General features: G+C 38.2%; 3 protein-coding genes across 5 annotated transcripts; 2 read left to right on the forward strand and 1 right to left on the reverse strand.

Annotated features, from left to right (window-relative positions):
• Positions 1–27,997: 27,997 nt before the first annotated feature.
• Positions 27,998–33,978, reverse strand: chst3b (carbohydrate (chondroitin 6) sulfotransferase 3b). Of its 2 annotated transcripts, XM_085284833.1 has the most exons (4): positions 33,643–33,978; positions 31,497–31,552; positions 30,329–30,545; positions 27,998–30,184 (listed from the first exon to the last, which is right to left on the reverse strand). In XM_085284833.1, the coding sequence occupies exons 3-4, from the start codon at positions 30,406–30,408 to the stop codon at positions 28,969–28,971; spliced, it is 1,296 nt and encodes a 431-aa protein (XP_085140959.1). In that variant the 5' UTR covers positions 30,409–30,545; positions 31,497–31,552; positions 33,643–33,978; the 3' UTR covers positions 27,998–28,968. The 2 variants fall into 2 exon arrangements, with proteins under 2 accessions (XP_085140959.1, XP_085140958.1); XM_085284832.1 differs by lacking the exon at positions 31,497–31,552.
• Positions 33,979–35,385: 1,407 nt separating this feature from the next.
• ghitm (growth hormone inducible transmembrane protein) lies at positions 35,386–41,041 on the forward strand. The gene is made up of 9 exons (XM_085284835.1): positions 35,386–35,540; positions 35,814–35,975; positions 37,145–37,247; positions 37,847–37,958; positions 38,071–38,212; positions 38,410–38,518; positions 38,730–38,918; positions 40,097–40,268; positions 40,380–41,041. Exons 2-9 carry the CDS (start codon positions 35,844–35,846, stop codon positions 40,465–40,467), a joined length of 1,047 nt encoding a protein of 348 aa, XP_085140961.1. The 5' UTR covers positions 35,386–35,540; positions 35,814–35,843; the 3' UTR covers positions 40,468–41,041.
• A 3,414-nt stretch (positions 41,042–44,455) lies between these two features.
• On the forward strand, positions 44,456–59,253 carry LOC146568653 (cadherin-related family member 1a). Of its 2 annotated transcripts, none has more exons than XM_085284837.1 (17): positions 44,456–44,650; positions 45,093–45,188; positions 45,545–45,690; positions 45,783–45,833; positions 46,101–46,190; positions 46,333–46,419; positions 47,639–47,755; positions 49,198–49,341; positions 49,429–49,507; positions 49,636–49,736; positions 50,784–50,987; positions 51,626–51,778; positions 52,437–52,601; positions 53,269–53,336; positions 54,652–54,880; positions 55,554–55,808; positions 57,171–57,953. In XM_085284837.1, exons 1-17 carry the CDS (start codon positions 44,590–44,592, stop codon positions 57,366–57,368), a joined length of 2,244 nt encoding a protein of 747 aa, XP_085140963.1. In that variant the 5' UTR covers positions 44,456–44,589; the 3' UTR covers positions 57,369–57,953. The 2 variants fall into 2 exon arrangements, with proteins under 2 accessions (XP_085140963.1, XP_085140962.1); XM_085284836.1 differs by having other exon boundaries at positions 44,467–44,650; positions 57,811–59,253.
• The last annotated feature ends 1,695 nt before the right edge of the window (positions 59,254–60,948 follow it).

Consider the following 60,948-nt stretch of genomic DNA (forward strand, 5'->3'; position numbering starts at 1 on the left):
AGACTAATGGGTTGGGTGGAGAATTCAGATGCCACTTCTAGCCCCTAAAAAGATTTGAGCTAGCCCTGACCTAGAAGCTTTTTCTTCTTCTTCTTCTTCTTCTTCTTCTTTTTCTTCATCCACACCCCACAGCGCAGCATCTTGGCTTTTTCCCCTCCAGGCAAACAGTCAGTGAGCCTCCCATCAGCTCAGTCAGTGTCCCAGCTTTCTGTGCTGCTGAGTCTATATAGTGATGATCTAGCAATGATAACTGGATCAATACCTCCAGCCATGTGGACAGCCGGCTGGGAGCTGCATCACTACTCTCACAGGCGACCGAGTTGCAAACACCTCACCCCCAACCAGCCCCACTTGCAGCCCCCCTCCCCACTTTTCTGCCGAGCTTCACAAGCTCCACGTAAGCTTCACAAGTCCTCTGGCACACTTCATCTTATAATTTGATCAAGTGTCACATTCAACTGATCTTATGGTCATAAATGAGAAATATGTGAATTTTATGAACTGTAAATGAGTGTCCCTTCATGGGTGGTTATTTTAGTGTCAAAATATATTAAATACATAGGAAGGGAAGGGTGTAGCTAATCACTGATCCTACACAGTCAGCATTGCACTTTGCATTAGATGCCATTTCATTTGTTGTGAAAAATAATATCAAAGCCTATTCTTCCTCAGAATACTGTAGAGTAAGAGGTCAGTGATAATCCAAAAATATAGGTAAAATAACTCATAAAAGGTTTAAAAAGTGACTAACTTTAAAAGAATGCATAAAAATATAGTGTTACTTGTGTGCCGGGAATAAATGTGAGCCAGCAGCATAGGTAAAACCAATGAGATTTTACTTGTAGAGGAATGAAATTGGTTAATACAAAGGCATGTCGGTAATAACAATGTCCTTTCTCCGGTGACAAAGACAAAGTGCCTGCGTTTGGAGCGTACAAGCGCAAGAGACAAGTGATGGCTGAAGGTAGACTTTGGGAGAGCATTTGAATTTCATGTCCAAGAAGAGGCAGCCCATCATTAAAAAACCCTAATTTCTGTGTCAGGTGGAGTTACAGGTAATCGATCATCTTGTCACACCGATTTATTTTTTTCTGCCCGTTCAAAGTGAATTCTACTTCTTTCCAATTAAACTTGTTGCTGAAAAAGAAAATGTCTCTGGCTATTAAAGGCACATTTTGCCATGTTAGGTCTTTTTCCACCAAAGGTAATTTCTGAACATTTGGAAGAAAGATCCCAGGGGAGGTTGTGGCTTCCGGGCAATTCTTCATGTAGAGCTGATCTGAACAAAGCAGCCCTTTTGAGATTCGTATTGGCTGTTTATTAATGAATTTGCCCAGTCTCAGATAGTTTATTTCGATCTTTTCTACTGGCATTTTAGCCACAAAGAAAAAGGCCTGCTGGTTAATATGAATGTCACAGTTTGCCATAGTTATAGTTTTAATAATAATAATAATAAAATATATTGTCTTTGTTAATTTAGTTACACATTTATAAGAGCAGGAATCAAAGGAAATTTGGTGGCCCACACAATTAATGTGGTTTTGCCACTTAGGTATCTCTCTTAGGTCTTAGTTTGGAGAGGATTTTCCTGCACTGACAGCTTCAGTCAGCCTGACACTTGGGAACAATGGCTTTGGCTCTGACAGTATGTGCCACCAAAGCATTGGAATATGTCTGCATAAAAGCGATTTACAGGTAGACTTCTAAATGTTAAGGGTTGTCAGCTTCAATTTCTTAAAAGTCTCTTGGCCAATCCAGTTGATAAAAGGCTTGTGCCTTTCTGGGGAAATACTCCTCAGCTCCTGACAGACAGTGACAGAAAATGCCACTGCTTATGGCCATCCACCAGTAGCAGTGAGGTTTCGCATGGCAGCAAGAGCTCCTTTGTCCTGGGTCTAATTTATCTACGAGGCTAATCTTCAAAGCAGGAAGGAGGGGGGCAGCCATGCTCAGAGGTGTGTCATTTTACAGGAAAGACCCACCAGAAGGATTTGTGACTTATTTGGATTATGAAGGGGGCCCTTCTCCCGAAAAAAGTCCCAAAAAGTTCATGCTGCTTTACTTTAGGTATTACACCGAGCCACTTAAATCTTCTCCTTTCCATCATTTACAGTCTCAGTTAGGAAGTTAATCATATGGCTTGCGGTACTTAATGAAAGCGAGAGATGTAATTTGTTAATTTCTTCCAGTCTCGTTTAACATGGCTTGAGAGCCGCATGGCAGGAATTTTGTAAGATTCGGTGTCAGAGCCAAGACTGCATTCATCCTTAGCTAACAGCATTTATTTGGACAGAGGTGCAATGGCAGCAGAAAAGGAGTGGATGAGATGGAGCCTTGATTAGCAGCCAGCTTCCCAGCATGCTCTGCTATGACAAATGACTGACTTCGAACAATATCTAAGGCGATCAGGATAAAGTACCAACCATTTCAAGCCTCAGCAAAATTCTAATTCTAATTAGACTTTGCACCACACACCAAATAAAAATTGTTCCCAGGGCATTTTGGCCTATCAACTGTTTCTCCATTCGCTGAAACAAAACGAATAAAGAAAATGATTAAAGTGATAACAAAGGCATAAAATTTGAATTATTGAGGCACCACATCTGGGATCTGTATGTCACTGCGCTGCCATTTTTACCCTCTCAATCAGCACTCCATTCTTTCTGCTTGAGAGAAACTGCAAAACAGGGGGAAGCAAGGAAAAGAGGAGAGAAAGAACAGGAATAAATTGTAGCATTAAAAGGTAGAAAGTGAGAACGCAAATAGGCCTTCAGCTTTAGCGTTATTAATGACTCTTCAAAAATCTCAGACTTTTCCAATCTCTCAGAGAAGCGCATGAAGGAGTCTGCAGATGAAGCTGACCTTCAAAATGTTCTTTGGTCTTTAGTTAAGAAATTCACTTGCCATTATGGCATCATTAAGGAAACAAGGATAAAATTACTCCATGGTTAATGGCCTATAGGATCCCCCACCAAAATTTGTTTCAGATCTAATAAAACTGTGCTTAACACACTCGAATGAATTATGAGGACTGTTATGCAGGGTATTAAAATGTGGAAAATAGATTTTCTAGAGCTTGGAGGACTGGACTTTTCAAATCAGATAGTAGAATGGGATTTTCTGGGCAATAAATTCCACCATGTCTCAATTTAATTTCTTTCGGCTCTAAAATCTGAATGTATGATTTATCATATAGTTTTGGTCATATTTAATAAAAGAAATGCTGGGGCCAACTTTGCTGCCCCATGAAGAACAAACACAAGTATACGTTCACATGTTATGCTCTAAAATCCAAAACAGGCTTTATCTTTGTTTATTTTCAGAACTGCACCTGAATGATGTCCCATCTTTCATTAAATCGAGGTTTGTCTATTAATTTGTTTAATATTGGATTAGGAGAAATGATCCTAATTTAGGTATTTGCAAAGTGCATCAGCATTTAAAAGACGCAAGCAGCAAGCTGTTATGGAGAAAAATAAAGCTGCAGGCTGTTGAGCCTCTCCCCCACTCACTGCAGACCTGCAGAACTGTCCCATTTCTACCACTTATTACCTGCTATTGTAATCCAGACCCTGATGCCATTGTGAAATACAGACTTATTATGAAGAGGGGAAAAAGTTAGCCCAAGATGGTGCCACAGAGAGGTGGTTTCTGTGGTAATGGCATTTGCTCTCTTTAAACTTTAATCTTTCCTATTAATTCTCTGCAACTGGAGAATGTACGAGAGTTAATGTTCCATGAACGTGTTTCTCACTCCGCAATCTCTTCAAGCTAATTACCTTCAGGTGCTAAATGGTGGGAAATTGCCATCCATTTGGATGAGAAAAATTTCACCTCCTGCTCCCTAGTGAAACATTTTTTTTCTGGGCACATTAAGAAAAAAAAAAGAAGAAGAAGAAAAGAGGCAGGCCTCCATGAAGGTAAACAGTGGTCATAAAACTACCTCCTAGTCTTTTCTGTTCTCCTGCCTGAAACTGGAAACCATAGTCCCACTCTCCCACTACTGCTTGCCTGTAGAGGTCAGGTAGAGGTCAACAGGTGCTCTTCTTGACAAGGGGAATGCGGACCAGATGTTTGATTGGCATGAATCATCTAAACTGCCCATTAGAAACTTATGATGTGAAAGGATAGGACTCTTGGTGCTAGGGCATTTTTTAATTTGATGTCTAAACAGAAAGGAGATCTTGAAGTTGCTACATTTTTTAATTAAGCCCCTTTCAGACATGCTCTCCTTACCATTAACCTGATGGCTTCTGACTGTGTCGGTTTCACATCCTAATGACCACCCTGGTCACTTTTCCATAAAAGTCACAGCAGCAATTAAGGGTCAAACCTAGTGACTCTCTTCATAACTGAGCTATGTGTTGTTGCGCCAGCAGAAAGGTCAGTGCAACAGTATTAAAACTGTGCATGTCTGACTCAGTTTTTAATTTACAATAAGATTAAATCATTTATCTATGATGCATTTTTGCGACTCCCAATCAAGAAGAGATATCGCTCTGCCAGAGCTTGGGTGTGAGGGTTGAGGACAGCTGCTGCTGCAACATGCAATATATACACAAGGCTATATTGGTTTTCCAGGACAATGGAGGATATAGATGAATTTTCTATAGCATAAATACACATCCCTAGGGTACAGTCCACTCATTGCAAGTGGATTACGTCTTTTACACATACTGTATGGGAAATGTTGTGAGTTGTGAGCATAGCACAGCTCTCTGTACAGTTGTTGTGGGTTTGTCTAAATAAACCCTGATGAAATATGACAAAAAAATCACCTGTGTCTAAATGTCAATTCACTTAATTCACTGTAATAGACTGATAATGCCTAAAATATTAGATACCTCATGTCTGAAAAGGAATTTCATCGTTAAACCAGTTATTACTCTTTGCCATGTTTAGTAGTTTTACTATGGAGAGACACATATAGAACTCGTGGCAAGTTTTAAAAGTGTATATGATAACGAACATGACAGAACCTAGAATCTCAGGTCTACTGTAAATGTCTATAGAGTTTTGGACCTTTGAGCCTGCATAAATATAGTAAGGAAACAATAATCTTATTATAATACACAGCAACTGTCTGCCTGTGTATTTGCTTGTTTGTCCACTAACTCCTCCCAGACCATTAGGAGCTGAGTAACCAAACTTGGCACAGAAGCACATCATGGCCCCCTTGAAGTTCTCATCTTTATCAGACAATATGATACCATCATGCTAGCTAGCAACCACCTATTAACATGCAAAAATGGCAAATTTTCTACATTTGTGCAATAATAAGACCAAATAATTTTATAATAATAATGGATTGCATTTATGTAGCGCTTTTCGAGAACCTCAAAGTGCTGTACAATTCCACTATTCATTCACTCTCACACTGGTGGAGGCAAGCTACATTGTAGCCACAGCTGCCCTGGGGCAGACTGACAGAAGCGAGGCTGCCATATCGCGCAGTCGGCCCCTCTGGCCATCACCAGTAGGCAGTAGGTGAAGTGTCTTGCCCAAGGACACAACGACCGAGACTGTCCAAACTGGGGCTTGAACCGGCAACCTTCCAATTACAAGACGAACTGCCAACTCTTGAGCCACGATCGCCCATTTTATTTAATAATAAAATCTTTAATTTCACAATCCCATTGAAAAATAACATCTAATTCAGATCCAAAAAGCAAAACTATGCAATATAGCCTATATTATGACACATACAGCAAGCACCTGGCAAAATGACATTTTTAACCTTTATGCATCTACCGTCCATATAAAAGCATCTTAGGATTTTAATTTTAAAAGAATAAGATCTACTATACATCCGTAAAAGTTCCATTAAGCATCCCTGAATGCCTTGATGCTTTTACTTTGAAACAGCAGCTGTCATAATTACAATAGTAACTTTCTCTTCTAGTTTGTTAAATTTAAAAAACAACAACACCTTTATTCAGATAGATTTTATTACAGAAATCATATGTAAGTATAGTGAGCTATTGTCTTAAAAATTGTCATTAAGTCTTCATCCTGCACATAGTGAATCAAACCGTTTAGGAAGTCTTAAACACTGAATCCGTCCAACTGTACTCAGTCCCCTGTGAGCCACATATGAAACCCTTGTGGTGCAGTTCAGTGGGTTCTCAAAAAGAGTCAGGAAGATGCATCATATGAGGGGAGTAAAAAGGCCAGCTGGGATGGGTGGGCCACATTGTGATCACTCACCTTCATCCCTGATTTGTAGTCATTATCCCTACCAGCGTTTGAAGATCAAAAACAAGGACAGGGAGAGTGATGGGGGACAGAGAGAGGCAGCCAGAGAAAGAGAATAGGGGAAAATGACTGAAGGAGGGAGGGACAAAGAGACGGCTGGATGTGTGTTTGCACGTCTGTCCCAGTGACTGCCATTTGCCCCTGTTTGGATGTAGTAGTGTAGATGGCAGCGATGTTGGGAGTGGGTGGGGTTGGGAGGAGGGTGGATAAGGGTGATAGCACCTTAAAACCAACCAAGCTGCAAAAGCAATGAATATTAAATTCACGCCTAAATAGCTGGGTCTATGTGAAGCATTACTGTATTATAATTTTAGATTTGTCAGTGATGGGACGCGGGTTTGAGTTGGAACAACAAGGCACGTCAGAGCAGTCTTTACTCCTCTGATAACGGCGGGGCTTCAAATTGATAATCTTAAATTATGAGTTTCGTTTTTTGTCCTCTTGGACAAATGCAAATGAAGTGTACTTCATTTGTGCTGGGAAGTGTGATAAGGTAAGACAGTAAAAATAGGAACATATAACAATTATAGGCAAGTGTAATATTCTCTTTACCCATCCATGTTACAGTGTGTGTTACAGAGTGTAAATGTTGAAGGACTCCCATCAGGCCATTGTATAAATTAGCCAAACCCTTACTGTGCCGAAATCTATCCCCAACTGTTAGAGTGAGAAAGCAGAGATTTTTCCCTCCGTTTTTAGATTTAATTATCTTTTGTTGTTCTTTTTATCTACCTTCAAGGATTGTCCTCAGTGGGGGGTTAAAAGAATGGGAAGTGAAAAAGACAAGGGGGGTGTCTGATAGCAAGAATTGGGTGTGTAGGGCTAGTTTGTCCTCCGTTTGATCTGATTCCTTACAATGACACAGCGGGAAATTAAATATGAAACTGAATTTAAACCACTGCTTAATGAACAACGGGAAAACAAAGTTGGCTCGATTCCAACCGAAGTGAAAGTCTTTAACTTCTCCTCAGAGCATTATCGCTTTAGTTCGGCTTAATCTGGAGTCATTTTTGCTTCATTTAATCACAACATTCAGGGAAGTGTTTGATGATCTGTAATAAAATCCCAATTTCAAAATCATTTGTCTTGCATCTATATTTTAAAAAAAGAAAAAGTAAAGAAAAAAGATGAGAAGTAAACAGACTTTGTAGTGTAAAACAATAGTGTAAAATCTTCCTTTTTGTTTGACATATAAGAGCTGCGCAGTGGCAAGTCTTCCCAAATATTGATTTAGTAGACCTTCAGGAAAAGCTTACTCATTCCCCTCTGAGAGAAACAACATGTGTAGAACATTACCTGAATTGATGTTGGTAAATAATTTAGTATCAACCTTTACTGTATGTGCAGTCATTCAAGGGAAGGTGCACATACTGTACAGAAAAGTGTTATTGGTTGTTCCGCTTGTTTTTCTTTGGTTTATGCTCTGTATTTCTACTGCTCTCGACTATAGTTTCTTGGTATTTACAAAAGATTGCAAATGCTTAAAAAGTATCTTGAGATTTTTTTAATTGATCGAACAATAACATTCTAAGACGCAATAAATAACACAATTACTGAAAAACTTATACTAAAGTTAATATTGTTCATACTGAGTTTCCTAACCTTGCTATTACCAACAGTATTATTATACCTGTAAACAAATCAGCAAATCCCTTTGTTTTTTACTGGTAGATTTAAGGGGGAATCATTTCAAAGAATACCGAGTGCAACAAAAACAGTGTGGAATGATGCCTTTGGCAGGTGAAACTGCTCCCCTGCCAAACTGTCACCATTTAGGCCCTGATAATGCAGGTAATTGCATTTCCAGAAGAGCAGGAGCAGATGAAACATGCTGTGGACAGATACTGCTGGCACACTGGCCCCTTCTGTTGGAAAATTTCATTTTTCCACAAGGAAGCCATGAATGCTAAGGCTGAATCCAAATCCGTTTTTCCGCACTTTATCAGTGTGTGGCCCACCAAGTGGGGAGATGGAGGTAATTCATTCAGCTGAGACTCACCACCCTAATCCAATTTCCAGCCTCCCCCAGCAAGAGATAATTACAAGTATTAAAGCTGTTAGGACAGGGGAGAAAGGGCCCTCTCTCTGAAACTCTGCTGCAGGCCCTGGAAATATCGACTGAGCGGGGGATTTCTGCTGGGAGAACTCAAGCTAAGGTATTGTTCAAAACTAAGAAAGTGTGTTAACTAATGAGGCAAAGGGAATCTCAAGGTATAAAAGGACACCCATAGCCACATGTCATAACAGACCCCAGGACTTTTTTTTTCTTTTTTTCTCTTTTTTCCTCGTGCATCACTTAAGCCTGCATGAACAATTGGTCATTTCATCTGTAAAGACAAGTAGGGTTTTCTGCACAATCAGTATGCATTTAATAGTCCTTGGGATGCCCCATGACTCTTACCTCCATATAAACTTCACAGTCAGATGCACAGGACTTTACTGTCATGTCAGTTTTTTAAAAAAGTTAAAAATCTATATGGCTTTTAAAACTTCCAAACTAGTATCCACCACCCCATATAATATACACTTTTTCATTGTTTTCCTAGCTGTGGCCACTCCAGCATCGCATCCACCTACACATAAAACACTGGTAAACTATACCTTTCATGTCTTTGAAGCCACAATAGAGGACTGGGGTTGGAGCAACACAGAGGGTTTCTTTTTTCCACTGCTTAAACTTTGACTCTTCAAGACGCCGAAGCTGCATAGAGCTCTAATTAACGGAAGCAGAGACGCTTCTGCGCTCTCCCATTCAGTGCTCCACAATAGACAAACCTATGAAGCAGAACCGGGAATGGAATATTGAAGGAATGAATGGAAATGCACCCAAATAAGAGACCCAGTATCACCCCTGTCCACTCTTAGCTCCTGCTCTTTATTGTGTATCTTTGTTGAAGAGGGTCTGCCACAGGAGTCCCATTCTCTTTTAATTACTGGAGATCAAAGAGGCATGAAGAAAATGCATGCTTAACTAAAGAAAGGACTTTTTTTGTTTTTAGATTATTTGAAAAAATATTTGGACAAAAAGTTTTTAGACCTGGATGAACATTTTTTGAAGGCTATTGCCAACACTGCCGAGTCCTATAAACAGTTTTCGACTTTGCATACGGCTTTTTATTGCTATTAAAGTACATGCAAATATGTTAATAAATAGATAAGCTATGTATGCAAGATTTTATTAATAAAAGTAGATGTTTTGAATAGTTAAAAGCATTACATTGTGTAATCTTAACAATTCTGTATCAAACTACACTAATGAATCATTCGGCCCCACCTTACACCTTAAACCCAATCCTAAATTTCTTGAGATATCTCAGTAACAGAGAGGGGCTAAGAATAACTAGGCCTACAAGGGACAGCCATTGAATTCATCACTTTAATGTCCGTCTCTGTTTTATACATAGCAGTGACTATTAAGCTCATTCCTGTTACTTGAAGCTGAAGAAAATTATCGTTTTCCGTACCTCTCATTTTAGAGATGTCCCACTGCTCCATGCATATTTATACCAGCCATTTTAGAGAAGTGCTAATGCAGTTAATGAGACAAAAACTGCTCTTAACCCATTACTATTTAGGTGTATTTCGATACCAAGATGAGCCACTTATCCCTGTTTGAATGCTGTGGTAATAGCTTAAAATGTTTCTATTACGGGTTCCATCGAAAGAGAAGGAAAGGGGAATGATCTAATTCAGTTTTGATCCAGTTTTAATGGACAAAATTAAGTTTGGGGCCTTTTTAAGTCTTCCCCAGGCAGGTATAAAGTATACAAATTAAAAACCAGAAACACACTTGACTTCAAATTATATGAAACAGAAAGACACAATATAAAGGAAAGAAAACATAACTTATACAATAGCTGCAGTTAAATGCGAGATACCAATTGATACTTAAACATGCAGCATACTGAAATCCAGTAGCAGACAAGAAAATGTTAAGCTTCACCTCAAGTAAGTAAAAAAGTTTCAATATGCTGTACTTGCAATAACTGATTGTATATTACATCCAGTGGTGATTTAGTTGAATAATGATCTTTCAGTATAAAGTCCGCTCAGTTTAAATAAAGTGGGTGTTGCTAATCGCCCCTTTCTTTTAAAGCAAGTATCAAGAATGGTGTACTGTTGCTTAATGGGCAAAAATAGCCTAGCTGCTGATATCATTTTAAACAGTGACATTCCTATTTCTTACCAAGTATGTCTACTATTGTTTGCAGGCTTTATATCCTTGAAATATTACTAGCCTTGGTGCAGGCGGAAACTGCATAGGGTCTTGTGTGAAGTTTTTAATATGTCACAGGCATAGTGCTGTTTGGAAATGCAGTGTATTTTACTCAGCCCCCAATAATCTATTCTGTTCAGCCAGGCGCATACATTGACAAATGTTTCCAGCATTAGGTATTTACCTAGTGGAATGTAATGGATGTAAAGAGTTTGAAAATGCCTGGCGCACTAACAGCATGGGCAGTAGCAAGACTATCTAGACTGAAGGAAAAAAATATACTATTCAAAACGGGATCAATGGTTCTGAAGGATGGTGCATTTGTGTTTGTGTGTGTGTGTGTGTGTGTGTGTGTGTGTGTGTGTGTGTGTGTGTGTGTGTGTGTGTCCATGGTCATTTTGTGCACATGCACGTGTTTTTGTTTAGCTCTGTCTAAATATATGTGTGTATATCTGTTTGTGCTCTGAACCGCTGACTGTAAACTTACCATAAGTCACCCTAGACACAGTAATAGTTTCAGCACAATCCATGCAGTGGAAATGTAAATATGTTTCCTTATGCAAAGACGGTGTAGAGGCATTAATTGTCACAAAGTGTTCCTGTCTGAAAGAATAAATGTGCATCACCCAAAGAGTTGAGCGAGGAGAACTTACGGAAGGACTAGCAAACTGCAGGGTTTCTAGAAAACGATGGCTTGGCCAGGCATCTCACAAAGACCCTCAAGGAAAGTAGATTTTTTTAAACACACCAAAAGCTGCCTACTTACGTTACTTACATCATTTATTTATTTTCCCACAAGAAAGTAATTAATCTTCAGTTGTGTATTCTAAAGTTTGAATCCAATAATTTTTTACATGCTAGACTTACTGATTGTTATGTTGTAAAATCTGTTTCCAGCACCAAAAACTTTTTTGTTTTCTTTCTTTTCAATATGATATAAATAATATATAGTATAGTGTAGTTAGTTAATATACAGCAACTGCATAACTTCCACTTGTAAAATGTAAATCACCTCAAATCACCAAAGCTCGCACATACCAAGGAAGAAAATCCAAGGACAAAAACAAAAGTGTTCAGTATGTCATGAATTTCTAACATCATTACCATGCAATAATGCAATAAGAACATTTTAGCAGCTGTACAAAAAAGAATTTAAGAATCTAACTCTCTATCTCTTTTTCTTTTTAGTTTAATTTAGTTTTCACGTTTAGTTTTGATGCCACGTGCTGCAAAAGTATTGAGGTTTCATATTATCTCTGCAGCCCTGGCAGGCTGAGAAATCTAAGTTTCTGGTGGGACAGAAATCTTTTTGGGACAGTTTGAAGGGGTTGATCCCCGGTTCAGCTTGAATTCTCTTCTCTTCATCTGTTAACTGATCCCTTTCTCTCTCCCTCTCTCTCTTTCTTTTACTCTCCCTGAAACTTCTTTTTCAGTCCTATAGAAGCTTACATCAACCGACTGATTCATTACATGTAACATGCATTTTGTCAGATTTACAGTGCAGGCGGCAGGACACTTTCAGGCAAAAAAAAGGGGTAAGCTCATTTTGATTTTATACGTTTTTATACTTTTCTAAATTATTGCTGTACAAGTGATTAGATTACTTAAAGGTCTGTTAACCTTTAAATAGATTTAGGAATACTTGGGTTCTAAATAGGAAGAAGAAAATCCAAGTATGGTACAGCTAAAAAAGAGGCAGGTCTTTCCCATCAAAAGTCTCATATATCTTTTAGAAATGTGATTTAAAATCCAGCCTACAACATGAGGGCTGCTATGATGTGCAGTCAATATATGGGTGGCACTCCCCATAAAGGCCTTGGCCTTCTTTCTGTGTTTTGATTTATTGTCACTGTAACTCAGCTCAGACGGACTCGTGAAACAGTCAGTCAGTCCACTGTTGACACTGTTTTTCTTATTTGTAGCACAAATTTTTTAGTCTTTTTGTTTCTTTTGTCTATTTATCATCCATTGTTTTCTGTACAACCCTGCCGCCTCTACTGCTAAATATTACAGTCCAATATTTTGAAACATAAGCCAGTAGAGAAGAGTCATAAAAGCTGTATTAATACCTTTGTTATGGATCTATTAGTTTATTATAATTCATATTACTAATGCAGTAATTCTTGGTTCTATGATTGAAAAGGAATTACCAAATAATTACTTACTAGTTTTTTATGATAGTGAACATTATAAAGATCAGTTTTAGTTGTAGTCGGGCTTTGATATATACTACTAGAAATAATTTAGTACTTAATAATAGAGAGGTGGACATGAAGTTCTTTTTATTTTAGATGTTTAATATCCTTATTTACAGTCTTTTTATAAACACTTATAGCAGATTTGTGTTCCACTTGTCAAATTTTTTAAGATTTAAGCATAGCACAGGTAACAATTGAAATTACATTTTGTTGGGAATTACCTCTGTTCAGTGTTTAGTTAACCTTGTGTTTTTTAAATTATTAGCATTTTTAATGACGGAGAAGACTGACCTTTACCAAAATCCCCCTTGTAATTTGAGCTCAGTGTTGCTCAGGATGAATTAAGTGCAAGTTAATGATTAAGCTATGAATCTATCAGATATTCAGCATGGGAAAGTTTTAGGGAGGAATGGCTTGGCTTGGCTCAACAATCATTAAAACGTGCTGACAGCGATGAGAGAACAAGTTCCCACTTTGATCCGATGACAGACCCGAGCTTAGCCTAACGTCATCCTTCTACTCTGGCTCTGCTCTCTCACTCTGAGTTTCACCTAGAAAAGCAGTCCACTTGAAAAGTGAAAACACTTCAAATATTCATGTGAAAAGAAATATGAGAAATAAGGACCGTAATCCACAAAGAGTGAAGTATCTGCATGGAAGGTGGTGTCATTTGAGTTTTCTTCTGCAAACTAGCAAAACAGAAATTACAGACAAAGAGACAGGTTTTGGTTGTATCATCAAAAAATATTCGTTTTTACATCTTATTAGGATGTTTATTGATTTTTTATTCAACTGAGACAAGCTAATTTTAACTTTTACATTTATTGAATGCATGAGGTTTGATTGATTAATTGATTTTTTTGTATAAACGCATAATACTAAATATATTGCCAGTAAATAATCCATTACTGATAATTATGACAAAGTAATATTCAAAGCTAGCTTAGCTATATGTGAACTCAAAGACAAACACCATTGATCTAAATTTGCGGCTTTTGTGTTTGCGAGAGTAAACTTTTTTTCGTTTCTTTTGAGAAGATTTATCAGCAGCCTGAATCATGTCCTTACTTGAGCCTCAGCAGTAGGTGACAGCAGTGTAAGTCAGTGCTAAGCAGCTGAACTGCTGTGGAAACCAAGGTCTTCTGCTGCCCCCCAGGGGCTTGTACAAGAGATCACAGACAGCTCTATGTTTCATAAAACACTCATTTGATGTGGTACAGCTTTAACATATGTGTCCAATCATGCCGATAGCACAGCTCTCATAAAGTGTTGTGGATATTGTGTGCTTGTAGAAATTTTGCTCAAAACGATGTAAAATGTTAATACATAAAATATAAATAAGGCATTAATTAATGCTTTCTGTTTCTATAATTTACTTTTTATTTTTTAGTTAAATAGCAGATATTTTGTTACTGGGTAATCTTATCTTCTTGAATCTTGAAAAACATTCGTAAAAGCAACCTACTGGATTGCTATATGGAACGTGCCTGAAAAAAAAATGAAATAGTGAAATGCATTAAGACACAGAAATGCTCATAACATCTGTTTCCTCTGTGTTACAAAGGATATTGCTTTGTAGCAAGCAATATGTGCCATCAGTGACTGGTGGAATAATATTTGTGTTCCACCCTCAAACAGACACACTGTCAGAGAAGCACTTGTCTACATTTTGTAGTTTCTTGAGGAAAATAATTGCCTTATCTGCAACTGTCAAAATGATGAATGCCCTGGAGAGCACAGAGAATTGACTGATGGAATTGGGGGAAAATCTAATCCCTGATCTGAACACTTTGTATAATACATTAACCCCTCTGGTACAATAGGCTGCACAAAAACAGATTTGTATAGACTTGTAGAAATAAATTCAACAGAGGCTGAAGGATCGATAAACATCAGGAGTTATGGCATTGTCGGTACTGAGTCAAAGGGAGCGTTGCGAAAACATGAAGTGAGATGTATGCAGGAGTTGCAAAAAATATAAAACCATGCCAAACATATTGGCATTATCTAAATCATATAACATTTCAAATGATATAAAGCATAGCTGTGGTGTTACAGCATCCATGTAGCATACTAGTAATACATTAGAAAGATAATATATGATACCCAAAATTAAATTAATTAAACATAGCAGGTAATATGTAGGTAAAATAAAAAGTAAGTTAATGATTAAAAATTGGGCTCTTCCCCAATATATATTAAATATACAAACAATGTATTCTAATCATTGTTACTAAATTTTAACATTTAGTTTTACACATTTTTAACTGCATTAATCTGCAATCAATATATTTTGCAGTTCTGTGCTTGCAGCATGCAGAGCACATGTGCACAATTTTATTATTTTATTGAGAACAAGACATAAAACAAAAAGCCCAATAAGATGCAATGAATGTAAGCATCACGTAAACATAGTTTAATGTTCAGTGCAATGAGTTGCGGTCCGACATAATGTATAGCAGCTGACAAATCTCCTTTTAGTTGTTTATGTTTTAATTACCATATGGTTGGAGTCAATGCAGTTTGGTAAAACAATATGTTCAAATTATTGTGATACAGTTATCACTTAGCCATTGTGTCCTGCACAATAAATACCATTTTCATTAATAAGCAATAAAAAAGCAAAATGTTCTGCTCCAAAGCAAAGAAGAGCAGATGGATTGTCATTCTATTATCGTATATTTTTATCATATATTTATTTATTTTTTAACCAAGTTGTTTGAATGCAATCTTATCAAAGTTGAATATTTAGGCTCGGCTGCAAAGAACATATTAAGTATAAGAATTCAGTGTTATAAATGAGCACACGTTGATATGCACAGGAGGATAATGAAATTATCCTGTGCTCTTCCTCTATCGGTCCACAAGCAGCAGAGTGTAAAATCTCACCCAGATATGAAGGGATTTGTCTCCTAATTAAAAACGATATTAACTTTTCATAACCTAATGTTCTGAAATGAAGTTTTCTAAAAAAACGAATGCTCAGAACCTACCTGTGAACGAGCTTTCCCTCTTTTTTGTCACACTTGGGTGGAATACATTATCCCCAATATTAGGAGAGAACATACCTGTAACAGGTTAATGACCTCACACTTTCCACACCATTTCACTTAGCGGGCCATAGCCAGGAAAAGCTAAATGCTTCACTCCCAGTTCACTGAATTATGAATCACCTAAAAGGTGAAGTGATTAAAGATTCAGCATTTTGTGGATTGGCCAATAGATGGTCTCTTTGCTGAGCTCTGGTGGGTTCCCTTCTAACATTAGCTGAAAAGTGTCTTGATATCCATTAGGGAGGACATAAATATTGGAAGAGGAGTACAAATAATCCAGAAATAACCAATCAAACTGTCAGAGAGAAATTACGATGTGAGTAATACTTAAAATCAACATCACAATCTCATCTGTAGCCATTAATAAATAAATAACACATTGGAAAACATTGAATCATGGGGATATTAGATTACCTTTTAATGAAATTATTTCCTTTTCACATTATTCAGTCTGATCTTATTATTATTATAATACATTTAAAGATTATTTTCACAGAAAGAATCCTGAATTTATCAAACGTAGTCTAAAACATAGGCATTTTCAAACCAGCCGGTGCATACAGTGGCCTAGACGTGTCAGATTTCTTCAGCCTTATCCGTCCTGTAACGAGCACTGACAGGTCACATGGCACAAACTGAGATGTCTGAATAATTTGAACAAATGCTAAATCATTGCAAAGCAGCCAGAGAGATCAGCGATGTGAGAGTGAAGTGTTTGCACTTCCCCAAGGCTCAGTGGCATCTGTTCTACATGTGTGCAGTAAAAACATCCATGTTTCACTATATTAATCCCAATTAACTGCGCTAGTATTAGAGTAAATATTCAAATTTGAAGTGCTAAACTATTAATTGGCGTTGTTCTTTGCAAGAAATTAGCATTGCAGTGTAATGGGGGGATATTTAATGAGAATTCCTTTTGTTGGTGTCATCAAAACTTTCTAACATTTCAAAAACTCAGTCATCGTGTTTTGGAAAGCTCAGATTCAGTGTCTATATTGCTCAACGTGTTTGCCATGAGCAAACAAAATGAGCAAACAAATGAGCAAAATAAAGACTGGCTGAAGTCCGTTCTTAATTGTGTAAACCGGAGAGGTTTGAGTCTAATTACTGTCCTTTGGTTCAGCTTGAGGCCACCAGGGAGAGCTGTGCCTCAGCGTCACTGGAACAAGCCACTCCAGCAGCCTCAGCCTTACTGTAACAGTAATGATCACCCACTCCTTCAGATTTTTCTTTGCACTATCCTTCCACATGTGACCCTGAACTTTAGCACTTTAGCAGGAGAGGAGAGAGATTTTGGCATTGAAATTGTCCCCTAAAACAATTTTGCATGACCCTAATGTGCTTTCATAAGGTGGGACTCAGGTTGGTTTTTTTTAAACCTGGCAGGGGAATTAAGTGCAAAAAACCTCTGCAGGCTGTGAGGTTGTCGGGGTCTGTTGCCTCTACTGGCCATTAACTGGGGATTAGTGCTGGTGGGTCACACATCTCTTTGAAGAGGTAATTCCTCACACTTCCTTGCTATAGAAAATCAGGAAGCAATCATAGAAAAAAAAACATGCAGATGGTCCAGACAGGGAAGCCCGGGACCATTTTTATTCAATCACAATTAAGACTTGGAGTAGCTGCTGCCTTTGTGCAAACTTAGCACATCAGAAAATTACAGCGGACATCAGGATAAGCAGGAAATCCTCAGAGTCCAGTTAAAAACTGAAGGGGGGGAAAGGGTAGCAGTAAGATCAAATGTTTCTCTTTTTTCTTTGTTTATGAGCTTGTGGAGTCAACCTAACTCAGCATAGTTGCTTCACAGTTTCTCATATATCTGTCAACACAATATATTTGAGGGCATATAAGGCTGTAAATTGAACTATAAAAGTAGTCAGAGAGGGGATCATCATGATGTCACATTGAGAGGCTTAGAGAACTGAAAAATATGTTAGTGGGCATGAATTGGTCTTCTGCTGCCGGAAAACAGTTTTAGTTATTGTGGAATATATTTGAACATGCTGACCTCTGCAGGGACAGAAGGTTAATTTTCTCACAGGAAATAAAGGCTTTCTTTTATTATGTTTAATCCTTGTAAATTTAAAATACTTAACATGTTTTGTCTGTGGCGACCACATAAAAAAAGCAGATTTCTCTCTCTGGTTTGCTCTGGTGGTCTCTCTGGTAAACTGTTAGCATGTCGTCCAAGCCAACCTTACGGTGTTGTATATAGCACTGAGGCTTTGTTCACCTTCTCTGAGCTGTTTTCAGTATTTTTGTTTTTAAATCACTGACTTTGTAAAAACCAGGGGCAGCCTAAATTGAAGGTTGAAGATTTCACTTGTATTTAAAGTTTGCACATAAACTGAGAGTCTTGAGGCATTTTTAAGGGCTGCAGTTGTGCTGTGGTGCTTGCAACGGGTGTTTACTCATTTTAGGTTTACGTGCAGCCGAAACACAAACATATGAATTATCTCTTTTATGAGGTGCAGCCATGCCCTTGCAGCCCAGTAAGGAGTCTGTAAAGAGATTCAGTTGGGCTGTGTTATGTTTTATCTTTGTTTTGATTACTCACTTTTAAAAATTCTGCTTTATATCACATCATGTGTAAAACAGTATCATCAATACTTCAGCAGTATATCCAGCTTCTGGTGCTTTTGCAGCTGCGGGCTGGGAAAAGAAAAACTAGGAGCCAATAAACTAACTTTAAAAGAGATGTTGCTAAGGAAACGGCTGCAAAGCAAACAATAAAATAAATGTTTAAATGCTAAAGCAAAAAAGCAGATTCACACTTTTAGTGTCTATTTATTTTTATTGATGTTAGCCCATGGACCATATATTATATTATATTATATTATATTATATTATATTATATTATATTATATTATATTATATTATATTATATTATATTATATATGAACTATATTTGTAGCGTGAAGACATGTAAATTGTTATTTATAATATTTAGAAGTTTATTTTTTTATGTACATATTTATTTTATTTTTTATGTCTATTGTCTACCTTTAATGGTTTCATGAGTTAGTTCAACTTCACTGATATTGTGAGTTGTTGTATATTTGTACAACTGTATTTGTAACATCAGTGAATATAATTTAGTGTATACACTTAAATATCCTGTTAGTTTGAGTACATAAACTATGAGGTATGTTAAACTGCAAACTGACAAAACAGATTTGTTTCCTTTAGCCAGACACTAACTATGTGACTCCACTGGAGAGACCTCGTTGCCACAGTTACAGCTTCTACTGTTTAAACCTATTTCTGTCGGATTATCAGCCGTAGGGTAACATGTCAGTCTGCCAGAGATTAGCAGCATCTGTGAAAGACGAAAGTCAGGGGTGAGCATGGGTGCTGACTTATCTGCCTGTGAGAAACTGGTCATTTTCAAGCCATCTGGGAGGTCAGTGTGTCCAGAGTTAGAGCTTTGTTTAGTTTTCTTATGATGTAATTTAACCACACATCTCCTAAATTACTGTATGAGATATATTCATTATTGCCACTGCAAAAACCCAAAAAACCCCAAAACAAAAACACATTAAAATACAGTTTGTTTATAATTTATTATCGATCAGAGTCTCCTTTGTACATTTAGAAAGATTTTGTGAACCTTGGATCTAAACTAAATTGGTGTTTTACTATCAAGATCAACTGTGACAAATTACTTAGAAAGAGGAACAAGGGGTTCCATCATCTTAAGCTCAGCTTCTGCCATTGGAAAAGTAAAGAGAGATGTGTGTTTTCCCTCAGAGAGGCCTCTTTCCTGCACAAACGTACCAAGTAAATAGGGAAAAGCAACTCTTGAACTTTCTGTGGCCAAAGGACCACAGATATGAAGGTAGGAATGGCTGTTGGTCAGGTAGAAAAGAGAGTGAATTAGTGACTTGATTCCTAATCTCTAATTTAGGAACCGAGAATCAGGTTCCTAAATTGTTAAAGTGTACACAATAAATCACTTCCGAAGAGTGCTTGTTTAAAATTCCCATTTATCAATGCTCTGGTAGCTCATGAATTTAGAACCTTTAAAGTGAGCATTTTTTTTAATGGTTTACATAATGTAACAAAAAACCCTGCACTGTCTGTCATCTCAAGAGGCTAATCACACTGGTGCTTATCTGTCATCAGGCATTAATGAAGGGTCCTAGCCTTACCACCTGTTCTGCTTATTCTATTGCTGCGCAGATGTTTTTGTATTTCAAGGGGCATTGCTTTGCCCAGTATGTGTAGCACTTGTCCAGTTTGCTAATAATCAATGTAACTATAAGAGACTTATGTGTTTAAAAGTGTGCACACCTGAATCTGTCCTCGCAGGGACATTTATGTGCACCACAGCAAACACCTGCCTTTTATACTTCTCTACAACAGAGGTAGAGAGGTGCTTCCAAGTGGACTGGCAAACTGCATGTCATATAGTTTATGATGTTCAGTGCTTTTATTTTCATGACTTTGTGGGTTTATTATTTTATCCCCAAGAGAATTAACAGCATAGGACCCACGTACATATTGCATATAAAATTCTGATAATTCAGACAATGACAAATGCACTTTCTAAATTTTCTTTCAGCTCTCTATTTTACATATTATAATATAGTGTTAAACATACAGTAGTATAATCCATTACACTTTGCTATGGTATCATAACTTAAAATTATGAAATTCATTTTTAAAGAGTTTTAAGACAAAAATGAATCGAACATGTTTTAAATTACTTCAGAAAAATACATTTCAAATATGAAATGTCAGTCAAACTCAGACGATTTGAACACCAGAGGCCAATTTGGCAGCAATCGACTGCTTTAGTTAAGAGTTCTTTAGCTTGGAAAAAACTTCATGATTCAAAGTAGCAACAACCTTTTTAAGCTGCAGAATAATTAACTGAACCAAGTATGTAATTTTATCAAAAACAATGTTTTCATTAATAAATAACAGCCAAGGAATGGTCACTAACTAAATTTAGTTTTAGCTGTTGCAAGTGCTAAGTGCCTATATATAGTTAAGAAAGGGTCTTTGTTATTTTATGAGTGGTGCCACCTTACTGACTGAGAACAACCATGCAGCACTAGCAATGGTGTCACATTATTTAAAGTTAGCATAGAGTATAGCTGCTGTTGACTGGCACTGTATGAAAACATATCTTTTGTCAATTTTTTACTAACTCTTGCCCTTTGTAAAGGATACAGTGTAGCGTATACATGCAGCGCAGCAGTTCTGCTGCACTATTGTTACTGTAAACCACTTTGGCTTATGTAAGGCAAGCTTACTTCTTGCGGTGGGAATAATGTCAGTAAATCTTTCCAATGTCCTGTTCACAGAGCACTTCAATTTTTTGATAAGAATCTTTCAATAAAAGAAGGTAAATGTTGGCTCACTCAAAGCACTGGCTCTCCCTATATATAGCATGTTTTTCTCAAGTGGGTATTTTACCCAGCTTTATCGTCACCGACATACCATATAAGACCACAGTCCTTTGCACTAGAAATAGGGTGGCTTTGTGTGTGAAAAGTGGCAGAGGGAAAGGTATGAAAATGTTCTTTTCCTGCTCCTGCAATCAGTGAGTAACCACTTTGTATAAGGCTGGCTTGTTTTCTCCCATGTTGAGTCCTCAAACAGTTTAAGAGAGGGTATATTTAGAGGGGCAGAGATAGAACAGGACAAAAGACGGCTGTCTGTCTGCAATAAAGCTTCCTTTGCAATTTTATTGTTTGGATTTTATTTGATTGGATGTCCTGAAATTACCTGTCGTGATTGCAGGTGGTTTGCTTTCTTGCCATAAATACACAAAATTTTGAATATAAAACCTTTTAGACTTCATTCTTATTCCAAAGTTTCACATTTTCTAGTAGTGAGAATGTATAGTCCCTGTCTGGCCCTTGTGGTTATTTTGGTCTGTTGGGCAAACTTCTAAGGAAACCATGCAGTAGAATCACATGGGTCTTGCACACATGACGTGTGGTTTGTCAAAACATACCTGTCTTTGCACTGCTGAAGCTGGAGATTAATCTGTACGTGGTAAATGCATCAGCACCACTTCTTATAGGAAATGAGGAGATTCGGGGATGCATAATGTTTCTCATTAGCCACCCCTGCTCCTTATAAAACCTCAACTGTAATGCCTGTTTTATTGTGACTAGTAGTGGCAGTAGAAAGGCGCTTTGTGTTTGGAGCAAAGCCAGCAGAGTGGGACAAATGGAGTGACCCATTCAGTAGCTCTAAATTCTTTTTAAAGACCTCCTCGTTCTAGCTTGGTGCAGGCACAAAAGGAGGTATTGATGTAAGGAAAGACTGAAGCTTTGTGGCATAGGAAGCCATTCTTTCGCAAACATGAATTCAAAATGCAAATGGTAGCACTTACAGTGGGTGCATTTTACTTTAGCTCAAGAACAAAAAGTAGACTTGTAAGAAATGACAGTGTTTTTTGTGATTTTTGATGTTGATTGATCTAGTGAATGATTAAATTCTGCTCCTGTTGGCAGTTCTCATAATTTAACTATTATGTTATGTTAATGTCCCCCACACAGTCCTGTTCTCCAACAGTGTTTATGGCGTAAACTTATCCTCTGTGAAGCCTAAAGAAACAAAGTATATTGAAGGAAGGAAAAGTGAACACTCGGTGTTTTCCACATGTTTTCCACAAGTTAGTTTTGTGGTTTTAAATTATATTTAAAAGCCATGTTTCATAGTAAGTGCAACAAAAAAAGAATGCACAAGTATTAGCATGATACTTACTCACAGAAAAACCAAAGCATAGCTTTGTCAGCTTCTTTTCTTTGCACCACCTGCAGACCTCATCCCAAGTATTTGCTTTAAATCTCCCCTCACCCACAAACCCATTGTTTGTGTTGCAGGGGCCCAACTGAAAGTAAATGCCACACTAGTTTGACATATCCATGAAATGTTTAAGCTATTCTAAACTAGAATGGATATCTAAATTTGAAATGAGAGCCATGTTTTATGTTTTCCTATGGGAACGGGTAAGGGTTGGCAGTACGGTGCATAAATACTGAGGTCACAATTAAATGATAAAGGGTGTTCCAGTGAAAACAAATGCAAAGAAAAGAAAACTAAATGAGGGAGTCAAAGATTGTACTGTATTTGGAAAGAAAACCCCTGGTGTTCATCACCTGTCACATTGCCTATAACAAATGTAACCAAATGTTTTGGCAGCCAAGGGGTCATTCAACCAAAAAAAAAAAAAACCCAACCAAGCATAAAAAAATGTATTAGTCAAAACACCAAAACACAACCCAAAATTGTCTTCTGCTTTGATTTTTTTATGAATTCATTTGTTGTCAGAGTATTTTTACATTTATGAAAACACATCAGAGAAAGAAACTAGACACTTTACTGTTTTGAAAACTGGGTACTGCATTTTTTAAGCTGCCACAATTCATCACAATTATTGTAATTTTCTGCCTTTATACATTCTGTTGACCATAATGGTCAGACAGTGCGAGCTCATGCCCACATCTCTCAGTCACTTTTCACATGTTTTGTAGAGTCTAAATCCAGAGAAAATGGGCATTAATTTCCGTTCTGTCAAAGGCTTTTATGTGGTGGTCAGCCACAATGGAGTTCCTGAAAAACAAACTAAAAAAAAAAAGCTGAAAAATGTTATGTCACGCAGAAATTTGAAAATGTTGCTCAGTAGTTCAGTACATTGTGATTTCACAAGTCTTCCATGACACGGCTTGATAAAGCATTTCCTACCATCTTACTGGAAGATCAATGGACACGTACATAGATGCAAGTGAAAAAAATGTGTAATGTATGTATGTAAGTGAGAGAAAAAGGTCTTTCTTTTCATTTTGACATTGCTTTTAGAAACATTGCTAACAGCAGACACACCAGTGCAGCTGTGGTGCAACCACAGATCTCTGTTGTCTGTCCCTGGCCGTATGTTGTGGAAAAAAAAGAAATGAAAGCAGTTAGCGCCCAGGTTAGCGCACAAAAAAGGAAAATGTCTGGCTTTGGAGTGTCAATAAATGACAGATAAACCTTCCAGCTTTGCTCTTAACAGCTAGTAAGTTGTGTACTGGATGAGTTCTTGAGTGAAATTCTGCTCTCACTTCACGTAGTCACTCATTATCACATGCAACAACCTGAGTTTTATGAATTGCATTCCTCAGTGTGAGATAATTTGCTGCGTATTTAGATTTATGTCTCCTGCTAAACCATCATTATCGCCTACAGCAGTTTTATATGTCGCTCTGACACATGTCTGAATTACCTCAATTTTGTGTCTGTTTGTCGCAGATCGTACAACACACTATCATTCGAATCAACGGCGCAGGGTTGTTTTGCATATTTCAAACCCCTCATGGTTGATGTGGCAAAGCACCATATAACAGAGTGCGAGGGTGTGGTTACCTAAATGCCCTTATTTAACTGCTGAGGAGGGGGGCTGAGAAGGCTTTAATTCACTGGAAAGTGGTTATTCTATATTTGCCCCAACCATACAGTGACTCCACCCTCCACACATCCCACATAAAGTCACTCCACTAAAAAAGTTTATGAATACTGAACCCATTAGGTTTGGACTCAGATGCTGCAGACCTGGCAGCTCTTTATTACTCAAATAGAACGACCAAAATAACCAGATAATGACCTGTTAATATGAGTGAATGCACTTGCATTGAGGTGGCTTAGCTCAACAGTAGAGGAGGAATGGATAATGAATGATCCTTTTTTATAAAATCTCTCTATTTAATATAAAAAAGATAGAGAGTCTTTATAAACTGTCTCTCTGCATTTCTGTAAGAGGGTGTGGTCAGGTGGACAAAAATGACTTGGACCACATTATATGTAAAGTTCGGGTAATTACTAGGTTGAAAGACTTAAATAGCTGGGCCCACAGTGGTAAACACACTGGAAGTCAAGGCAGCTGTCACTGCAGTATCCTTCCTCCTTGCCTCCTTAAAGACAAACATAATGTACCAAAAGCTTAAATATTTAGATATGACAACAAAGCAATGGTCACTTTAGATAACCACTCATACGGGAAATAAGTGAGTGGTCATGTTTCACAACTAAAACAATGAAATTAACTGTGAATGTTTACTGACTGTTTTTTTTCTCTGTGGATTACTTTCATGTACAGATTTCTAATTTTTTAAAAAAGCTTTCCAAACTCAAAAGAAAAGGAGCATTGGAAGGCAATTGCTAGAAGTGCTGTGAGGAATTCAAGCAACACCCTGCCAAAGTACCACTGGAAGAAATAAAAGGTGAAAGAATGAAGCCAAATTAACTTGAATCTGCTCACTGAGATATAGCGCAGTATCATTTATAAGTCACTCTTGCTTGGTTCTTATTTATATCTCAAGTGCTGATTGTTTCAGAGATAAAAGGGCCAGACATAAACAACAACAATAAAAACTGAGTTGAGACTGAAATGAGACAAAGGCATTTTCAACTAGAAAAACTTGCATTTCCTGCGAAAATGCAGTGTGAATGCTGTGTAGTGGATTCTGCTGAAAACAGCTGAAGAACTATCTGCTGAAAAGAGGTGAAGAAGCTGAAATCTGTGCTGACAAGAGGTGAAAAAGCTGAATTTTCTGCTGAAAAGAGGTGAAGAAGCTGAAATTTTTGGTTGAAAAGAGTTTAAAAAATTAACCTGTCTACTGAAAAAAATGTTGCCATGAGTGGGATTCGAACACAGCTCACCCTGGCAAGCTAAATCAGCGAACACACTTCTAATGTGGTCCTATTCATCTACAGTGGGGCAAAAAAGTATTTAGTCAGCCACCGATTGTGCAAGTTCCCCCACCTAAAATGATGACAGAGGTCAGTAATTTGCACCAGAGGTACACTTCAACTGTGAGAGACAGAATGTGAAAAAAAAATCCATGAATCCACATGGTAGGATTTGTAAAGAATTTATTCGTAAATCAGGGTGGAAAATAAGTATTTGGTCAATAACAAAAATACAACTCAATACTTTGTAACATAACCTTTGTTGGCAATAACAGAGGTCAAACGTTTACTATAGGTCTTTACCAGGTTTGCACACACAGTAGCTGGTATTTTGGCCCATTCCTCCATGCAGATCTTCTCGAGAGCAGTGATGTTTTGGGGCTGTCGCCGAGCAACACGGACTTTCAACTCCCGCCACAGATTTTCTATGGGGTTGAGGTCTGGAGACTGGCTAGGCCACTCCAGGACTTTCAAATGCTTCTTACGGAGCCACTCCTTTGTTGCCCGGGCGGTGTGTTTTGGATCATTGCCATGTTGGAAGACCCAGCCTCCTTTCATCTTCAAAGTTCTCACTGATGGAAGGAGGTTTTGGCTCAAAATCTCACGATACATGGCCCCATTCATTCTGTCCTTAACACGGATCAGTCGTCCTGTCCCCTTGGCAGAAAAACAGCCCCATAGCATGATGTTTCCACCCCCATGCTTCACAGTAGGTATGGTGTTCTTGGGATGCAACTCAGTATTCTTCTTCCTCCAAACACGACGAGTTGAGTTTATACCAAAAAGTTCTACTTTGGTTTCATCTGACCACATGACATTCTCCCAATCCTCTGCTGTATCATCCATGTGCTCTCTGGCAAACTTCAGACGGGCCTGGACATGCACTGGCTTCAGCAGCGGAACACGTCTGGCACTGCGGGATTTGATTCCCTGCCGTTGTAGTGTGTTACTGATGGTGACCTTTGTTACTTTGGTCCCAGCTCTCTGCAGGTCATTCACCAGGTCCCCCCGTGTGGTTCTGGGATCTTTGCTCACCGTTCTCATGATCATTTTGACCCCACGGGATGAGATCTTGCGTGGAGCCCCAGATCGAGGGAGATTATCAGTGGTCTTGTATGTCTTCCATTTTCTGATGATTGCTCCCACAGTTGATTTTTTCACACCAAGCTGCTTGCCTATTGTAGATTCACTCTTCCCTGTCTGGTGCAGGTCTACAATACTTTTCCTGGTGTCCTTCGAAAGCTCTTTGGTCTTGGCCATGGCGGAGTTTGGAGTCTGACTGTTTGAGGCTGTGGACAGGTGTCTTTTATACAGATGATGAGTTCAAACAGGTGCCATTCATACAGGTAACGAGTGGGGGACAGAAAAGCTTCTTACAGAAGACGTTATAGGTCTGTGAGAGCCAGAGATTTTCCTTGTTTGAGGTGACCAAATACTTATTTTCCACCCTGATTTACGAATAAATTCTTTACAAATCCTACCATGTGAATTCATGGATTTTTTTTTCACATTCTGTCTCTCACAGTTGAAGTGTACCTCTGGTGCAAATTACTGACCTCTGTCATCATTTTAAGTGGGGGAACTTGCACAATCGGTGGCTGACTAAATACTTTTTTGCCCCACTGTAAATGGGTCAAACATGGCATAAAAAGCTTACTATTTATAGTGTCGTATAGTATAAAAGTTACTAGCACCAACAAATATAGGAGGCATTAGCAGAAAGAGCAGAACAGTTTAAAATTTGAATGGTGAAAATCGGATGAAAACTGGGGGAGTAGTTAACCAGCAAAGAACTGAGCAACTAGAATAATAAGGTAGAAGGTAGAAGATAGAATAAAGAGAAACAGGATCTCAATAGTGTGAATGCTTCATGGTTAAAAAAGGATACATTTTTATTTCATTTTCATATTTTTATCTATTGGTATGACTTGTTCTGTCCCTTATATCCACAGATATCTGTACCATATATGCACTTGACATTGAACCTGACATTGGGTGGCACCATCGTGATAAATGCTTTGATTTTTCATTTAGCCCCAACATCTGGTCAAAGTTTCAATCAGTCCAACTGTGCCCACTGTACCCACGCAAAGTCTCTTCAGATGTTAGAGTATTGTCGGAAACCATCTGGAAAACACCGATTTCACTGTGATCTTTTTCTAAAGACTGCAAAGAATCTTTCAGTGTCCACTTGTGTCCATCCTTCATCACTCTTTGCTAAATTAATGTTGCTACATAAGCAAATACAGGATGTAGCTACAAGCAAACCCCCGCTAACACTGATTGAAGTGGGATTCTACAGGAGAGCTGTTTACTGTGTTTGTTTTATTTTACGCCATCTGTGTTGTTTTATTTTACACCATCTGTGTATGTATGGCTGTGATGTGCCATATTTGCTTCCTGTTACACTGTCATTGTTTAGCCTCTTTTTAAAAAATATCTGACAAAGATGACAAAATGGGATGTGCTCATGCTCAATATGCTCCTGTCAGCAGAATGTAAAATTTTTTCAGACAATTTATTGAATTTGAACACTCCTGGATGGAGTGCTTTCATGTGAAAAATATGTCCTCTTCAGAAATAAAGCGTTTTTCAACTGTAAAGATTTATTGCAACAAGCTTTTTCTTTTCAAAAATAAAAAAAAGAACAGGTTCTGTGTCAACAAATCGCCTGACAGGCCAGAGCGTCAAGGCCTGTTACCAAAAGCCAAGAGGCTTGTTTCAAAAGACAGAGACCTCCTGACAAACTTTGCACGATTCTGCAAACCAGCTGCAGTTGGAATGTTAACATAAAGTAGCACTGTTACAGTCTGTTTTACAGGATGGGTGCTTATATTCCTGAACACATTTTCATGTACAAAAAACTACAGCATACATGTGCAAAAACACCCCTGCATAGTGGGGGTAGAACCTGTGGGGCACATTCAGACACTTTGTCATAATGACTGTTTAGCAAATGGAAAAAATAAATAAATCATCATGGGACATTACCTATAAATGACGAAGGTGAAGTTGCCTGGCAAGACACTGGTATTTCCTCTCAAGTATATGAGCATTGCTATACAAAGCGGTTTCTGCAAGGTTCTTTGGCATAAGAGCAGCATATGTTGCTAAGGAGTGACTTTACAAAAATAACTAATTGAGGTTCCTGGAAATGTTTGAAACAGCTCATTGTTGCTCAAAAGCTCTTCCTAATAACTTTCTATATTTGCTAAGGAACAAATATGGGAGTGGTTTGCAGGACGAGCTGAAAGCACCATTTGTGTAAGACAGGAAAAGAAATTGTGCAGAGTGCAAAAACAAAGATGTGCTCTATGTGAAGATTTTATCAAAACTCCAGACTGTTGCTTTCATAGTTAAACGTTTCATGTGTATTTTCTGCTCAACAGTCTATTCTTTGTCAAATTGTTTTAAATAGTAAAAAAAACTTTAAATAGGACATTATCAGAAAATATATCACTCTGTATCAGGATCTTCATAAAAATAATTTATCACAGAGGCTTTAGAAAGGTTGAAATTTTCTGCATCAAGTGTTGGAGTTAACATATTTTAAAATCTATAAAAAGCTGAACACTTTGTCCTCAATGAGACTGATAGATTTATCTGTTAGCATTTCCTCACTGCTCACAAATTTGTACCCAAAAAGCTTCATTGTTGGTCCACAAACTCTCTGTACCACTTGGGCTATCTTGAATGGAAGCTTGAACCTCCATTTCTCCACTTGTTCAGATGAGTTTTTCTGTGTAGAGTAAACTCCGCTTGTCTCCTTCGAGGCCTGGGTGTTCTTCAGAATCCAGGATTTCACTTGTGGAGTGAATGGGATTCCAGTAAACTTGTACATCTCGGTTGCTTTCTTCATGGGGAACCGAGCAATGTCCTCATACCGCACCAGCATGTATCGCCTGCGCAGCCAAAATGGCTGTCTGAGGCCGAACTCGGCAGACATTTTGATATTGTCGCAATTTCCTTTTAACTTCCTCACCTCGTCATCGTCAATAGGAACATTTCCACCCATGGCCCACTCCTTCCAGTTCTTGTATTTGGCTGCAAAGGCCACCATACGTGATGCCAAGATAGCCCGGGGATCGCGAACCAGCTGGATGAATTTTACATCAAGACGTGTGTCCTCAGCCAAAGGACGCAGAGTCTCGAGCTGGCGCACTCGTACCGACTTGATGGCAATGTGCTCTTTCTTAAGGCAGGATTCAGACGCCATTGTCAGGTTCAGGGGACCACAGCGTCTGGTCTTACAGTGATATCGTTCAAAAACCCCTTTGACAACAGGGCTGCAGACAGACTTCTCACACAGAGAGCTGCTGGACTCCCTGCGAAACAGGGCTGGGGTGATGTGGTCCACGGGAAGGGGGTCGATGAAGGTTTCTAGCAAAGAAAAGTCACACAGGAAGAGTTTTTGGAGCACATCACGGTATGCTTTGGCTGCCGCTGTAGCATTGGTGCCTCCAGTGTCCAAAGTCAACATCTTTTCCACGTGCCACAGAGGCTCAAACAGGTAAAACATGTTTTCTCCCTGCTGGTTGAAAAACTCGCCCACAAATGAAGAGCCTGTCCTAGTCGTGGTTAGCAGGAGAATGTGTTTTCTACCCCTTCTCAATGCCCCTCGGTGCTCGCTGTAGTCCTCCACCCGCGGCTTCATCAGCGTGACATTCCTCTTGCTGATTGACAGACGGAAACTACTGTGCTTCAGCAGTACGTTGGACAAACTGCTGGGTTGTTGAGAGGTTTGAGGGGTCTGCTTTAGCTTATCTGACACCCTGAAAGCATGAGAGAAACCAAACGCATGTTACATTTCAGGTTAACATAGAGTCAGAGCCTTGACGTCTAAAGCATTTTTTTAATATCTAATATCTCGCTCAGAAAAGAATTCAATCCTCCTTTCGTGATTGAAATTGACTTACCTTGAGATAATGTTGTTTTCTTTCTCAATGATAACAAGTGCCATAAAAAAGACAATGGGTAGAGTGTATTTGATCTTCATTCTTGGATGTGGCTGAGCCTGGATATGCTTTTACAGACTGCTTCTTAATAGCTTCTGCCAATCTCGCCAAGTCACCAGTTGCGTTCTTAAAGAGCCATCCAGTTATTTGTGTTCCCTGTTGTAGAAAATGTTTTATCCTGCAAATGAAATGAACATCAAACTGTCAGCTACAAATTTTACACATTTGAGCAAGGCTGTGGTAGAACACTATTTTTGTAAATGGGGAACCTAACAATGCACTGTGATGCTGAGTCACAGAGGTTCCGCTCTTCTTTTATTTCTGAATTTGTTAGTTGCATACAGCACCACTGTGTTCTGCAAAACTATGATGAGAGTCACTTACTAAAGAAAAAAACCCACCTATAAGAAGATGCTAAAAATACAAAAAGGTATAACACATTGTTTCCCATTGGAATTTAAGCTAGTCCTTGCCATGAGGAAGTACTTGTTATCTTTAAGTGCAGCAGTGCGTTTCAGGTACATGCCCACCCACCACTGCAAGTCTGAGGGATGGTGCAAACTGTATTTATGAGTTAGTCTTTGTAGAAGTTGCTTTCAAAAATGAGTGGATAAACAACTATTAGGACACAAAGAAATGTGGGTACAGACTGCAATCAAGGACAATTTTGTCAATTAAACTGCAATCCCACAGCTGTCAAGCTGCTTGCCAAAAAAACTCCAGAGTTGTCTGGCTTGGAGTGAGATCCTTTACCTCCCACTGATGTAGATAACAGAACAGTCCAAATTGCCAGCTACTCCTCCTCAACACCAGGAGGATATCTTACACAAGGACTAATAGAAGTCCAAATGCTAACAGGACTGCAGAGTCGTGGAATTGAAAGGGGAAATCCTGCTTGTCACTGAACCATAAATTGCCGTGCTCTGAGCCTGGAGGCCATTCAGTTGTTTTATAAGTCTGCAGAGGGCAAGTGGTGGGTAATCAAATGAAGATAAGGGTGGATTTAATGGGGACTATTTGTGAATGTCTTGCACATTCTTGAAAGATTAATATTGGTTCACTTTTAAGATAATGGCAGCTTGACTCAGATCCCTGACTAATCTTGAGAATTAAGCATAATCCTGCTTACCTTGTCTGCTAGTGTTGGGTCAATACCACAGCAAGAGCAAATGAGGCAGCCTCCACCTGGAGGATATTTGCAAAGCATCATCAAACTGCTGTTTTTTGGGAGGTTGTGGGGTGGAGGTGGGGGTTAAGATCCATAAGTAACAGGCCAACCTTTTCATTTAACTGCATCAGGCTACGATAAGATGCCAAATCCTGTTGGAAACCCAGTTGGATGACCACTGTTTTCTCAATTCTTTAATGTCTTTGCCTTTCTGTGTTTCACACCTGGAGGTCCGCTTCTCACATCCTGTTACAACTTCTGTCCAGGGCCATGTTTGAGAACAGAAGCCAGTTCAGATGACTGCAGTCTAAACACGGGGAATGGTTAGACACTCCCTGTGAAATTCTCTGAGTGGGAATGGGAAGTTTACAGCTCCAATAGAGCACTGTTGACGTGGAACGGCACGTAATGAAAAGGTGAACAGCCTGTATACTGAGACACGTTTTCACTGGAAGGAAAACTCAGCGCTGTCTTGCACCACCTTGCCGCATGCCACAACCACAAAGGCCTCTTTACACATGGAGTGAGTTTAAACCTTCCTTTGGGTAGAGATTGCAGAACATAAACTTTCAGGTCATTCAGACGTCACAGGGTCAGTGACTAAGCTCGTGGATGTTCCAAGTCATCTAGAACTGGTCAGATAAGACAACTGCACCAAATTAAATGAGTGAGTCTTCAAACCCATGGGAGTTTTTAAAGTGAGCAAATGAATTTCCAATGTCTGACCAAGCCAACAGATATTTAGCACATGGAAAGATAGAGTACAGCTGTTGTGCACTCTGTGTAATACTGTTGTGCATTAACAAATTACGACATATAGCAAAAATGATTTAGCTTAATAAATAAGACACAAGAGGATGATTAGCAACAAAAATGTCTCTTTCTGTAACACTTACAGTTCTATGGGATTGAGTGTGTAGTTCTCCTCATATATGATTCAAAATAAACAAAAATATTCAACATCAACCATTCATCAAGAAAATAAGTAGTCTGATGTTTTGTCATTTATATGGTAAATTAGATGTACACCAATTATCTCAGCCTATTGCATCTGCTGGGTAAAGCAGAAAAAAAGAAGCTGACATTCTTGAATATTCACAAACCACTGAGGCATATGACACGTTTGATCATCTGCTCATAACAAAACTGCCACTGCACCATTTATCATCTTGTTACAAATGCTTTTAATAGCTGCCTCTTATTTAATGTAAATCTTATGTGGAGACAAATTAAACACCAGCCAACCAAACCCATCTTGCTCGAGATTGCATTGCAAATGTGCACTGCGGTGTCCAACACATTTTTCTGATAGATAAAAAAAGATAAAGGGATTACAGTGGGGAATTTTTTGTATATATTTAGTTGCATTAAGTCATTATGGGAAGATTTTTATAATCATCGGAGGAAATATTGTACTCTAAGTTATTTACTCAGTCACTAAAAACTTTTCCAATAGTTTATTGAATTAATAGTGAATGAGTTTGGGCTACAAACCTGTAGAAACTGCTAAAATCATTCGAGTTGTATGGACGCAGCCCTAACTGGTTTTAGTTTAAGGGTAAAGGTCTGAGTAAAATAGACATAGAATAGACAAGAATGAAACAACCCATTTTCCCCACGATATGACCTATACCCCATTAATTAAGATTATGCTGGGGGATATGCATGTGTGTTTAGTCATTGTGGTTATTTCAGAGCAGCTGTGGGGGTCATGCAACACATCTGTTCGCCATAAACATATGCATGCAGTTGTTTATGCAGAGGGCAGGTTTTTACTGTAAATAAATTGTGCTAATTTTCCGGCAACTTTATCTGTTAGTTTATAAAGATGCCACACTAAAAGACAAGAAGGGCAAAGGGGGGAGGAAGTCAGACTGAAGCAGCAGTCTCTCTGGAGATCATGTGCCGCATTAAAGGGTCACAAGGACAAACCGAAATCATGCTTTCTTAATAAAAAAAAGAAAAAAAACTGAATGAAAAGTCACGAGTCACTTGGAGTGATGTCGTTGTAGCCAAGTGTTATTAATGACGTGTTAGTTTTTCTTTATTCATTTCTAAAATATCATGCGAATATGTAAAGAACAGCTTGTCCGCTCTCTGTACCCACCATTATAAATGAACTGCGGTCTCTGAAGGCGTCCCGCTTTTCATCCACTTGATCAGCCTTCCCTCAAAGAGCGACTCCGGAGAGAAATTAATTCCATTACTTTGCCAAGACTGCTTCACTTGTATGACAGAAAACAATCGAATTCAAAAGGAGAGGCTGGCCTAGTTTCAGTGAGCAAAACTCGTAGATGAGATGAAATCATGTTTGAGGGGGCTGCAGGTCAGGCTGCTCGCTGATCTGAATGACAAATCTATCCAACAGTTGCGAGTCACTGAATCACACGGGAAACTTTGGTCCAAAGGAGCGGAGCTTCAGGGAGCACTGGCGCACTGCCACGGCCCCTCACGGACCATTTCTTTAAAGTAAAAAGCTGACTTTGCACACATAAACGACATGGTAAACAATATAGGTTAAATATAGCGGTGCTACCTAAATAATAGCCTATGTGTTCCTTTTGGGGGTCAGTTTTAGGTTTTACTTTTTAGTTTTTAATGTCGTCGCAAAAAAAAGGGCGAGCACTCCACCTAGTGGAGAAAAGTATAACATAGAGGTTACAGAGAGAACAAGGTGGCCTGCAAATAAACATGGTTTTCTTTTACATGATATGATATCATAATAGCGTCGTTAAAGATAGGCTGGGTCAATCTTACTTTACATTTTTACTTTAGTGTAACCTAAAGAGCAATTTTGTATGGCTTCTTTGCAGGATGATATTGTTTTTGCATACATGGATAACGTAATAATTCAACATATGACCTTTTAAAAGTGGTTTGAGTACACAACAGTATGGAAGTGTCAATTTAATGTCAGTTTTATTTATATGACACATTTCATTACATTTAAACTTAACATGGTTAATATCAAGATAAAAAAACTTAAAATGTACAGTAACATTAAAGTAAAAACAAAAAACCCCAGAGGAATATAAGTTTACAAAAAATAAACGTAAACACGCACACACAGTTATGTGTATCATCCGCATTGGATATTTTATTCTTCTTTATTTATTATTCTTTATGATAGGGCCAAGAGAGAGCAGGAAGATTCGAGAGTAATGGACCAAGAACAGACATTTGAGGAACCACTGACTGAATTTTTAAATTTGTGCTGATCTCAAACTATTAATCGAAATGTAGAAACCTCTACCCTTTAGACATGATGACATATCTAAATCAACAAAATCATAAAGACTTTGAATTAAGAAGTCAAGAAGTCAGTGTCGATCATGAGTCTTCTAATTACTGGTGATCTTTAGGTCTTTAGGTTGTTGATGGGTTTAATTGGTGATGAAATCTGATTGGTACTCATCATAATGAGTTGTTAGGTATGCATTCAGTTGTTTATAAAGGTTTTTAAAAAAATATATTTTTCTGAGAAAAGATGATAAACAGTTTTTTGGTAGCAGTGTGATTAGAGCACATCAGAGATAAACACTGAAAATGCCACCCTCTAAAGAACTGTTGACAATAATTACTAAACAAAATGCATTGTTTTAATTAACTGTTCTTTGATCGGTTAAAAACAACATAACACGTTTTTGCTATTACTCTCTCAGTAGTAAACTTTAAAAAACAATGATGTAATAATGCAAATTATATAACACTGTCATGCCATGGAGACTTAACCTCTGATAGGTTGTTGAATAAACTCTTGCAGCCGCAGGTTGTTTACGGGAAATTTTACATGTACTTTATTCGCATTAAGATCATTTTCTCTTTATCAGCCGAATGCTTTAAAAGGTATAACGTCTTTAACGCAATATTGAGGATCACTGCGTTAGAACTACAATTCCCATCAAATCTGTCGCTTAGTGATGACGCATAAGTAAAGAATTTTCAGGAAGGTTACAAAACCGTGGCGTCTTGTTTCTGGAAAGGTGATAGACGACATTTCTCTCGGTATGTAACATTTACTTTCTATTTAGTATTTTGAACGTTGTAATCATATAACAGATAAGACATATTTAGTCTGTAGTTAAATATGTGTTTGTTCAGCGGTCGTTAGGCTAAGGGTTAGTCGCATGATATTACGGCATTAGCTAGCTCAATTTTTGTGGCGTTTTTTAGTGCAAGAGCACATTTTACACTGTTTTTGTGACTCTTAGCTCAAAGTTCAGCTTTCTGTCACACGAATTCCTCTCAAAAAAATTCTTCTCCGTGTTTGTGTTTTAGAGTGACACGGGACAGTAATATATCGTGACAATGTTGGTGGCGAGGCTAACGTGCCTGAAGGCTCTCCCGCTTGCTGGGCTCCGACCACTGCTCACTCAGGGCTCCCCAGCCCTGCGGTCACCCATCCTGAAGACCTGTTCACCCTTGCTCAGGCCCCAGCAGGTACTGTAAACTTTGTCGCCAGGCACTCACTCACTCACTCACTCACTCACTCACACACACACACACACACACACACACACACACACACACACACACACACACACACACAGCTTTTTTGGCATTTCTATGCTTTGTGGCATTTCTATGCTTCATTAGCCAGACTTTTTAGCAGTGTTTCCCAAATATAGTGCCTCCTGGCAAGTATTTGGGCTTTCGTCTCAGCTATACAACAAATTAATACATAGTGAAGTAAAATAAAGGAAAAATGTCAGTAGAAAATATACCATCACATTTGGGCCTAATCTTTGTTGTGTGGTCCAAATGTCATGAGTCAGGCTTTTTACACGGGTTATTACATGTGCTGGTTTTGACAGCTGTGATAAACTGTATGTTTAGGCACACCTGCCATCTGGACCACATATATGGCTGAGTTGTAGCAGTAATGCTGACACCTGAGTCAGTGCTTTTAATATCAATTGTGGGTTGCACTTGGGCCACATTTTCATCGTTTTGCATGTTATGGCTTCAGCTGCTTCACAGATGTCAGCGTTGTTTATTGGGAGGTGTTTACGATTGTTGCCAATCAAGCCAAAGAAAAACCTAGAAAGTAAACATATGTGCTTTAAGAAAATTGTGGCCTTCAAAATAGTATTGGAACCGAGTTTTATGGACTTCTACCGACTTTATGAAGCTGTCTGATAAGGTGGTAGAGGCAAGCTATAATCAAGTTGAGTAGACGGCAAAGCAACACGCAATCGGTTCAGATGGTCAATAATGCCTTTCTTAACCAATACAATAAAAAAAAAAAAAATTTAGGATGCTTTTTTGTACAGGTCAATGCACGTATGGGCAAAACATGCCTAAAAACCATTGCTTTGTAAAGTACTAAAAATGCAGCTATGCTTAATTTTTCATCTTGGATAATATTGGTAGAACACCTTAGAAATTTTAGTCATAAGTTTGTAATGATCACAGGGGGTGCAACTTGCAGCTGGACTAGAAACAGTGCAAATGTCAGATTGCCACTGCTCTAATTTGTTATGTAAACATGGTATTTTTTTGAAACTGGGTATTTGCTGCTTCCCTACTTTTGATTGATGGTGGGTGTGAAACCCTAACTCATGTTCAACATTTGAAGAGTCATGTAAAGCTGCTGCTTCTTCTTTCAGGGTTATTCCTCAAAGGCCAGGTTTGGGTTTCGCCGTGCAAAGACAACCAGAGACCAGCTAAAGGAAGCAGCTTTTGAACCAGCCACTGATACAGCCATCAAAAGTAAATGCTTTGATACATACTTCATTTGGCACCGTTACATATTTTCTACTCGTATATAGCCTGAATTCTATGCTGTCTACTGACTTAAGGGTGACCTGTTAAGCGTTCACATATTTTTTGTTATTCATGTCTATGGATAGATAAGTAAAATTTTATTTGTATAGCACCTTTCAAGACAAAGATGACTTAATTTATTAATGTTTCTTAAGTAATAAAAGCAAGACTGAACCTGAGATTTGACATGAACATCCAAAGTGAGAGTGGAATCAAAAGTTAGCCCAAGGTTTCTGATAGATGATTTAACAAGTGTTGAAAGGGGACCAAGAGATTTCATTATCACATACTGTTTACACCATATGTCATACATTCAGGTGAGAAAAAAAACTGTCTTACCTGTGATTAATTGGCTGGGGGTGGGACTCAAAACTGAGTATTAGATAAATAACAAGTATTTTAAAATGTAAATCCTGCAACGCAACTTCATTTTTAGAAATATGTGAGATTTCATGGTTTGAAATGGTTTTGTTATAGTAAATCTTTTTTCCTCTGAGGCAAAAATGTAAACTGTGTCTCAAATGATTTTTGTGTTGTGTCTGAAGTCGATAGCATGGGGAGAATGATACTGGCTGGAGGTGCAGCAGTTGGCCTTGGAGCTCTGTGCTATTATGGACTTGGCATGGCTAATGATATCGGTGCCATAGAGAAAGCAATGTGAGTAACAGATTTATTTTACCAACAGCACTTGAATTTTATTTTGAAATGCAGACCAGTAGAAAAGTGATGGTATCATACAAACTAAAGGCTTCTTTTCATCTTTGTACAGGATCTGGCCTCAGTATGTGAAGGACAGGATCCACTCTACCTACATGTACTTTGCAGGCAGTGTTGGGCTGACGGCTCTGTCAGCTGTAGCTGTGAGTAGGACCCCAGCTTTAATGGGTCTGATGATGAGAGGATCCTGGCTGGTAAGCTTTACAATACTTGCTTGCTTTTTTGTTTTTTAATGGTCTTCACTCCACTGCACCATTATTATTTTAACCTTAGAATTACATATTACAGAGCTTGTTTAGTCAAATACCAATTTTTAAACCGTAGTTTATCTGATGTGCTTGAATTTTTCCGTTGAACTTATTAATATGATGATTTGTTTGTTCCCACCTAGGCAATTGGAGCAACTTTTGCTGCTGTGATTGGTGCGGGCATGCTGGTCAGGTCAATTTCATATGAGCACAGCCCAGTGCCAAAACATCTTGCTTGGATGCTCCACGCAGGTTTGTGTTTTTAAATATCTTTTAAGAAATTTCTCAGCCCTGTTGTCTCTGGTATGTAGTTGCCTTGGGTGAACACTAGAAGGCAGGCTTAGAACAGGTTAGAGGAAAAAGCTGCTTCAACGATACACTAGTTGATGGCACTAATATCATTTGTTTTTTAAAAGAAATCGTTTTGTTTTGTTTTTAACTGTTTTTTTCAATAATTGATAAGGTGTGATGGGTGCTGTGATTGCCCCCCTCACTCTCCTGGGAGGGCCTCTGATGGTGAGGGCTGCCTGGTACACCGCGGGCATCGTGGGAGGTCTATCTACTGTTGCAATGTGTGCCCCAAGTGAGAAGTTCCTCAATATGGGAGGGCCATTGGCTGTTGGACTTGGAGTGGTGTTTGCCTCCTCTCTTGGTTAGTATAAAGCACTTTTATTTCATCAATCCTGTTTATAGATAGCCATGAGTATTACAAGCTAGTGAACAATTCAGGCTGAAAATGTTCCTGATAATATTATCTTTGTATTTCACTCTGTGGTTTCATTGAAAAGTATAAGGGAGCGGCTGCTTTTTTGTTGTTGTTGTGTTGTGGGGTTTTTTTGTTTTGTTTTGTTTTTTTTTTTTCATTGTTGAAAGTCTGATCTCCAACCTAATGCAATGCACTCTATTTATAGGGTGTCACATATTTAAACAGCAGTGTCCTTTTTGCATCAAAGTGGTTCTGTGCTGAAGTACTTATATTATGATAAACAATTTCTAAATGCACATCATTCCACTAAATGCTTTAAGACTAAAGCAAAGTATTGAATGCAGGATTTTGACTGTATTTATTGTGTTTTTGTTCCTGTAGAACCACACAAAGCTTGACATTTTCATAATGACAATATAAATACAGCTTAAAAACCTAATCTGATAAGTAAATTAGTTTTTCTTTCTTCATCCAAATGATTTTTGATTCCCATGAGATTACAGTAGATATCATTTTTGTGTAGAAATGCATTTTAATACTATACAGTAATTAAATGCTAAAAAGTAATACATAGCACAGTGTTTGTGTGTTGTCAGGGGTAACGCATATGTTCAAATTAAACCGTAGTGGAGTCGGTGAAGTGAAATGTATATTGGGAAATGTACCTGTAAAAGGGCTTTCTCAGTCTTCTCCGTATCTTCTTATTGGATACTTTGTAAGAGAAGGTGTACACCTACGGTGTAGTTTGGGTATAAGAAGTAAATAGAAAATGGGGTGGATAGTGTGCGTCTCTGTCCAGAAAAGCAAAACAGAAGTTATTTCAAAATTCAGTTCACTTTGCAGTTGAGACATATTTATGAATTAATATAAATGTATAAATAACTGCAAGGTGGTTAACAATTGAATCTCCCAAGTTAACGTCTGTGACAGCCAGCTACAAGTTTCAAATGTTTTTACAGAAGCTACAGCCAAACATCAGATTCATACTCGCATATGTGTGTTGTGCAGTATTAGAGCTGTATCATTACCTACTTATTAGTTTTCTATATTGTAACTTTTAGTTGACAGCTGCACAGAAATTGTACTTGTCAGACTCAATTTGAACTTTCTTTTGTCTTCTTCAGGATCAATGTTCCTGCCACCCACCTCAGCATTTGGAGCAGGGCTCTACTCCATTGCTATCTATGGAGGCCTGGTCCTGTTCAGTATGTTCCTCCTCTATGATACACAGAAGGTTATCAAGAAGGCAGAGACACACCCATTCTATGGCGTACAGAAATATGACCCTATCAATGCGTAAGTCACTTCAGGAATTAAAGTACACTAAAAATAACTGGTTTTGAAGATTATTGTTGGTAATCTACTTGTACCGATATGTGGATCTGATACATTTATTTAATCTTACAGGTGTATGGGGATTTACATGGACACACTGAATATTTTCATCAGGCTGGTGATGATTCTAGCTAACGGCGGTAGCGGCAGGAGGAAGTAAACACCATCATGACTCGAGCTTCACTTTTATCTTCCACGGAGCCTGAGACAGCATGTTTACTGCTAGCAGCATAAACCAGATGTTATCTTATAGAGACAAATCCTATCTAACTGCTAGATCAACATGAATGCTTTGAAAGCATGTAAAGATGTGGATTGCACTGTGTGGTACAAGATACCTGTCAAAGTAAAGAAGATAACACAGAGATCTTACTTTGATTTTTGAAAGTATCTGGTTTATCCTGGGGCGCTTTAACAGATGAGTTAAATCTGTCAGTTTAATTTTGCATCCCTCAGAAGTCATTTGTATTATTCTCTGGTTTCTATTTATTTCCACTTGGTGGTGTTTCAGGTTTTATTTGGAGTGAAAATACAGAAAAATGTCACAAAACAACCAAAAGGCCACATATGTCAACCATAGATTGGTCCACATTCACAGTACAATAAACAGACTGTGCTGGATGTAATTGCTGAAGAAATTCTCTGGTATAGCACTTATGTAATGGGTTAAAGAGGTTCGTAATGTGTTTGTTTTTTTGGGGGGGGGGGAATAAAAGTAATTTAAACAAAGTAAATATGTCCATGTGATGTTTTTGGCACATGTTGCTGATGGAGATTTTTTGGAATTTTGTCTGCACTGGATAACGTATTGGGAATGATAACTTAGTTAAGTGACATGAAATACTGCCCACAGTCAAATAACTATACTTGTGCTGTATATGCATTATAATAATGCATATTAATAAACTGTTTTGATCAAGTAATTACGAGTTAATTATGATCGATTAATGGATATGTGGTTTATATTTCAGGGTATGATACTGAAAAAGGACATTCTACAGGAGTGCTTCTACTTCCGTTGCTGTACACACTGTCATGGCAGTTTGTAAAATTGTCATGACCTCTAATCTGTTGATTGCTCATTCAGAACATGAATTTCATGGCATGTTCCATATTTCAAACATTCATTGTATTTTATATTTATTTATTCCAAATATGTTAGTTGGGGCACTGAAAGCAACTTGGTTCAGTTTAAATTAACAAAGAACTTGGTTAGTGTTGGGAAATGGCTTTGTGGAGTTTTGGAATTAAAAGCTACTCATTTAGGTTTAGAAAAAGATCAGTTTGGGTTAAAATACAACAGTTTTTCTACGCTGTGGTTTCTTGGTTGTCACAGTGACATGTCCCTCCTTTGGACAGCATGCAAATTCATGCGGCTATGAAAAATATGGGGGGAGAGAGTCATGAACATGCACAGATAGATCTTTTGCTGTGTGACTGTTTCAAATTTTGCAGCCCTTAAGATTAGACCATTCTAAAACTTGCTCTTCTTAAGTAGGATTATAGTTTCTATTTAAGGTTCCAAAATACATGTTCTGTCACTTGACTAAAGTTATTAGATAGCAAAGCAAATTTTGGGATCCAGTGCAATGAAAATCAGATATTCAGTTTTACATTTTACAGAAACACTGGGATAAATAGTAGAACCGTGGTTGAATTCTTTCTAGAAGTTTCTGTTACTGTTACAGCCCACAGGTGCACTCGTACACAATGAAATGCTGCTATTCTTAGTAACACCTGTGCTTACGTGCCGTGTCGACGGTGCAGTAAAAATATCTGCTCTGGCCAGTAAGTCAGAGCGATAAAGTTCAGTGACCTGTAAAACAAGCTTAGGGCACCTTGTAAATTTAATTGGTGTAAACTGTGGTCTAAAAAAATTGCAACTAAATAACCTCAAACTTAAATATTTTTATGTTTATTTAGCTCTCCCCACTTCAGACCAGACTGAGACCAGCGGGAGTCCACCTTGTATTTCCCTATAAACAGTCAGCGTGTTGCAGCAGATGACAAAGGCTTAGTGTAGTAATCCTCTTGTGTACCATCTGGCTGTTCATCTAAAATTAAACCTTCAAACCAGGGCACTTGCAACAGATGCTAACATCTGTAAATATGCAGGTGTTTCATTAAAGCACATGCACGTGGCACACGCAGCTGTCAGGCATGGTTTTAAATCTCACATAATGTTCACGTTTAGGACACGTATGATTCATATATACTGTGTATTGAAAAATCCCACAGATGGGAGGGATAAAGAGGGCAATAATGGATGAGCCTGCACAAAGCTCCAGTTTGCAGAAACCTGCCATTACTGGGGATATGTGACTGCCAGTCATTTTCAGATTGATGACCAATATTTGGTAGAGTTCCAAGGCTGTTGCTGCATAAAATAGGCATGAAGCAGTTTGTGATTAAAAGTTCAGATGACAGTAATCTGTGCTGGACGTTTTGTCACTTCAACCCGTGACACGGTAGAAACTGATGCGTCATCAGTGCTATTTTTATTCTGTTGTCAGTGTTTTGTTTTTAAAAAACATGATTGTTCAAGCAAGCAGCATGACTCTAAGGATGGCATCTGTTAGGTCTATTGCTCTCTAAGCAGGGGCTATGTCCAGGGGTGTGGCATGGGGTGGTATAGCCCCTCCCCAGTTATCTCCTCTGCAAAAGCCACTGGACAAGACTACTGTGAATTGTTCAATACTCAACACCACCGGATAAGATAGATAACTTACTTAACAGAAGTTACAGCTTTAACAGAAGTTACCGAAGTTACTGACATTTTTAAGTGCTTTTATTTAATGTTAGTTGTTTGAATGTTTGATTCACATTTTTAACTCCATCGAATTTATTTTAAAGCTTTATTTACTAATTATTCTACCATTTATTTAATAAAAGGCCTCTATGCTGTATTATTAGTATTATTATAAGCTATGCACAAAATGAGTAAATAAAATCATATTCAGCTACATTAGAATGACAAACTAATTCATTATAAATAATAATGATCCAGTAATATAATGCAGTATAGGGCATATGCATATTGATCTTTTCTTTCATATTATATTATTTTGGTATTTGACAGTGGTACTTATCAGAATAATTTTTTTATGTTTTTCTACTGGTTAATCCACCTCAAGCTCTTTAATCAAAATGTTAAAATAGAAAAATATAATTAAAAAAATTATATAATGCTACTGTACATCTATTATTGTGAATGTAGGAGATCTAATTAATAATGCTGAGTTTCTATGCTTGTGCTCTAACATTTTTCTGCCTTAAATGAAAATGTTCAGCCAGGGACTATTTTTATACCTGTGAATACAGGAAGTGCACACTCTACACCTTGGAATACAGTTAACACGGTAGCTCAAATGACAGGCAAACGTGCAGTCACATGACATGAAATGGTGCAAAACTCTCTCTTTAACTGTTGTCAAGGTTGCAAGCTCAAAACGTCATACTTGATTTTTCCACTCTGCTCTTCAGAGTGTCAATTTTTTTTTCTTTCATAAAATCAGCTCTTCTTAATCGAGCATTATGCTTTGTCTTTCGCCTGATTTGTCTGCTGGTAATTCATACTGGAAAGACATATTACAGTTTAAATTTTGTATTATTTATTTTATTTTTTATTTGTTCTTGTTTTTGTTTTTTGTTCGCCCACATGGTGTGATTGGCTTCTCTCCTTTTTATTTATAGGGTTTTAACAAGCCCATTAGTCACATATAGCCAAGGTGGCCTAAACTGCCCGCTGTTGCCAACCTTGCCTGCTCATTTACCAACACTAGCCTTAGCTGCACTCATGCACTTACAGCCAATAAGCTTTCTTTAGATCTTGCAGTCTACTTTCCCCAGGAAACCTAGTGACCTGCCAGGTGGCCCGTCTCAGCACAAAAAAACATGACAAAACAAACCGCTGATAATAACAACCAAACAAAAATCTGAGCTGCAAACATTTCCTATCAATGTTTCCAGACTAAACATGGATTCTGTGCCTCATGTGTGCGCCTGTCATATGTGTGGCGAGGTGCGATGATCACACCATATTGTGTGAAACTTGAACTCTCGTCTCTCAATGATCCAGGAGAATTTGGAGTGAGAGCAATGTGGTAGAAGATGTGTGCAGAGAGAAGGGATGCGTCACTGGATTAGTGCCTGAGACGCTGTCCCAGCCTCTTCCTACTTCTGAGCCTGCTGAGACGCTTCAAGAAGGGCACGACACTCACTGCTCGCTTTCCCTCCACCAAGCCTTCCACATGAGCCAGCCAAGCCTTACCTCCCCACCAGGATGAAGAAAGAAAAGAAAACGCATGCTTTACTGTTTCTCCTTATGCTTCACTTCACCTCGGGTAAGGCTCTGCTTTTCTTTTACTGTCTTTGTTGTGTGTGGTTAAGACTTCTTGCCTCGCACTTATCTGGTTAATCCTCTAACACAGAGAGGGCATGTCTGTCTTAGTGTGGACTTTCATGTTGCTTGTACTTCATAAATTTCAACATGCAATGCCGTTTTTGTCTGGGTCTTAATACTACAGCCATATTATTTCTAATTTAACTCTTTTCTCCTCCCTGCTTTCAATTCCTGCCCTTGTTAGCAAGTGAGTGCAACTCTTCTCACTGTAAAATAATAATTAAGGAGAAAAATTATTTGATGTGGTGAGAGACATTTGTGGGGTTTGTACAGTGTGTGGAGCAGCTTCCTTTTAGATTAGGTCATTGTTTTTCTTTTATATCTCTCTTCTGCTCAAATAATGTGAATCGTCTTTTTCTTTCTTATTTTTTTTTATCACAAAGGGCAATCAGACTATGCTCCATATTTTTACGATAATGGTCCCAGCAGTACAAATGGAAATATGGCCTTGTTCAGCATCTCTGAGGATACACCCGTTGGTAAGGCTCCCGTAAAATTACATTTTTTTTAAAAATTATTATTGTTATAATTTAATATTTTTAAGTTTGGTATAATTTGAGCATGTTTTTACATTTAGTGTAGTTTGAGATGTGTGTTTTAAGTGCCTAAGTGTTGTATGAAATGATCTCACATGGTGCTAAGGCTCCAGCTAATCGCTATAAGATCTTTTGGATTGTGACGTACATCACAGTCTTACGGGAAGAAAACATTATGGGTAGAGGCTCATCTGACCTAACCTGTCAAACGTGCCTTTTACACTAGTGCTGCATATAGACATGTCACGTTTCTGCCCCATTTCAAAGGTTTTGTCCCTGTATGTGTTCTTTTCTCATAGGAACACAGATATATGTCTTGAATGGCACAGATCCGGAGGAAGATCCAGTACGATATGGTCTTGCTTTTGAAAAGGGCTCTACAGAATATTTTAGAGTGGACCCAAAGTCAGGAAATGTGACTCTAATTCAGGAGCTCGACAGAGAGGTAAGCATTTTAATAAAGACTCCTGGTTTGGAAACACACAAAAAAAAACCCCACTTTGGCTCAAAGTGATGTGACATCTTTATTTTTCATAGAAACAAGATGAAATCTCAGTGCACGTGAGCATAACGGATGGCCGTAATAAAGTAAGCTCTATAAGCTACAGTGCAATTCAGTTTACAGTCACATTTTAATACTGCAATTTAACTGGAAACTCTATCATAAATATTAGGATTAAATAGTACTTCAAAAAAGTGCCATGACAGCCTGTAAAATCTATTTAACTGTGCATCATGACATTTTCTCTGATCGCTATTTAGATTATTTCTCTGCAAACAATGTCATTTTTTTTATAAGCTGTAGCAAAAGCAGCTGTTTTGGAAATTTGTAATTGCTTTTCACATGTGTTTCAGGTTGTTGAGACAGTGAGAGTCTTTGTCACGGATACCAATGACGAGCCACCTGAATTTCTAAATTTGCCTTTTATTATTGATATTCCAGAGGTATATTATATAAAATAACTATACAGTTACATGCATGCATTCTAGAGTGTTTTTTCCTGAATGTAATAAAAGTGTTAAACTAATTAAATAATCAAAATTCAATAATGTTTGAAAATTATTGAACTTTTTGCTCCTTTCCCAGGACACTGCTCCAGGAAGTAGCATCTACAGAGTCCAAGCAGTGGATAAAGATATGGGCTCAGGAGGAAGTGTTTCCTATTATCTACAGGTAACTTCACAGCCTCACTGTAATGTGCTTTTGTTACCATGGCAACTTCAAAACAACTTGAGTAGTAACTCCCAAATTGCAAATATTTTTGAAGTTGAATTGAAGTAAAGATGCACAAAGTCACCAGTAAAATTCAGGCACGTTAAAGAAGCTGTTGTGAATTTTAAGAAGTTTTGTTTAAACTCAGGTGAAAAATGCCAGCCACATATCACAAATTAGAAACTATATAATGCACAAAGATCCAAATATCATACTTGATTAATTCTGGCTACTGCATCTATGTTTACTGAGCCATCAGTCAGAAAAAAGCACTCTCCAAAATATAGCAGCTAGGCTTCTACGGCAGCACGTGCGCTGAAAAGTGACCCAGTGTAACCTAGGCTAAAGTTAAAGCTTTTTTTAGCCGCGTTGCACATGGCGTCCAGATGAATACTGAGTTGATTGTAAGAGAGTACTAATCACAGAGAGGGCTCTTTATAGCTTTACACCTCTTTACATCTTCAGCTCTCTTAACTCTCACATCCTGGAATACTCCCTGAAGTCTGCCAACACCTTTATCCTCTTAGAGCCCAAAATGTATTTAAAACTGTTAACAAGTTGGGTTTTTTTCATAATTTTAGCATTTCATTTTTTTCATATCTTAATTTTTCTATTTGTTCTAGGTTTTTTTTTAAGCTCTTCTATGGTTTGATTCAATTTCTGCTTTGCAATCCATTTAAAAATCAATTACATTTTTTATTACCAAGACTGCAATGCAAAATAAGCAAATAGCAACACTTTTAACTAGCGTTGTATGACCCTAACACTCAGGGATAACCAGAGGTCGACCTGACATCACGAGCATTGCGCGTGATGGAGGGAGGAAAAGGGCATATGAGTGATGGGACAGTGATGCAGGGAAAGATTAATCTCATACCATAGAGCAGTCTGGAAATCGTGTTACTTTAGTGGATTAAATTTCAATTACATTTGAGCATGGCATTGAAAGCTTAATAGGGGCTTAGGTTTGGTCTGGGCCAACAGCTGACAGCACAGTGGTTGTTAGTCTCCATGTGTCAATTGTGAGACAAAGCTACCCTGAAATGCCAAGGTTAAAATGAGCCAGGCTAAAATTGATCGGTACCATATCAGAATTAGCTTTATTGGTTTTCATTGCTAAATTTAAGTCGAAATAAAGCACTCCTACTATCTTTATTAACTGTGACTGTTATATTACCAGACCTCCCCATTCACCAAGTTCACCATTGATGGACACAGTGGGATCCTCAGAGTTAAACCTGGTGAGACTTTGGACTTTGAGACCACACCAACGCATTTTGTGACAGTAGTTGCAAAGGTGAGAGGTCACTGTGACACTTTTACATTTGGGTTGTGCCTTTATTTGCTTAATCAAATGGTCTTAATACATGTAAACACAGTAAGTAGCTTAGTTTGCAGGTATTTCTGTCCTCAAATGTAAAGGATTTTCAACTTTAAAGTCATGTATTTTTGACATGCAATTGCATCAATCATGGGGTTTAAAAAAGATAAATGAAATTGCAGTTTAAAATTATTTAATTCTAAGTAGAAAATTACATAAAATCTAAAAATTAGTTATTGGAGTTTATCAATAACATTCCTTCTGATACAATTTGTTCATATAGAACCAAATCCTGCATATTGTAAAAAAACAACAACAACAAAACAACAACAACAACAACAAAAACAAAAACAACATTATACTAAATACACACATAACATAATTATGTTCTATGAGCAACCCATTGCAGTGACTGAGAGGAAAACTTCCTTTTAATATGAAAAAAAAAACCTGCTGCAGAACTAGATTCAGAGTAAAAGTTGTTTTACCTTCACTGATTTGGGTGAGAGAAAAGCAAAGAGTGAAAAAGGGGAACAGGGAGCTAAAAAAAAAATCTGTTGGGAAGTGGTGAGATTTTAAGTTGCTGGTCTGCTGACGCACTGAAAGTCCTGCTCCCAAAAATAAGTATAATTTATCACTGTGAATAATAGTTGGTGGTGAAAGCTAGTTTATTTTTTGTAGCCTCGGCTCTGGCTACTTAAATACCTGGCTGTGTAACATTTAGTAGATAATCCAGTTATTAAAAAGGTAAAGCTATGATGTATAAAAAATATTATATTATAGTGTTCCCAATTAAAAATGAATTTCATTGCCTAACTTTTGATTTTTATTAAGGTGCAAGTTTTTCCTAGGTTTTTTTGGCCTTTTTCAACTTTAGTCGATAGACACAGTGAAGATAGGACAGGAGAACAGAGGCAGAGAAAGAGGGGAAGACATGCAGCAAAGGACCTTGGGTTGAACTCGAACCCGGGCCAGCAGATCTCAGTTGTATGGCACGTGGTCACAAGCTCAATGCACTGAACTAAAGTGGCAAATCAGACAATAATTGCTTCTAAAATTATACTAAACCATGAACATGTATCTAAAATCTTATGCATGTTCTTTCTGCAGTTTGTGATTTTTAGCAAGTTAAGAAAAAACAAACTCTTAACTTTTTCAAGCAAGACATCTCTTTAAAGTGCAAGTAACATAGCATTTAGGTTAGAATACTAAAAAAATGTATATTTTTGGTTAAACTAAATTTTTAGTGTTTTTTGTGAGCTGGCTTCAAGCTGTTGTGACAGATAACATGTAGCAGAGATCCCATAATCCCAACATGGCCGAATGTAAAATAAACTTAACCATGTCTTTGATTAAATATAAAGGGTTAGCTAATTATGCCATGTGGTAACTTTGCTTTTACCTTGTTGTTGTCACAGGATGGAGGTGGAAAGTACAAGGGGAAGCATCAGGTGTTGACTTCCACAGCCACAGTAACAATTAATGTTATTGATTCCCAAGACATGCCTCCATACTTTGTAGGAACACCATATTTTGGATACATCTATGAGGTCTCTGTTCCTGTAAGTTCTTGTCGCATTCACTGAATTAAATTTGATTTCAGTTATTGCTTTTGTCTCCATTGTGTTGATGTACTTTTTTACTTCTAGGGCTCTGAAATATACACAGTGTACGCTAAAGATGGTGACCAAGGCAATCCTAACCCGATACATTATTCCATTATTAATGGTAAGAACAATAGCAAAAAGAGAAAAGTGCAAGATTTAGTTGCTTGTTTGTAAGGCAAAAGTGTGTTACTGTGTCTTCTTTTAGATTATGATCAGATTTCAAACAAAACTTCTATCAACACCTTTCAGGTAGTGATGGTGTGTTCGACATAAATAGCACAAGTGGTTGCATCACCCTGACAACTTTTCCATCTTTGCTGAAAAATGAGCTGTATGAAATCAAAGTCAAGGTAACAAGTTATTTTCTACTTATCTTCATTTTTAAAAGAAACTTTTCACCGCAGTAGCTTTTGAAACCACCTTCAGCAGCCATAAGTTGAACGGATAGATTTTTTTCTTTGTACGACTTTATTAGTCTCTCACATGGTTGTGGATAAAGTTTGGTCCACTCTTTACAATATTGCTTCAGTTCATTGAGGTTTGCAGGTATTTGTTTATGCACAGCTCTCTTAAGTGCCAATCAAAGTATCTTAATCAGTTTTAGGTCTGGCCTTTGAGTGGGCCATTACAGCACCTTGATTCTTTACCTTTTCAGCCATTCTGTTGTAGATTTATTGCTGTGCTTAGAATCATCATCGTGGTCCATGACCCAAGTTTGGCCAAACTTTGTCTGTCAGGCAGCTGGGCTCACATTTGACTCTAGAAAGTATAGAAAGGAGTTCATGGTTGACTCAATAATTGCAAGGTGTCCCAGTCCTGTGGCTGCAAAACAAGTCCAAATCATGACCCCTCCACCACCGTGTTTCACAGTATGAGGTGTTTGTGATGATATGCTGTGTTTGATTTTCACCAGATGTAGTGTTGTGGATTAAGGCCAAACATTCACTTTGATCTTGTCTAGCCAAGGGACATTGTTCCAGAAGTCTTGGAGTTTCTTCAGACACAACTTTGCGAACCTAAGCTGTTCTGCTATATTCTTTTTAGACAGAAGAGACTTTCCTCTGGCAAACCTTCTAAAACATGTTTGTCAGGTTTTGCCCGGCCTTGGGGCGTATTTTCTGGGATGTCCACTCCTAGGAAAGTTGCTACATTGTGTTAACATACACCTGAATGCTCCAGACCAGCAAAATTCCAAAACTTGTTATCGTACAGAGGTGGTCTCGCTGATGATCGGTTAAATAAATGCATTTGATTAGAATCATCTTGCTGCTTCTTCTTCTGCTTCTGGAATAGTTTTTAACAGGACTGCATAGAGTCCCATGAAAACCTTTTTTCACCGGTGCTTCTTACTCTCATTGACTATAATTTTATTTACTTGTGTATTTTTTAAACTGAAGGCATCTGAGATAGGCCCAAACAATGAGCTCCAGGACTATGATGTTACCACAGTGACTGTCCGTGTGGTTGATCTCAACAACCATCCCCCAACCTTTTATGGAGAAAATGGGCCACAGAACAAATTTGAAGTCACCATGTATGAGCATCCACCTGCAGGGGAGATCCTCCGTGGCTTCAAGATCACAGTCAACGACTCTGATCAGGTACATGAATTCCCAAATTGCAAATATCTGATTCATTCCTTGGACATGCAGCAGTGTGCTATTACTAATCAATAACTGTGATCAAAGGTGGTGCAATAATATTAAAATTTAAAGAATATTAGCCAGTTGACAGATCCATTTAAAGAAATTACGTACAAAGTTAACTAAATATGTGAAAACAAACGTGTTGTGCAATAATGCCGCCCCAAAGTTGCAAATATCCAGCAAAAGTATTGAAAGTAAAAATGTCACTCACTATGCCACCATGGTTAGTCTCCTCTACCTGTTTATAATAGCTCATGTAGCATTACATGACACTCTTATACTCTTATTTATGTGGTGGCAACAGCTCAGGAGGTAGCACAAGTTATGTTATAATGTTAATAATAAGTTGGTGGTTGCTCCAGTCTGCATGCGAAATCCTTGGGCTAACTGCAAACCCCAAGTTGCATCTAATGGCGTGTGAGTGTGTATGAATGTATGTCAGAAAGCACTTAAGCATAAAAAAGTGTTTGTGTGAATGGGTGAATAAGACATGTTGTATAAAGCGCTTTTAGTGCTTAGGTAGAGTAGAAAAGCGTTCTAAAAGAACCAGTGAGTTTATGTAATGGATTTCTGTATTGTGCTGACATTTTTAGGGAGCAAATGCCAAATTTAAACTGAGGCTAGTTGGGCCGAGCCGAGTGCTTCGTGTGGTTCCCCAGACAGTCCTGAATGAAGCACAGGTGACCATCATTGTGGAAGACACATCCGGCATCGACTATGAAAAGGGGCCAACTCTCTCTTTTAAGGTGAGGCGCCGTATGGGCAATATTACAACATTACAATACGTTATTATTAACAAGTGTCGAAGAAATAATCCTGTTAGTTATTTTACTGGGTGGGTAATCTCTTTTGGTTACTAGGAAATATGATTTTGATTAATGGCTTTAGCCCATGAATTAACTGCATTTTCATTAACTTAAGCTTTGCCTGTATACTAATACTTTGTGAATGTTGCAACATAAATACATAGCTCACCTTTTGTAAACTGCCACAAAGATAATTTACTCCAATCATTTGTGCTTTGTAAAGGACCCAGGCTAGAAATCCATCTATCAATATGACTGTAGATAAGCAATAACAACATGAGCGCCCTAGCAAGTCTCTGATTTATTTCACTGACTGCAGTGACATTAATTTTAAAAATCATAAATCAAATCTGAAAATATTTTCTTTGCTTGGTTTACAGTTTCACAGAGTAGCCAGTGTGGCTTTAGATATCTGTATATCCATGAACTCATTGATTATTCATTCATTCATTCATTTATTTGTTCATTTTCAGGCACAACAAATACCTATATTGAACATAAAATGCACAAAACAAAAAACAAAAATTGCCTGAAAAAATTATGAGTTGACTAAAGCTTTCAGCACTAATTTAATCACTCTGAGTGTGTCTTCCTGCAGCTCCTGGCAGTGGAGATTGACACTCCCGAACGGTTCAGCGCAACAGCGGACATAGTGATCAACCTGCTGGACACAAATGACAACATCCCTAAATTCACATCTGAGTATTACATCGCCAGGGTCCCTGAGAACTCTCCTGGAGGCTCCAGTGTTTCATCTGTAACAGTGAGTCAATCACAGTTAAACTCAGCTTTAACCTGATCAAAGTGATTATATAATCCATCTTTCCTCTATTAAATGCATATTGCTCAGCACAGTTCATTAGATAAAAGCAGATTGGTGCCAGACAAAAACAGGCTTAGCGCTCTCTTGCTTCAGTTTGCTACTCCTGGTTATGAAATTTGTTATCTCCATGTCACAATCTGGCATATGTCCTATGTTACTCCTCATCGAGGGAGATTATTAAAAAATATATTGGCACATTTGTCCCTTGCTTGTCATCATACTGTAGAAACCCTGCAACCAGGCAATGTGTCCAAGTTAAGCAGTGAGAAGTAAAAAGCTTAATTTTGCTTCAAGGTTAATCATGTTGACCGATGCTTGCTGAACATCCCCTCGCAACACACTGTATATGAGCTTAAGACTCTATCTAGTTGTCCACAGGGGGTTTTAGTAAAAATAAATGACACAATAAATTATTTTCAGTCACCTTAAAGTAATCATATTTATTTAAGTTACATATCTATACACTATTATGATGTAATTTTCCAAATAAGTAATTAAAAATTTTTAAAGTGTAATTTTTTAATATTTTGTTGTGTAAGCATGAGTATGTATGTGTGGTATGTAGGAGTATGTAGGTGTATAATCGCCTTCCTTTTTTTCTCTGTAGGCAAACGACCCAGATTCCGGGTCTTGGGGTGAAGTCAAATATACGATTTATGGATCAGGATCTGATTTGTGAGTATAAACCTTTCATTGCTGCCAATTTAGGTTCATTCTGATCAGATCTTTAATTCTGGCATTTCCACAAAATGCATTTCACAGCCTAAAGTTATTTTGAAAGTATGAGTCAAAAATGCTCAGAGGCTCAGGGTGTTTAGTGCCAGCAGGACACTAGTCTTGAGTCATCTTTGTGTCTTTGATGAAAGAGGTAAGCGGGAAACTGGTTTGATCGGCCCCTCTGCTGCACAAACAGCTCGCTCTAAAATGGCTGTAAGATGCTGGCTAATCTCCTAATTGGATTGGTAGGTTAAAAATAGAGAGCCTGGCCCATCTCACATAGGCAGAGCCAATTAATATGCAATGTGACAGCTGGAGCCACAGAAACGGCAGCTTTGAGAAGCAAGGCAACATACAGCGAAGGGAAAGTGAGAATTTATGCCTGTCTGCAGGCTGCAACCTGAGTTAATTGTGTGAAAGTTATCAGTTCCAAGAAAACTTGTGAAATTTCACAGCGAAAAACAAGACAGAAAAGTCTGCTGAATAAAATGGCTGCATGCCCAATGTTGAACTAGAAGGCACTCAGAAAGCTCCTGGCAAGCTTTAAAATGAGTAAACCTGCTGTGTGTACGAGCAAGTATTTATTCCTTATTGTATCCCTGAAATTGTTATGAATGTGTTTTTAGGTTAGAGAAATATAACAGGTGGTAAAAAAAATTAAGCCCTACAGGGTATAGTCAAGCTCTCCTGATTAGTGATCACTTTAAAACAACCTCTGGAAAGTCTGAAAATCTCAAATATACATTCACAATGTTTGAAATGACAAAATAGTTAGAAGCTTTGTGGTTCCAGATCCTCAGAAAACACAAACAGTGTATAACAATAAGAACAAAATTGGAAAAAAAAACTTGGCAATTATTGTGTAAATCAATATTTCTCTACAGATGTACATATGCATTTCATATGCTGGAGATCTGTCTTTAAGGAAGCAACTCATTAAACATATTCTCCCTGCAAATCAGGGTTCAGGATTTTTCACCCAAACAAATAAGCATAAGCAGCAAAAATGTGCAAGTTTGTTTTTCCTACACATTTTTTAAATCAACTGGATTAACATCTGAAGCCTTACAGTACAACACGTCTGTCCAACGATGGCTGTAAAGTTGTTTTTTATAGCAAAGTGTGAGTCATGTAGAGATTCACAGGGAGCAATGAAAATCTGTCACTTGAGCTGTGAATTACGATGCCTGTATTAGAAACGCCTGGTTAGTTGAGATGAAGCTAAATGGACATCTGTGGTTGTGACTCATGCACTGTGTGATCTGAACTGCAGGTTTTCCATTAACGCTTCATCAGGCCTCATCACCACACAGCCCTGGACCAGCCTGGATGCAGAGGTCAGGTCAAAGTACAACTTTTATGTCAAGGCTGAAGATTCAGAGGGGAAGTACAGCTTGGCTGAAGTCTTTGTCACAGTCACTGACATGAACGACCACGCGCCAGAATTTGATGAAGTGCTCGTGGAGAAGACGATGATTATTGGCACGCCTGTCAAAATAGAGGTACATTTTGCTTTGAAATTGATCTATCTCGTCTCTTTTAGCTTAATCTGTGATTCTACTTTCACCAAGTTTCAGCTTTTTTGTTGTAAACTGAATGTTTTGGGAGCTTAGATAACAGTAAACATTCAATGTATTGAGCTTTGGTTCTAGAAAAGTTATGATTGCATAATTTGGCATCAAAAGACTAAGATTTTGGTGTGTAGAGCTTTCTAAATTTGTTAATATTCCATGGCTATAAATACAAAAAACACTATTTGCGCCTTTCTGATAAAGACTACAAAAAACAGCTGTTTAAAATGTATTCAGTTGTGTGGATTAACTAGAAACGTGTAACTAAATTAAATAAAATTTGATTTCAAATCTAAGGAAAATCTGAAGCCTGCAGTGGATATTCTGCATTAATACCTGGTTTAAAACACTTCTTATAAAGTAATCAGTGTGACTAATTAAAATTATTAATAGGGAAACAACAATTCCATAGCCAAGTATACGGATGATAAATTGACTCATCTTAAAATGTATGCATATATGTGCCAAAGCTAGGTTAAAGAACGACATATTGCATGCAATATGTCAAATCTAATGCATTTTACAGAAACATCACAGCCTAAGAATAAAGATTTATTCGTTTACATTTTAACTAAACGCTATTGATGCATGATGCTTTTTACAGGCCGTGGATGAAGATGCGGAGTCTCCAAACAACGTCATTGAATACTCCATCATGACCGCAGATCCTGACAATGCATTTGACATCAATGCTGACACTGGCGAGATCAAGCTGAAGCCTTATATTAAGTCTATGGAGATTGTACAGAACATCACCAAGCAGAAGGACTGCAAGTGGTCTGTGGTGGTCGAAGCCAGGGACCGAGGCTCTCCGTCCTTCAGCACAACAGCTGTGGTCAACATCGATATCACAGAGGCGGTAAGACTTGTTCCGACTCGGAGCATGCTTGCAGTGCTTCCTGTCCCAGAGCTGAGCTGTAGACGTGCATTTTAACATGAGTCAATAGGGACTGTTGCCATGCTACTATATGCTTCTGCTAAATCAGCGTCCTTGTTTCAGCTAGTCACATTTCACTAAGTTCATCTACTTTAAAGGATAACACTGGTAATTTCTTATAGTTTATTTAAAGATCAGAACTAACAATAAAGTTTCCTACTAAGAAGTGAAAAAAAATCCATTAATACTAACTGGACTATCAGGTTCTGAATGCAATCTAATTTGTGGCTTTAAATATGAATTATTACAGAGTTTTAAAACCAATTAACTCTAAATTTGTAGCTTTCCCTTTCAGAACAAAGTTTTATCATAAAAAATTATTTGGACAAAAAAACAGTTTTAACCATTCTGGGATTGATCCACTGAACAGTCAAAGGCCACTTCATTAGTTACACTTTTTCATTTACTGGTTAACACAAATATTTAATCAGCCAATCATTTGGGCTCACCAAATAAGACAAGAGGAGACTCAAAAATGTTGCCTAAACTGATGAGTCACAATTGTTGCTGCAGCATCCAGATGGTGGGTCAGAATTTGGCATGCGCAACATGAATGCATCAATCCATCCTGCCTTGTCAGCAGTTCAGGCTGGTGGTGGTGATGGTGGTGTAATCATGTGGGGAAATTTTTTGGCATACTTTGGGTCCCTCAGTACCAAGTGAGCATTGTTTAAACACCACAGCCTATCCGAGTAATGTTACTGCGCATGTCCATCCCTTTATGGCCAATATGTACCCATCTTCTGATGGCTGTTTCCAGCAGGATAATGTGCCATGTCACAAACCTCAAATCATCTCAAACTGGTTTCTTGGTCATGACCTCCACAGTCATTCAATAGAGAACCTTTGGGATATAGTGGAGCAGAAGATTTGCATCTTGGATTTGACACCAACAAATCAGCAGTAACTGTGTGATGCTATCAAATCAATACTTAGCTCTGAGGAATGTTTCCAGCACCTTTTTGAATGTATGCTTTGGATTATTACAACAATTATGAAGGCAAAAGAGCCAAAGCCAACCTAGTGCTGGCAAGGTGTGACTAATGATGTGGCCAGTGAGTATATATGGTCATGGCTACACATTTTACTTGTTGATGGAAAAATTCACACTCATTTTGATCTTTGAAATATTGATATAAACATTAGCATTATCCTTTGAAGTTTTTGCTCATTTGCATTGATCCATATTTTTCTAATACTTTTTGTGTTTTCATCCTGAATCCATTCTTTCACTCTCCATGATGTTTTTGGTTCTGTTTGTGTGTTGTGTATCGTGCTTTTCAGATAAAAGGTCGAGTTGTTTCATACTTCATGGGCCTCAGCAAGCGTCCGCTGACTGTTTTTGGAATTTTTTTGAGCATTCTCACGTCCCTTGTTTTACTAACAATCTGCATATCCACCATCCTGTACTGTAACGCAGTGAAAAAGTCCCGAATCAACCCTGAGAGTAACTACATTAAAGTGGTCCGCAGAGTCAAGTGAGAAATAACCAATGCCTCTCCTTCATTTTCATTCATGAACATTAAAATAATGTTTACTGGCTGGGTTAGGTCTGTAAAAGAGTACCGGTGTACATTGAAAGAAAAGTCTTTTTTATTATTTACTATTTTTACTTCCACAAACTTTTTTGGTCCCATGAACTGGTCATTATTATTGTTTAGCCCTCGTCAGTCAAAGAGAAATCCTAATGCATCGCACTGCCAGACGCATTCCTAAACATTAGAGACATATGTAGTTGCTAGCTTTCCTGTATTGTAGGGCAGAAGATGGATGTCTGGGTGCGAGTGTGAAAGTGCTAGAGTGTTCATAGACATGTTGTTTGGGCCTCCTCTGTCAGTGCTTTGGCATCCAATTTCATGTTTGCATGCTTTTGACAAATACTTGGAATTCAGGTTCAAACTGTTTTATTTATGCTCTTTTACAGACTCCTCTCAAGGGGCCTATGGCAGCCTTTTTAATGAAAAGTAGGGACAATCCTTTAAAAGCTCTAGGCATGGTCACTTTTATCATTAGTGTTTTGGTAGGAGGGACTGTCTTGATCTCTACGGCTATGTACATGCGCAACTCAAAGTCCAACAGGATCATGCCAGCACGCCGCATCATTAAGAGGCGACCCAGGGACCAGAAGCCTTGGACCTTCAAGATACCTGTTATCAAATTCACCAACCCTGGAGAAAAGTTCCTCATAACCAACCCGGAGAGCAGCCTCCAGCAGGAGACAGGTAGCCCCCGGCTGAAGCCTCCACCTCCCATTGCTCCCTGTCTTCCGCCTCCACCTCCCTCTAACGTGCGGCCCAATGAAAGGCTGCGTGCAGTCCCAACAATATCTGGCGCACTGGCATCCAAAGGCTCCAAGAAGGCTAAGTCCAGCCGCCGTAAGGAGGGAAACATCAGCTCTGCTTTAGTGTCGGAGCTTAAAATGAAGCTTGAGCAGAAAATACACGAGAACAACCAAGGTTATTATTAACTTTAATGCACAAATATCTTCTTTGATGGCTCTTAACTCACTTCATCCGAGTTCTGTGTGATGATGAGGTTACGTGAGCCTACCTTTATGTTATTTACAAGCAAACAAAAGAAGAGAGTGGTTTACATAATTATGTCTTAAGACAAGATAGAAGTGGGCTGCAGTGTATTCTCAGTTGACCTGCTTTAGATAAAAACAGGAGACAGCTTGAGTCAGCAGTACAGTACTAGATAATTCACCACACTGCCATCTTGAGGAGGATTATCATTTTAACATTAAGAAGCATTACAAGAAATTGAAAGCTGAGAAGTTGCTCTTTTGTATGATGAAAATGTGCCACTGTAGGTTTTCACAGTAAGAGCATCTTGCTTTTATTTTGTTGAGTGAGTAACTGTAGAAAATGCTTTTATATAAGTGGATGTGGATCTATTTTAATTGTACAGCACTGTAAACATGGCAAAACCGCAGCTGTATCATGATGCAGTAAATACAGCAAAGTCAAAATTAGACCGTCTAACTCCTCTTGAAGGATGTTGTTGATAAAAATCAGTCATATGCTTGAAATTTTTAAGCTCAGATTACTATTTATATAAGCTGCTTGGACACTTAATTCATATGGGTATTTAAATGTAGTGTCAAAAATGTAGGGTCTTTGCACTGCTACTTTCCAGGTTACTTTTAAATGCCTTCAAATGTAGGCAAATACAGTGTCATCACTGCAAGAAATATGATGTTCTTGATTCTATCTTAGCTTACTATTGTAAATAAGTTTAGAAAAACTATATATGTTACATATAAATAACACTTGCCTGGTATTTCAAAGTAACATATTTGTACTGTCTTTGTACTGTCTTGATTTTGAATAAATATTCAAAAATATCTTGGTCTGTGCTCAATTTTGTCCTGGTGGTTTGATGTAGTTTTTTAGTTTTTTGGGGTTGTGGTAAAGACACAAAAACTAAGACACTGATTAAAATAAAGAAAACAATACATACATTATTTTTACACAGCAACACTGTCCCCATAGTTGAAAAGTTCACTGCAAATAATGCATTGGCTTAAGTGGACTGGCTTAAGTACAGCGCTTAATTTTGATGTTTTGGTACTTAGAGTTTTTATGGTTAATCTTGCCTTATGAAGATCATAGCAATGCAAGGGGAGGGATCACTAGTGCAAACAAGCGTGGGACTAATGTCAGTCTGTTATGTAATGTAAATCACAATGTTATAGCAGCTGTGCTTTGTTAGTCTCTTGTTGTTGTTGTGAATTTCTAATGTAAATGTCACTGTTTTCATGGCTGAGGGTGGAACTCAACCTGGCTATCGATGAACCACCATGACTAATACTACAGCAGTAAGTGGTAACATGTGACCACCCTTTCCATGTCCAAATTCCAGTACAGTTGTAGCCATGGGTTTGACCAGTGCATAGAAGTCTTTACCTTCTTTTAACCCTTGTATGGTGTTCGGGTCTGTGAGACCCGTTTTCAGTTTTTCTCAAAAGAAAAATTAAACAATTAATTATTTTTTCAACCTGAAATTCATTGGCTTTGGCTTATTTTCTGTGAAGAACATGAATCCGAACTAATTTTCAATGACCTCATACTGTACCTCCCCCCACGCATTTACATTACATACAAGGTGTTCGGGTCCACTGGACCCAGGCCTAATAAAAGTGTTGAAAGTGCAGGTCCTGTGTTCCCACACTCTGTCTTCCTCCTTTCTGGTGCTGCTGATGGTGTTTTCTTCCCCTCCTGCTCCGCACAAAGTTGCAACATTGTTGAAAATTCAACTATCAACACCGTCTGCTCTTACATTTCCACACATTTTACCCTCTTTCTTGAGGGATCCAAATTTTATCATCCCCTGTCCCACCTGCAAATTAGGGGCATAATACTATAAATAAGACTTTGCCAGTGTGGTTCTTTATCACAACTGATCAAGATGGCAAAAGATTATCTGCTGCGAGGGCCATCCAATTGATTTTGGAAGAGAGAGTGGCTTCGGATGATGATGTTGACAAAGAGGTTTCAGAATATTTCACATTTCTGAAAATTTAGAGTCTGACAGTGACTTTGAAGAAGAGGATGAGGTTGAGCACCATTTAGTAACAAAACGAAGACGAGCACCCCATCTGCAGCCAGCTCCAGGACCAGAACAAGCCCACCAGACAGCAAGTGAAGAAATATGGATGTCAATAACTGGTGAAATTGAATGGTCTTCTTGCCCAAGAAATGAGCCACCCTGCAGAGCTGTTACTGTGATAAGCCAGGGCCAACACGGCTGACAGTTACTCATGTGCAGGACATCAAGTCTTCATTTGAGCTTTTCATCCCAGATTACATCCAGAAAATTATTCTGGATTGCAGTAATCTAGAAGGAAGGTGTGTTTTTGGAGAGAGGTGGAAGGAGATGGACCAAATTGATCTGCAGGCCTACTTTGGGGTTCTTATCCTTGCAGGAGTTTTCAGGTCCAAAGGGGAATCCACAGAATCCTGTGGGATGCAGAAACCGGCAAGAACCTTTCCGTGCATCAATGTCTCTGGAAAACTTCCACAAAATTTCCAGGATTATCCGTTTTGATAGCCGAGACGAC

The sequence above is a fragment of the Mchenga conophoros genome, linkage group LG8 (genome assembly GCF_057382185.1).
Source record: "Mchenga conophoros isolate Kocher_MC1m ecotype Shallow Benthic linkage group LG8, M_conophoros_male_GT1.1, whole genome shotgun sequence".
Classification (NCBI taxonomy): Eukaryota; Metazoa; Chordata; class Actinopteri; order Cichliformes; family Cichlidae; genus Mchenga; species Mchenga conophoros.

Bases quoted from the DNA above. Each gene is read 5' to 3' on its own strand.
- chst3b (XM_085284832.1), bottom strand. From the start codon at position 30,408: ATGAAGATCAAATACACTCTACCCATTGTCTTTTTTATGGCACTTGTT. The intron at 30,185-30,328 runs GTAAGTCAATTT...TCATGCTTTCAG, and splicing joins GAAAACAACATTATCTCAAG to GGTGTCAGATAAGCTAAAGC.
- ghitm (XM_085284835.1), top strand. From the start codon at position 35,844: ATGTTGGTGGCGAGGCTAACGTGCCTGAAGGCTCTCCCGCTTGCTGGG. The intron at 37,959-38,070 runs GTGAGTAACAGA...ATCTTTGTACAG, and splicing joins GGTGCCATAGAGAAAGCAAT to GATCTGGCCTCAGTATGTGA. The intron at 40,269-40,379 runs GTAAGTCACTTC...TTAATCTTACAG, and splicing joins AAATATGACCCTATCAATGC to GTGTATGGGGATTTACATGG.
- LOC146568653 (XM_085284836.1), top strand. From the start codon at position 44,590: ATGAAGAAAGAAAAGAAAACGCATGCTTTACTGTTTCTCCTTATGCTT. The intron at 45,834-46,100 runs GTAAGCTCTATA...CATGTGTTTCAG, and splicing joins TAACGGATGGCCGTAATAAA to GTTGTTGAGACAGTGAGAGT. The intron at 55,809-57,810 runs GTAAGACTTGTT...GCTCTTTTACAG, and splicing joins ACATCGATATCACAGAGGCG to ACTCCTCTCAAGGGGCCTAT.